The 63708-nt window shown below is 36.3% G+C and overlaps 3 protein-coding genes and 1 pseudogene across 3 annotated transcripts; all 4 read right to left on the reverse strand.

Annotated features, from left to right (window-relative positions):
- Window positions 1-31688: 31688 nt before the first annotated feature.
- On the reverse strand, window positions 31689-35227 carry LOC133860227 (G-type lectin S-receptor-like serine/threonine-protein kinase At4g03230; annotated as a pseudogene).
- Window positions 35228-36306: 1079 nt separating this feature from the next.
- LOC133860228 (G-type lectin S-receptor-like serine/threonine-protein kinase At4g03230) lies at window positions 36307-37316 on the reverse strand. Its single transcript, XM_062295871.1, has 4 exons — window positions 37048-37316; window positions 36916-36963; window positions 36680-36830; window positions 36307-36594 (listed from the first exon to the last, which is right to left on the reverse strand). Exons 1-4 carry the CDS (start codon window positions 37314-37316, stop codon window positions 36307-36309), a joined length of 756 nt encoding a protein of 251 aa, XP_062151855.1.
- Window positions 37317-37377: 61 nt separating this feature from the next.
- LOC133860229 (disease resistance protein RPV1-like) lies at window positions 37378-39505 on the reverse strand. Its single transcript, XM_062295872.1, has 5 exons — window positions 38864-39505; window positions 38498-38733; window positions 38209-38289; window positions 37722-37987; window positions 37378-37629 (listed from the first exon to the last, which is right to left on the reverse strand). Exons 1-5 carry the CDS (start codon window positions 39361-39363, stop codon window positions 37378-37380), a joined length of 1335 nt encoding a protein of 444 aa, XP_062151856.1. The 5' UTR covers window positions 39364-39505.
- A 6509-nt stretch (window positions 39506-46014) lies between these two features.
- On the reverse strand, window positions 46015-51608 carry LOC133860749 (G-type lectin S-receptor-like serine/threonine-protein kinase At4g03230). Its single transcript, XM_062296358.1, has 8 exons — window positions 50164-51608; window positions 48693-49181; window positions 47965-48114; window positions 47611-47825; window positions 47315-47525; window positions 46955-47192; window positions 46702-46843; window positions 46015-46616 (listed from the first exon to the last, which is right to left on the reverse strand). The coding sequence occupies exons 1-8, from the start codon at window positions 51476-51478 to the stop codon at window positions 46314-46316; spliced, it is 3063 nt and encodes a 1020-aa protein (XP_062152342.1). The 5' UTR covers window positions 51479-51608; the 3' UTR covers window positions 46015-46313.
- Window positions 51609-63708: the final 12100 nt, after the last annotated feature.

The following is a 63708-nucleotide window of genomic DNA, read 5'->3' on the forward strand; positions in this document are numbered from 1 at the left end:
CAAAACATCCAATGTATCATTCAATCACAATGAATATCATCATTCACACCGATAAAACAATGTATTAGTCGAACGACGCACAATGAATATCCAATGTTTTGATAGATCAAACACCAAGCAATCAATCTTAATGAGACTTATTCCACATCATCACTTGTATCCGGAAACCACAAGAGATATCAAAACATCATCTCATAAAAATCGAAGTAGAACAATGAGAAATCAAACCTATAAACTCAAATAGCATGAACAAGCAAGAAACTCGGTTTCTCTTCAATGGTGAGGTTTCATCCTCAACCCCAAACGAAAATATTAGCTACACATGATAAAATAACTACAACTTAAAACATTAAATTAAAAGCATAAAAATCAAAGAGTTGCAAAAGGAAAGAAATAAGCTACAAGAAGAAGAGAAGTAAGAAGTTATGTACAAAGAGGCTCATGCCTCCTCCTCTTTTGATTTTCAGCCTTGGTCTCCTTTTATAGCCAAGTGGTTTGTGTGGAATGGGTGAGTGGGTGTATGAGTGGAGAGATGAGTGATGAGTGTTTTATGGAATGAGTGGTGAGTGTTTTATGGAATGATGTTGAGTGGAAAAAAAAGTGATTAAGTGGCTGAGAATGTGGAGAAAAACGTGTATTGGCTCTAGCTTTGGGGAGACAAGGGATGAAGCAAAAGAAAAATAATAAGAGAGATGGTTCCGGATTTTCGGGATGATCCGACGACTGAAATTCAAACAGCCATATCTTTTTCCACGCATCTCCAAATTGTCTGAAACTTGTTGCGTTGGAAAGCTGACATCTTGAACTTCAATTTAGATGTAAGAAACTCCCAAAACGGATATCTTTTGGTCCTGTTATGATCAGTCTAAATGTACTGGTCTGCTGCATCCGAATTTCCTTGTATTTTGCTTGAATTGTATCATTTCTCTCTTATTGTCCTACAAAATATAAAAACACTAAAACTAACCAAAGCATTAGAAAATAACAAAGCTAAAGGTTTAACTAATGTAAATTAAGGGGTCCAAATACACAATATTTGGTACTCATCAAATACCCCCAAACTTACATTTTGCTAGTCCCTTAACAAAACAAAATGAAAAACAAAATCAAAGCATGAAACATAAATCCTCTTTCGTGGGAGACATGATTGCATTTAGCATATGCAATAAGCCTTTTAAACCCCTAGGACTCCCTAGTGGACGAGTGAAGTCTCGTGAGGGTTTGCCAGAAATGATACCCACAAACATTCAAACATTATGCTGTCAACGAGAAAAAGTTTTACCCAGACCATGGTTCATACGTCATTGGCATGCTTAAAAAGACAAACCCCATCATAAACATCAACAGGGGATCCAATCATCAAATCACTCATAAATGGACAGTTAAGACATCACATTTCCTCAAAAGTGTAGAGTGAAATCAACATGCAATTATGAGGTTTCATTTTAATCTCAAGATAAGTACTTCAAAAATCATTGGAATCCCTATCAAATGAAACAACCAAGGCAAGATATGCAAATTATTTTATTTTATTTATATATATATATTTTTTTTGTTTTTTTGTTTTTTTTTTTTGTTTTTTTTTTTTTTTTTAATATGTTGGCTGTGCAATGCTCGGCTCCCTTAAGCTTTCTAATTGACCCATGTAACGAGTGTTGGGCCAGTGGCTCCCAAACCAAATGGTCTTAGGGCACTAGATGTAGAAACATCCCTAAGGGCTTAATTACTCAAGTCAAAAAGGCTACGAAGCCAAACTAGCCATACAATTAACCAAATTGAAATTCTCACCTTTTGACGCGAACACTCAATGCTTAGTGAGGCAAGAGGCCCGGTTACTCAGTGAAAAACTCAAAATGATCTTCTTTTTTTTTTTCTTTTTTTTTTTTTAAAATATATATATATCTTGCAAGCCAAGGTTATTTATCAATAAGTCATCCAACAACTCTCAAAATACACAATTAAGCACAAATTCATACCCCACAAATTACATGCTAACGTGCTCGTGATAGTTCAACTCAAGTGAAATCTTACTAGCCCAAAAATAAGTCAAAAGACTCAGATTCCTAAAGACATGATGTGTTCAAAAACTTAAGCAAGCCGATGAAATGCAAACCACAGCTATGGCTTAACTCAAACTTGGCAACATAATTTTTTTTTTTTTTTTTTTTTAATTAAAACATTTTAAGAACAAAAAGACAACTAAAAATAACTAAAAACAATTAGAAAAATTAAACAAACACACAAATGGAAACTTAAACAAACAGAAAATTTAAACAAACAAACAAATGAAATAAACAAACAAACAAATGGACAGAGTGCTTTTCCATACCCCCAAACTTGAATTACACATTGTCCGCAATGTGTAGTGTAGAAATACATTACCAGAAATACGGAAACATCGAGGTGTGAAAGGTCAAGGCGTCCCCCAAACTTAAACACCAAAACACCTGTCAACAAAAACTAACAGCAACATTTCTCATAGACACAAACATCAAAATGTTAGTTGCTGTCAGAAACGAAAATAAAATGAAAAGAAATAAAAATGAAAGAAATCAACTGTACAAAAAGGTAAGAGAAAATTTACAGCGCCTTCCCCGATCATGTGGATGTCCAACCAATCCCTTCCACCCTTTCTTCTTTAGAATCTGATATCCCTCTGGAAGAATGTGTCGCCTTCTCAGGTGGCCAACTTGCTTGCTTCGAAGGATCTTCGTAGCGCCATTTTTTTATTTTTATTTTTATTACAGTCCATAAATAAATAAAAAATAATAAAAAAAAAAATATATATATATATATATATATAATTATTGTCTTACAAAACGAAGTACTTCTAAGAAAACATAAACTTGCGAATCGGACCTTTCCTGCAACATCCCCAGAGTATTCGGTATGCTTATACCTGACTAAGTTTCTGGGCGGAAAACCCTGAGGTTTTGGACTACACGCAAGAGGTCCTGGTGTTGTTCTTGCAGACGATTGGTATTCTGTTCCAACTCAGCATACCTCTTTTCCAAGTCTTTCGCATACGAATCTACCACCTTCTTCAGCTTTTTATTTTCTTGCTGTAGGACCCGATTCCTACGCCTAAAGTCCATGTACATTCGCTGCAAAGCCAAAGTTTGAGCTTTTAGCGCTTGAACTTCATTCCCTCGAACTTGCAGACGTCGAGCCATGTTTGTAACTGAAGAAGCACTCTGAATACTGAAAGCCAAAGAGTCATTGATGGCTTGAGCATCAGTCCTATCCGCCAACAACTTATCATCTCGAGGAGTTATGATGCCTTGAGCCACGGATGCAGCTGCTGCATCATTCAGCATTACAGAGTCATTGGTCATGAGAGGACCTTTTTGCGTTAAGAATAATGGACGCCAAATTTCGGGTTGTACTACTGGCGTAGCATTCAGATCAAGATTATTTTGGGAAGAGGAAGAAGCCATTTTTCTGGAAAACTTAGGAAACGATGATATCCCTCAAAGAATCTGAAGGAGAGAAAGATAGAAATGAAGCGGTGATTCGAAAGATTTGAAGGGAAGGAAAGAGAACTTAATCAGTGGGCGAGACGCGGTCTAATCAACGTCATTCTGAGCGCAGCCTCCACTATCACTAGTAGACAGCCGCCCACGAATCACGAGTTCTCTTCTTTCTGAGCGCAGCCTCCACTATCACTAGTAGACAGCCGCCCTCGAATCACGAGTTCTCTTCTTTTTCAAGTTTTCACCCTTTTCACCTTCTCGAATTCCGAATTTACCCAATGACTTTTCCGGATTCATCGCCGCACTTTCCGCAACTAGCAGTCGTAGAGGGGCATCCCGAGAATGAGCTGGATGAGCGTTCCGAGAAAGGGATGGAGATATTACGATTCACTGTCGGCACCACTTGCACCGTCCCCTCTCAAATTTTCTCTATAAATTCACTCGTCTTCTCTCTTGCAAAGCACACCTATGAGCTCTCAACCCTTCACACTTCGAGAGCCAAATCTTTCTTCTAATCTGAACTCATCATCGCTTCCTGGAAGGGAAGATGTAGTTCATAACCAATTTCAAAGTTTAAAGTTGGAAAAAATGCAGCATCACAACCAGATTCACAAACAACGAAGCAAGACTATTCTTGATCATACTATCCAGAAGCAAGATTATTCTTGATCATGCAAGACCTTCTCTTCCGTCTTGTCAACCTGGACGCTCCTCACATCTATCCTCAATCCGGTGATGGCGATCTATGACAGAAGAGAGAGAGCACTACGATATGAGTACCGCACTCATATCCTTTCCGGATTGCTTGCCTCGCCTTCTTTGCTTTCTTCACATTCCCCACCTTCCTCTCCTTCGAGGCTTCCATGTTCTCATTTAGCAAGCTTTCCATGGTTCATGTGGGTTGAAACTGTAAGGGTAGTTGGTTGGAGCAAGTGTCCTACCACTAGGTGAAACATGTTGTACAGAAGAATCACAATAATTATCAAAATAAGAATCCATGCTTCACTTACACCCTATAGCAAGAAGTTATCCCACCATTGAAAAATTAAAAATAAACTAACAAACAAAAACAGACAACAAAATAAGGTAAAACAGAAACAAAATATTTAACAAAAATAATTAAAAAAAACAACTGTGCAAAAAGGTAAAAGAAAATTTACAACGCCTTCCCCGATCATGTGGATGTCCAACCAATCCCTTCCACCCTTTCTTTTTAAAGAATTGATGTCCCTCGAGAGAAATGTTTCGCCATCTTATGTAGCTAACTTGCTTGCTTCGAAAGATCTTTGTAGGACGATGGTTCCTAGATTTGCGTGGTTGTGTGCATAGATCCTTGACAGTTTTGGCATAAGATGGCTCTTTGAGACATGTAAGAATTAAAGCTTGGGGCTCATGAAATGTCTCAAGAGGGATGGTGATGAAGGAATGAGCTTCAGTACTCATTCCGTATTTGGATGTATTTGGATTGGGCGGGGGCGCTGCTTGCTCCGGGTGCTCCTCTCTTCCTTCCCCTCTGATGCTATCCACAGTTTCTTCATTCTCCAATAAAGTGATGGCAGGGACATGCTCATGATCAGAATGGCTAGCATCCTCATCATCAATCATGTAGTGCCCTTGAGCCATCTGCTGAATATGAAGCTCTTCTTCCTCCAGTCTGTTAAACTCAGCAACCAGATATTCGAACTGTCCTTCTATCCTGGCAATCGCCTGAGTGTTTTCCAAGGTAGCATTCTTCACGTCACTAATAGCCTGCTTCACTTCATTAATTGTTTGGCTTGAAAACTGCATGAAGGCCTTGAGAGTGTCTTCTAAAGTGGACTGTGAAGAAGAGGCTGGATAAACGTAGGATGAAGGATGGGAAGATTGGTTATCAAACTGTGGATAGTCAGGATAGTGCAGTTCCTGAAATTGGGGAGCACAATTTCCCATGGCTTGAGCTTGCCACGAGAAATCAGGATGGTCGCTCCAGTCCGGGTTGTAAAAATTGGGATTTGAATCGAATCCCGGGCTGGAGGAGTTTGTGTTCAATTGCTCAGGTGAAAAATTATAGAACTGTCCCCAGGAGGGACAATTACTATCACTATGATAAGGATCAGAGCAATAGGAACATGGTTCATATGGGTGATAATTCATGTTTTACAATCACTTCCTACCAAAAATATGAATCTTTTTTTTTTTTTTTTTTTTTTATTTTTTAAAGAAATTGCAAGTGGGGCAGACAGAATTCTCTAAGAACCCAGGTTCGTTCCCAGGAAAGTGAGGGGGGTCACACCGGACACACTTAAATCCCAAGACTTTCCTAGCCAGAACTTGCCTCGACACTTAGATAGCGCCGTAAGACCACACTAGCAAAATATACTTTTTTTTTTTTTTTGAAGATTAAAAGAAAAAAAAATAGCACAAACAAAATAAATTAAAAAAAAAAATTGAAGACTAACACGAATGCATAAAACAACCAAAGACACCAGAAAGGCAAGAATTAAAACTTACAAATTTGGACCAAAGAAAATAATTTTTTTTTTGGCAAGAATTTCTGCTACTGAACTTTTCCAGGTAACACCTCCAGTGTTGGTTCGATCGATCGACTTCGCAAAATTCCGCACAACCTGAAATAACAATAAAACAGAAAACCTTGTTTTTTTTTTTTTTTTTTTTTTTTTTTTTGGGTTAGACAATAAAACAAAAACAAATAAAAATAAAAAGAAACAAAAATTGGAAGAAGAAAAAGAAAACGAAAATCTACCTAAACTAGTAGAAAAATAAAATCAATTCAAACAAAAATCAATTTCCACAAACAAACAATTCCCCGGCAACGGCGCCAAAAACTTGATGTGTTTTAAAATAGTACTCGCAAGTGCACGAATCGTTTTGCAATATAGCGTATTGCAAGTGTGAGGTCGATCCCACAGGGAATTGTGTTGCGAAAATTAATCTCTATTCAAACTAATCCTACTTTAACCTAGTTCCAAATTTAGGGGTTTTTTTGATAAAAGAAAACATGAACAAAAATAATGAAGATAAAGGGGTCTAGGGTTTTGGAATCCACACTCACCAAATCACAATAACCTAATCTCATGCTCATCACACATATTTTGAGGTTGTCACATACAAATCTTAGGTATGCTCTACATTGCTTCAAAAATCATTTGAAACATTCAATGATTCCGTTCATAGCACAAATCACAAAGAGTACCAATTGAAATCAAAACATCCAATGTATCATTCAATCACAATGAATATCATCATTCACACCGATAAAACAATGTATTAGTCGAACGACGCACAATGAATATCCAATGTTTTGATAGATCAAACACCAAGCAATCAATCTTAATGAGACTTATTCCACATCATCACTTGTATCCGGAAACCACAAGAGATATCAAAACATCATCTCATAAAAATCGAAGTAGAACAATGAGAAATCAAACCTATAAACTCAAATAGCATGAACAAGCAAGAAACTCGGTTTCTCTTCAATGGTGAGGTTTCATCCTCAACCCCAAACGAAAATATTAGCTACACATGATAAAATAACTACAACTTAAAACATTAAATTAAAAGCATAAAAATCAAAGAGTTGCAAAAGGAAAGAAATAAGCTACAAGAAGAAGAGAAGTAAGAAGTTATGTACAAAGAGGCTCATGCCTCCTCCTCTTTTGATTTTCAGCCTTGGTCTCCTTTTATAGCCAAGTGGTTTGTGTGGAATGGGTGAGTGGGTGTATGAGTGGAGAGATGAGTGATGAGTGTTTTATGGAATGAGTGGTGAGTGTTTTATGGAATGATGTTGAGTGGAAAAAAAAGTGATTAAGTGGCTGAGAATGTGGAGAAAAACGTGTATTGGCTCTAGCTTTGGGGAGACAAGGGATGAAGCAAAAGAAAAATAATAAGAGAGATGGTTCCGGATTTTCGGGATGATCCGACGACTGAAATTCAAACAGCCATATCTTTTTCCACGCATCTCCAAATTGTCTGAAACTTGTTGCGTTGGAAAGCTGACATCTTGAACTTCAATTTAGATGTAAGAAACTCCCAAAACGGATATCGTTTGGTCCTGTTATGATCAGTCTAAATGTACTGGTCTGCTGCATCCGAATTTCCTTGTATTTTGCTTGAATTGTATCATTTCTCTCTTATTGTCCTACAAAATATAAAAACACTAAAACTAACCAAAGCATTAGAAAATAACAAAGCTAAAGGTTTAACTAATGTAAATTAAGGGGTCCAAATACACAATATTTGGTACTCATCAAGTTGGATTATGGAATATAAAGGCTGAATTTATGGATGATTTTGTACTAAATATTATTTGATGAATGAATGAACTTATAGGAATTTGTATATTGAAATGGGTAACAAGTTTGGTTGATTATGTTAGAGAATATATTGATACCGTATATTACGGTACTCTCCATATATTGGAGGATTTGATTTAATCATCATTAATTGTAATTGATTATATTCTATTTACATACTATTTTGTATTATCTTTATATTCATATAAATAGGAATCATTTGTATTATAAATTAATAAAGCAATTAGAGCATAATATAGCCTTAGGGCTTTATCCTTTAGACGTAGGTCATCGACCAAATCACGTAAAATCTTTTATCCTTTGTGTTTATTTTGTCAAACTGAGTTGGAAACGGTTCGCCATGTCTTGTGGGATTGCCCCTCGGCTTCTGATGTTTGGGGGGCTTGCGATCGTAAAATTCAAAAAAGCAATGTGGGAGGTGAAAATTTTTCAGATGTGGTCCAATATATGTTTGATCGATGTTTGCATGAAGAAGTGGAATTGCATGTTGAGGTTGCTCGTAGAATTTGGTTTCGACGGAATAATGTGGTTCATGGGGGAGAGTTCACCCATCCAAATTCTGTGATTCTTTTAGCCTCTACTTTTATAACTGATTTTCGAACAGCGATTATGAAATATGAGCCTTTGGATAATAAAAGGATTGGGCAGGGTAGTAGAGTAGCAGGCCAATGGCGACCTCCACTCCCAGGGGTTCTCAAATTAAACTGGGATGCAACATTAGACTCGAAGAAGAGAAAGATGGGTTTTGGGTTTCTTGTCAGGGATTCAAACGGGAAGGTGTTTGATGCTGTCAGCTGTTCGGTGGATTCTTTTGGAGAGCCAGTTGTTGCTGAATCTATGGCTGCTCTACGAGCAGCAGAATTTTGTAGGGACCGAGGTTTGGATAATATCATTTTGGAAGGAGATTCTCTACAAGTGGTAAATGCTTTGAATCATCCGAACCCTTCATGGAAAATGCATGGTCAAATTGTGGAAGATATTAAGCATGTCCTTCGATTGTGTCAGTTTTGGATGGTCTGTCATGTAAAGAGGGGGGGGAATTCTGCTGCTCATCAGCTCGCCCAGTTGGGGATCCAGAATGATCATGAACATATTTGGGTAGACTGTGTCCCGGATTGTATTAGAAATATTGTTGTTTCGGAGTCTAGGACTCTGGTTGTATAGAGCTTTTGCTCTGGTTTGTTTTTTCTGTTCAGTTATATGAATCGAATCAGCATCTTTGTTTCAAAAAAAAAAAAAAAAAGCCCAACCGAAGCTCCAAGAATTTTAGATACAAACAATTCACTGATCGATTTTCGATACCCAGCCCTAGGGGTGGGTATCGGGTAAGTCGGTGTCGGAAACCCCTTCACCGACTTCCGACCGAAATAGTCGGGTAAAGTCGGGGAATTACCCGACTTTATTCCGAGAAAGAAATTTTTCGACATTTTCGGATAATTCGAAAGAATCGAAAAAATCGGTGAAGGGCGGTCGGAAAAATCGGTAGGATTACATATTTTCTGCCTAAAATTCCAACAAAGTGAACAAAGATTACAAATTCACCACACCATTCATTCAACAAGATTATAGATTTACAGCCTAAGATTCCAACAAAGTGAACAAACCCAATAACCCAAATTCGCCGAAAATGAATAAATCAAAGAAAAAAGAGGAAAAAATGAGCGCCCGAGCGGGAGTGCGGGACTGGTTTAACCGATGCCGATGGCTCGAATCTCGATTCAGTTGAAGACGAGAGTGAGAGAGACGTTCTAGATCCCCGTCGCCCGTCGGCCACTGCATCATCTGAGCGGCTGGGAGTGATTCTAGGGTTTTTTTAAGGGAGGCAGCACTGCAGCAGAAGGGGCCGGCAGAAGGGCTGGGACGCTGGGTTGAGACTTGAGAAATGTAGGGTTTTGCAAAAAATATGAATATATACTAGACAGCTGCCCGAGCCAACCTTCAAAGTTCAAATATAATAATCTTTCTTTTTATTTTTGTTTTGACTTTGTTGTCCTGATCTGAATAAAAAATAATAGAAAAATGGCAATGGTAATGGCCCATTACTAATGGTAGAGTTTTAGACTAAAAGAGAAGTGAACAGCGGCAAAAATAAAAAAATATAGTAGACTATTTATATACACAGTCGGTCGGTCGGTAATCGACGGAAAATTTTTTTTCTTCCGATTACCGACCGACAATGTAATCGGAAATAATTTTAATTTCGAATTTCGAAATTTTTTTTTTTCGGTAAGCGGTAGGCAGTCGAAGTCGGTTCGGTGGCGGTCGGTAAATTTTCGGTAGTCGGTAATCGGATAATTTGCCCACCCCTACCCAGCCCGGCCATATGCTTATCTGGCTTCTTATAACCGATAATTCTGCAAACCGTACCTTGACAGTCAATTATTCACGTATTTTTTACTTTTTCTTTTTGAAAAATTGACATTGATTCAAATGTGATGGTACCTTGACAATCATGCTTAAAAGTAGCGTAATTTATGCATAACAGTGTTGTTAATTTTAAAGTTAGTAAAATATAATAATGTGATATAATTAAAAAAAATTTATATTAAAAGGTAAAATATATTTTGTATTATAGTAAATTTTTTTATTTGAATAATAATAATAATAAATTATTAATGTGATATAAAAAATAAAAAAAGTTGAAATGTTTTGATGTTAATTGTTATTAAAAAAGAAAAAAGGTCATAGCACTATCTATATAGGCGAATGCGTTGCCAAACAACACCTAGATTCGCTGGTAGATGCATTCCTTTTGTTTCAGAATCCGATATTAATTTTCTAAATTTCTATTTAAAATAGTTAGTTAAAGTTTTAATTTTTCTTTTTTTGCTAACGCTTTTCAAATGTGTTCTTCATCTTATTATCAATTCTTTTTCTCTATCATTTAACTATTTTTTTTCTTATCTTTTCTGGTCTTTATTTTTTAGGGTTGATACATTTTGACTCCTTCTGATTTAATAACTTTATTTTTTTTTTGCCTTTTGTAGTTCATTTTGTATAATAGATGGTGTAAAGACCTAGAAATTAAATAGGGAGTTTAGCAATTAATAAATTACATTTATTAATAGATGAGACTAACAATTGTATTCTAGGTGGTAATATTTATATTATGGAGATATATTATAATAGTGGTAAAATAGAATAATGATAATAATGAGTTTATATGGATTAAATAAAAATAAGTTTATATAGTGTGGTAAACTAAAATAAATTGTTTTATTTTTATTTTATGAACTTGTAAATAATTGCCATAAGAAAAGAAAAGAAAAAAATAAAATAAAATAACTATAAGAGAATATTTTAGGTTCAAAGAAAAGAAGTTATAAAACAAAATTTAAAATAAAATAGAAAAAAAATAATATATATATATATATATATATATTAATGAGTGGGGCGACTTGCGCCTCACATGGAAAAACAAACAAGTGAAAGGCCAAATGGCCCTTCACGTGATACAAAGACCAAATGGCCTTTCATTAATAAAATAAAAAAAAAAAAAAAAAAAAAAAAAAATAATTATATAATAATAAAAAAAAAGAAATGAAATACAAATACAAATATATATATATATATATATATATATGGAGCATGGGGCGCAGACCTGCGCCCCACACTCACTCAAATGGCCACTTGGCCATTTAATAAAGAAATGGCCAAATGGCCATCAAATAAAATTATATATATATATATATATGTATGTATATATAAAAGAAGGCCAAGTGGCGCTGGGACACAGAGAGAAGCAGAAAAATAAAATAGAAGAAAGCAAAAGAGGGGGTTTTTTTTGTCGAGAAATTGTGATCTACGAAGATCTAACGGTCCGATCTTCGATCCGTCTTCGGAAACGTGATCCTTACACTTGGATCTACGTTTCCACCGATCGTTTTAAGGTAAAACACTAAACTCATGATTTCGTAATTTTGGGTTAAAATATTGAAATGTGAGTTTAATCTAATATTTGGGGTAATTACCTTTTCCCCCATGAACTACCAAAAAATGCGCGATGCCCCCATGAACTACCAACTCGACCAAAATAGAGCATTCAACTACCAAAGATAACCATTTTCCCCCATTCCGTCAGTCACACGCTGTTTTACCCTCATTTTCTTCCTCTTTTCCCCCTATGAACTACCACCATCTTCCTCTTTTCCCCCCATAAACTACCATCATCTTCCAACATGCCCCCATATAAAACGGCACATGACCCGTTGACCGTTTGTTTTAACCCCCTTGACTGACGGAAGGGGGAAAATGGTTGTCTTTGGTAGTTGAATTCTCTATTTTGGTCTAGTTGGTAGTTCATAGGGGCATTGTGCATTTTTTGGTAGTTCATGGGGGAAAAAGGTAATTACCCCCTAATATTTTCTTTAGGTAATGGGTTACTTGGAACTTGCTTAAGACTACCCAAACCATGGGTTTTGGTTTGGTGAATTTTGGTGAGTTTCCTTAAACCCTAACTTTTGGATGAATTCCGAAAATTTTGCTTCAGCGTAGCACTGCTCCATGCGTAAAACTTTGAGCAGTGCTACGGTGAAGCAAAATTTTCAGAATTCTTCCTGAAATTTTGTTTTTTCATGGCATTTTTGTAATTATAATTACTTTAGATTTGCTGTAGATGCATCCTTTTTGTCTCAGCATCAAATATTAAGGATTTGTTTCGTTGTGTGATTTTTTTTAATTTTTTTTATTATATTTAAAATTGTGAATATAAATAAATTTGCTTTTTAAAATTATGTTTGTATGGTTTAGTGAACTTGAGACAAAATTTTTTTAAAAAAAAAAGAAAAAAAAAAGATAAAATTTAAATAAAATTTTAATTGAAAAATAACCCAAACATGTTTTTGAAAAATAATAATAAAAAAAAAAATTTTAAAAATTGTTCTACTTATTTTTCTTGGTCTTTATAATAGAAACTGAAGTGAATGGGCATGCCGAAATTTGGTCTAGTACTTAGCGGAAAGGGGATCAGGTTTGTGCCACAAGGCTCACAATTAATAACGTACAGTTGATTCTGCAAAAGCATACAATTTTGAATAGTAAAATTTGTAAGGTAACAAAGCTGCTTGAGAAGCAGCCCACGGTTGACAAGTGCTCATGTATAGAGAAGGTTATTTTGAGGGTAACGTAATGTCATAGTCAAGCATAAAAAGAAAGATTAATACTATATATGATTTAAAAAAATCCATGTCTACCAGCTGAGGTGGTTTCTCACTTCCTTTTTAACATCAATATTGATTTTTTAATTTCCAAAAAAGGACCTTTACTAAAATTAGCCAGGTTAGTATCCATAGAGGCAAGAGTAATTTTTTTATTTTTTTATTTTTTAAATTAATGTAACTTTTAAAATCATCATTGAACCAAAATTAAATAGTGGTTCATTCCAAAGTCAATAATAATTTTAAAAGTCATATTAATTTTGGAAAGATAAAAAGATAACAAAAAAATAGTTCATAGTATTATTCATAGAAGCAATTTAGCAACTGAATTAATCCGAGCATATTCCAAGGTGTAAAAGGAGGACCTATAACAGATTTTGTCACGCAGAAAAAGAGGTTACAACAACCATTTGCTTACTCCTATGGAAGATTCTTAATTAGATTCGATGTTCAAATCCAGGAGGTGTTGGTCCGAGTAATACGACTATGGTTAGTAACAACTCTCTCATTCCCTCTCCTTATTTTCACTTCTCCCAAAAAAAGTTACAATCAAAACATTCAGGCTTTTTTCATTTTTTATAGAAAAATGTTAGATTTACAACACCAATATAACAACTGTACAACAATCCCTCACATGAGGGTGGGTCCCACATACTGGGGCCCACCCTCATGTGAAGGGTTGTTGTGCAGTTGTTGTATTGATGTTGTACAAGAATCAAATCCCTTTTTTATATCAAATCAATTATTTTTTATTATTACTCAAATAACTACAAAATCTTTTCACTTTTTCATACAATTTTTTTTCTACTTTATATCACATCAATCACTTTTTATTACTATTAATAAAAAAAAAAAAAAAAAACACTCACTTAAAAAGAACTTTTACCAAACACGCCCAGTTGTTGCTATTTTGAGCTACCTCATATGAATAAGCCTGACACTTGCTGTTGTCAAGGCAGTATTCGTTTCTGCATTCTATTTCATTTTTTACCTTGAAATTAGAGTCTGGCTTGCCCACTTTTATCATCTTTAACAGCACTAGTAGCAGTTACCCTATATTGGTTCCCTTCCCTATATTTAGGGAAAATTTCATAAAAAACATCAAAAAACCTCCCACAGCAGATGCCCTATATTTAGATGAGGGGGTTGGGAATGAATAGTGATTCCCAATGTATACATGTCTACTATTCATTCCCTATGTATTATTTTAATATAAAAGAAGTATAATTAATTGATATAGGGAAGAGAGAAAAAGTAGGAAAGTGAGAAAAAGAATAAAATAAGAGTAAAAAAATAATATTTAATTGATATAGGGAAAGGTAAGAGAATCTATTGTGGGGTATTTTTTTATAGGGAAGTAAAATGTAATTTTGTTCCCTAAACATAGGGAAAATGGTTGAGAATCTGCTGCTAGTGCTCTAAGCTCAAGAACATATCGCTCTTGTCATATCATGATCGATGTCGAATTTTTGGTAAACCCACCAAAAAAAAAAAAAAAAAAATCTCCAAAATCCCAATGCTCTGGGTAACTAGGCTGGAACCCGGGCAAACATTTGCATACCAACCTATTGTTAATATTGCAGCTGTCGAATTTCCCACAAGCATCGTAAATGCTACATTGGAATCAAACACCAATTTTGCTTGTCCACGTCCCAGTTCAGATACTGTAATTCCCCGTTATAATTCATCACTAAACTTTTGTAACTATAATCCAGAAGTAGTGACGTTGAGCTTTTTTGCGGAAGTGGGTTCTTGGTATGCTTCACGTTCTTGCTGAAATTTGATAACAATATGGTATCATTTTTATGGTCCAGAAGTTTCCTAACATCGGACTTCTCCAATAATTTGATAACTACCGGTGTTAGAACATACGAAAAAGATAATATATTTCTCATATATTTTTTTTATTTGGTTGATATTATAATATTCTTTATTTACGATAAATTGTAATTAAATTATCATGATTTGATTACCATATTAGTGTTTACTCTAAACCTTATAAATAGTGACTTTTGTATTGTAGACCAGTCAATTTAATAAGAGTACAATGTAGCCATTTGGGCTTTACTCCGTGGACGTATGTCATAAACTGAGCCACACAAAATCTCTGTCTCTTTTGTCTCTCATGCTTCCGCTATTCTCTATTTATTTAGATTTATACACAAATTTCAACATGGTATCAGATCTACAGACCTGTAGACTATAGGAGTTTTGCCGGTGTCCTTTCAAAGAATTTTCGGTGTTCTTCTAGTGCTTTCAAGTGCTCTTTCTTGTGATGGCATCCGCTGTTTGAAGTTCTTTTCAGCCTTTTTGCAATCCAATCTGAAACAATAAGTCCAGAAATAGATTAGCAAGGTACGGGACTTCCCTCCTGTGAAAGAAACTTTGTCGTTCTTTGCCTCACACGTTGCCACCCGCCAAGCACATCTTTAAGCCTTCTGGCCCACACACTACCGTGTTCCGCGAATTGCATCTGTTGCCCTACCAATCAGTAGATCCAGAGTCGTAGATTTCAAATATGCCAAGATCTCCACCAGGTAAGATCAGACGCACGTCCACGCGCTGCTTAAAGTCTCTGAGATTGGGTTTCACGCTCTTGAGCGCAGCCGCCGGTGAAACACGTGAAGAACATGCTCCTGATGAAATTCTCCCTTGCTGCCTGCCATGTTAGCCCTACCCGAACAAGCGGGTTAGATCCGATCCACTCTAAACCCGGTCCAAATTTGTCAACCCATCCAATAGGGTTAGACCTGGGTCCCTTCATTTCAGATCACCAATGTAACCGATCCACATTTGCCAACCCAATCCAGCGGGTTAGACCCAGTTCACTTAATTTTGGTTCAGACCATATTCAATGGTCCATGGGTTTTAGTCTATTTGTGACCCAATTAAACTAGCCCAGTTGCCTATTTTATTAGGCTCCATTCTCAGCCCAATTCAAGGACCATCATTGTAAGCTACGGTTTGGCCCCTCATGGGATTAATAGATATTCTCCGTTCTCTGGCCCTCTCCTTCAACTTTTTGGCACAATGTGGTTTGGCCTTTCACAGGATTGACAGCTAGTTTTCGTTCTCTGACCATCATTTTCAGTTGTAGCTTGGCCCCTCACGGGATTAACGGCTAGTCTCTGTTATCCGGCCGTCACTTTCAGCCTTTTTCACTGGTACCGTTTTGATCCAACCATCAACTTCGGCTGTATTTAAATCTAGCTTTCTAATTTCAAATTCAAGATTTTAGAATCTTCCACCTTGAGTTTGAGGGGGGATTCCATATTTGGTTGATATTATAATATTCTCTATTTATGGTGAATTGTAATTAAATCACCATGACTTGATTATCATATTAGTGTTTATTCTAAACCCTATAAATAAGGACCTTTGTATTGTAGACAAGTTAAGTTAATAAGAGTACAATATAGCCCTTTGGGCTTTACCCTGTGAACATAGATTATAGACCGAATGACGCCGGAACAGAATAGCGATTATTCTGTAGGCTAACCAATAGGCAATTTGCAAGGAAGAAAACAGTAAATTCACCCCAAAACAGAGAGAAAAACTCTGAATTTTGATAAATTATCAATAACAATAAGCTGTCGGAAAAACGCTCACAAGCCGGGTTAATATAGCTGAAAATTCGACCTTTAGGATTTTACCAAAAATAGCAAAACCCTAGTAAAATCTCCTAAGACTTGAAATAAATACAAATAAGCATATTATGGAAATATTTAGTACCAAAGAATATCTCCAAATTAATGGAAAATACTTGGTGCCAAAGAATTACCATATTAGGGAAAATATAATAACTATAATATTACTTGACGACAACGTAAATATAAATATGGAAATTCTGTAAAAGATGAATCAAGAGATTTGTCGATAGTCTCTTCTTTCCTTCTTGGTCTTTCTCTTGATGGATGTTGACAACTCGGTAGAAAATATCTTCTAAATCACAATTTGCCAAAAGTCTTTTCTTTCCTTGTTGAGTAGTTGACCCTTCCCTTTCTTGCTTAAATCAACCCAATCACATCGCCACATCATAGACTAATTAATTTTATAGTTGCGTCCGATTTCCTCCTGCATCAGTCTCACCGGGTTGGAAAGAATTCGTCCTCGAATTCGAATCTTTTTTACCTCGATCTTTTGGAAGGCCGATTAATTCATTCCATCTCGTATTTCTCAATACCAAAATAAATTGAAACCAGAAGATAAATAAATTGCAACTCATCACAACAACTAGCCTCACTCTAAATTGAAATAATTCAATCTTCTCACGTCTTTTATTTATTTTCTCCAATTCACGCTCCATAAAAGTCTTCAATGAATTATCAATTCTTTTTTTACCGCAAAAATTAAAATTGTCATCCATCACACCAAACCAACATTCAAATTATTACTAGAAGAACTTGATAGAAAATTTTCAATCCCAAGAAAATCAACATAACTAATTTCCTCATTACTCAACTGAAATCCCTCGTCATGTGGACTTTCATCAAGCACATGGTAGTCATTATTTTCTTCAATAAATTTTATTGTATCACCCACAAAACTTACCTCTTTCAATAAATCTTCTTCTTCATGATAGACATCATAAATTGGGGGAGAATTCCAATCCACAAATCCTTGTGAAGAATTTTCAACATCTTCATGTTCAACATCATCATGAACATCTCCATGTATGAACTCCTCATCAACGAACTCGTCTTCTTGGAACTCTTCATCAACAATTTCTTCATCTCGACCATGTTGTTCCCGGTATGGAGCAGGATTGTGATACGGGTTGTCGAAGGTGGAATCGGAATCGGAGTTCATCTCACGATTGCTGAATTCCTGCGCCGCTAGGCGTTGGGCTAACTCTGTAACTTGCCTCTGCAAATCCTCAATCATCATGTCCTGAACGTTACGATCATGGTGCGGAGCTTCCTCATTCGGAACCTGCTCACGACGACCACCACGACTACGACCACCAACCATCAAAACTGATGAAGAACGACCATGGTGCGGAGCTTCCTCTTTCGGAATCTGCTCACGACGACCACCAGCCATCGAAATTGATGAAGAACTCGTCTTAGGAAAGTGCTGAAGCTCTGATACCAATTGACGTCGGAACAGAATAGCGATTATTCTGTAGGCTAACCAACAGGCAATTTGCAAGGAAGAAAACAGTAAATTCACCCCAAAACAGAGAGAAAAACTCTGAATTTTGATAAATTATCAATAACAATAAGCTGTCGGAAAAACGCTCACAAGCCGGGTTAATATAGCTGAAAATTCGACCTTTAGGATTTTACCAAAAATAGCAAAACCCTAGTAAAATCTCCTAAGACTTGAAATAAATACAAATAAGCATAATATGGAAATACTTAGTACCAAAGAATATCTCTAAATTAATGGAAAATACTTGGTGCCAAAGAATTACCATATTAGGGAAAATATAATAACTATAATATTACTTGACGACAACGTAAATATAAATATGAAAATTCTGTAAAAGATGAATCAAGAGATTTGTCGATAGTCTCTTCTTTCCTTCTTGGTCTTTCTCTTGATGGATGTTGACAACTCGGTAGAAAATATCTTCTAAATCACAATTTGCCAAAAGTCTCTTCTTTCCTTCTTGAGTAGTTGACCCTTCCCTTTCTTGCTTAAATCAACCCAATCACATCGCCACATCATAGACTAATTAATTTTATAGTTGCGTCCGATTTCCTCCTGCATCACCGAACCACGTAAAATTTCTGTCTCTTTTCTCTCTCATACTTCCGCTATTCTCTGTCTCTTTAAATTCATACACAAATTTCAACAACTAGCTTGTATGGCATCATTTTTAAGATAACGTAGTGGCCCCCTCCTCCCTCTTGATCTTGCTTAAACGCGAACTACCCACTTCCTGGGTCACCATCATCGGCCTGCATGTCCATGAAATCAACGTCAGGTTTTCATCCATCTTCATACCTGGAAGAAATGTATGATCAGTTTGTTTTTGGAAGCTCTATCTCCCACAGATGACTCATGCATGATCCCTTAAGACCAGTTTCCAGAATCCATCAGCTTGGCTCTCTTTTCATTCCTAAACATGCTTTTGTTGTTGAAGAATAGAAATGAAATTAGACATGTGAGTATTAAATTGAAGACCACTTTGGACTCAAGACATGCTGCTGCAGCTATAGACCATGCGTAGTTAAACCACACGAAATGCCAAGTCTTTCATCATACTCTGTACCTTGTACTTTCCATCTGATTTCTTGCCTTTTACTGTATTACTTTCTCAGTAACTAGTCTTTAGTCTTTTTTATTTTATCTTTTGTAACAAGAACATACTTCAATATATATAGAACAGAGGACCGATTGATCCTCTACAGCTTTTCACAAATATTTCTCAACTTATCACTTTAGTGAGTACTCCACGTAAAACTAGAAGAACAAGTTATTCATCGTATTTTATGGGAAGTTGAAGCTCGAATTTTATCAAAAGAAAATTTCGGGGTGTACGGATGTTGCCGTTGGGGAATAGATTCGAGAATATATTCTAGTGCATGTAATTGGTTTTTTGTTTTGTTGGATGTTGTTCTTGCGAAGGGTTGTTTTCGCCTGGTAGATATATAGATAGAGAGAGGATTGGTGGGGGTTGATACTCCTATAATATCAGTGTTCTTTACTTTTTGCTGAAGAGAGTTTTGTAGCCGTTTGTTTAATTGTTTATACAAAATTCACTCATTCATTAAAAAAAAAAAAAAAAAAAATGCCCTGATGGTGGTGTCCAGTAATGAAATTCTCAATACGCAGATGTGGTCGGCCAAAAATGAGCATCTAGTGCCTATTGGTGGTGGGAATGGGTGAAAAGCGTGCTTAATTTTATGTTACGAGAAATTCTGCGCATGCTTTAAAATGTTAATTATTTGAAGTGATTGTGAAAATCACTATTAGATCATATATATATTTTTAATATTTATTATTTTATTTAATAATAATTTTTATTATCCTGTCATGAAATGAAATAGGCAACTTAGAAGTGAACATTTAAGAGTATGTACAGTATAGCACTCTTCTAAATTTTTTTAGTTGCAATTGATGAAGATTTTTCGACTCACCAAAATTCATAGAATTAATGCCAAGCCATTGTCAAGAAGCGATCTCCGAGAGGCAATTGTCAAGCATAAGCGATCCTGATATGTGATCGATCGAGATCAAGAAAGGAAAAAATTTAGGGGAAAGTACACTTTACCCCCTGATGTATTCACCTATTGATAATTTGACGCCTAATGTTTAATTTTTTGTAGATGATCCTCTTGATGTTAGCCACGTGTGTCAATACCTTCCGTCCACTTAGTATGTCCAAAGTAACAGAAAAAAGGTCACATGCAGTCACGTGACCTTTTAAAGCCCAACTTTCCAAAATCACCCCTGTTTCATTCAAAACATACCGTTTCATTTGCACTTCAATTTTTTTTAATACAGAAAACAAATGGTCGGTCTACAAAACTCTGATCTCTTGTTATTATATATACACAAGAAACTACTCTACTTTGGCAAGTTTTCCAAAACAGAGAATTCTCTAAACTCTTCTAACTTGTTTCCAAACTCTTTTAACTGTAATATCCGCCTTCTTGCCAAGCGCAATGCAGATAACCGTGTGGCATAAATGAAACTCTAGCTGTTCACCTCTGTTTTAGAACATGAAAACAAAGGTGAACAGAGGAGCTTGTCCCGGTGAAAAAAAGAAGAAAAAAACACACACAAGCTACAAGCTACAAGCGGTGGCAAGCAAAAGGAAGCTACTCATGGCATACAAGTGCATGGGGATGGTTGCAGCAACAGATTGGATAAGCTCTGATCTGCCTGCTTGAAAGAGTCCTTTAATTTTGCTCCGGACTTCATCAATGGCTTCTTGAAATGCAGCCTTCTTAGATTTGTCAAAGAGGATAGGCAGCCCCAGGTATTTAGCTTCAGACGGGTCTCATTTGGTAGAGAAAAAAAGGTTACCATGTGAAAAGTAGTTCCATGATGTTAGAGTGTATTCTTAGGCATTATCAGAACGAAAAGCTTTAATGTGTTTAGAGAACTGGGTCTCAACCATTTTTGCAAAATTGCGATAGATATCCAATAATTCAGAACGAGATTTCATTAAAAACACCCAAGTGTAACGAGAAAAATCATCCACAAAAATCACAAAATAGCGTGAGCCACTCATACTTGGAACAGGGGAAGGCCCCCAAACATCAGAATGAATTAAATCAAAAGAAGTAGATGCAATAGACTCACTATTATTAAAAGGCAAAGCTGGTTGTTTCCCAAGTTGACAAGACATACAGTCAAAAGACTTATTGGACACTGAACCTAATAAACCCTTAGAAGCTAAGGCCTGTACCCGAGACACAGATGCATGACCAAGACGCGAATGCCAAAGAGCAAGAGATGGCGGTGATGAAGCGACAGCAGCAGAGACACCGGGAATGGAAAGATGTAAGGAGGAAAGCTCAAACAGTCGCCCAATTCTACGCCCGGTCCCAAGTGTCTGGCCTGTCCGAGGATCCTGCACATACACACCAGAGGAGTAAAAAACAAGCCTATAACCCAATTCACACAATTGCCCAACAGATAAGAGATTAAAGGATAATTTAGGCACATGAAAGACGTCAGGGACGGAAAGGAAAGGCGTATGAACAGTGCCCGAGGATTGAACCGTCATAGAAGAGCCATCAGCTGTGTGAATTAAAGATGTATGTGGGGGAGGGACAGAAGTGGTAAATGAAGAGGCATATGGCGTCATATGGTTGCAGCAGGCAGAGTCAAACAACCAAGAGGAAGTTTTACCTGGCAAAACGGAGAGGACAGAGGAGGATGCATTACCAGAACGAGCGAGGACCTGGTTGATAATTTCCTCGAAGTCAGCTGAAGATAGGGTGAAAGTAGATCCGGTAGAGTCGCCAGAGGGAGCATACAATGAAGGCAATAATATATATTGAATCACGATGAAACTATACATGAGAGGCCTATATATATAGGCTAGCAAACACAAGAGAATCATGTCCCTAACCAATGTGGGACAACAATATATAGTCTAACAATGAAGGCAAGGCATGTCCCTAACCAATGTGGGACAAAGCAAGAATACACTCTAACACCCCCCCTCAAACTCAAGGTGGAGTGCAAGAGACCATCTTGAGGTTGGACACAAGATCGCGGAACCGCCCTGAAGGATGAGACTTGGTGAAGAAGTCTGCGAACTGATCATGAGACGTGACAGAATGAAGTTGTAGAGAGCCCTGAAGAAGATGATGACAGACAAAGTGACAATCAATCTCTATATGTTTGGTCTGTTCATGAAAGACATCATTATGGGCAATCTGAATAGCACTTCTATTGTCACAGTAGAGAGGAGTAGCTGAAGAAAAAATTTGATACTCGCGAGAACCATCAATCGATGAGTAGCGAGAAGCAAGCATATCCCAAGCACCTTGTGCATCATCAAAGCTGCCAAATAAAGCCGCAATAGAGGGAATGGTGGTGGCACGGAACCATGTAAGAATCTGATGATGTTTGCTGTCCCAATCAATGAGACGAGTGTGAAAGGCAGCATCAGTTTCAGCATCCACTTTAGTAGGCTTGGGGATATCCCCAGTCACATAAAGCCAGAGCTTGCGCCCTTTAAGAAAGCTTCTCATAGATTGGGACCAAACAATATAGTTGGTGCCATCCAATGTAGCATGAATGTGAGTAAGAATCTCATTTTGTGCCATCTGGAGATGCTAGAAGCAGAAATAGACCAGAAAAATGAAATCAGAACGAGAAAATAAGTAGAAAACACCTGGTCAGCCGAGTCAATAGTCAAAGTCAAAGTCAACGGCCAAAGTCAACGGTCAAAGTGCTGACGTGGCAGGAGCTGACGTGGCAGGCGCTGACGTGGCGCGTGGAAGACACGTGCGAGTGTGGCGGCGCGTGGGCGCGTGAACCTGAAGAAGAAAACTTCTACCGGCGCGTGAGTGGTCCGATGGAGGCGATCTGGACGTCTCTAGAATCCTCGGCGGCGGATCTATGGACTGGTACTGCAACCGGGATGATCGGCGGACTGGAGAGGCAGCAGGCGGCGCAACAGAACTGGCGGCGCGTGGGACGCGTGAAAAATGGGCAGTAATATTCTACCGGCGCGTGGCGGCGCGTCCGCTCTCCGATCTGGCTGATGTTGGTGGTTTCGCGCAGCTAGGAGGCAGATCTATCGATCTGGGCGGAAACCGGAGTGATCTGACGGCTTGAATGCCTGGCGGCTGAACGACAGATTGATCGGGCAGAAAACTTCAGGCGGCGCGTGGTGGCGCGTGGAACTTCTGATGGATCTGTTCTCGACGGCTCTGACACGGTGGTCGCCCAAGGTTTCGATTGGTATATAAACCAAGTCGAAACGAGGACTGGAAGATGGAAAACCGAGGAAGACAGAGCGATGAGCTATGGCGGAAGCAACGGCGATGATGCCGGAAAATTCCCGGGAAGAGGCCGAGATTGGTGATTCAAAACCTGAGCTCTGATACCATGTTGAGAGCAATAATATATATTGAATCACGATGAAACTATACATGAGAGGCCTATATATATAGGCTAGCAAACACAAGAAAATCATGTCCCTAACCAATGTGGGACAACAATATATAGTCTAACAATGAAGGCAAGGCATGTCCCTAACCAATGTGGGACAAAGCAAGAATACACTCTAACACATGAAATGCATCAAAAAAGTTAAACAAAACTATAAAAACTCATTGAAGATGAAATGAAAAACAGAAATCATAGTCCGCATCTTTATTCCTTCTCAACGTCTTTATTCTTCTTTTTCTTCTTCTTCTTCTCGTTGGTATTAGCCTCACCATTAGCAACGCTGGTAGATGCACTGAAAGTCGTCATTTAACCGCTTATTCAAAAGTCGTCATTCAAAAGTTTTACAAATAAAATAGGAGTAGAAATTCTAAACAAGTAAATTGTTATGAAAGTCACAGTTAACATGATATATAATGCAAAGGCAACTCGTTAATATTTTCCCTATATACTGGGTATAAATGAAAGCATAATTTTTCGCAAGCTGAAAAAGAATAGCCTTAAAATTGAAAGCCAAATACCCACAAAATATATGACTCCATAGAAAGGAGTTCTCACCAAATTTAAACTGTTCTCTGCAACAAATAAGACTCCTTTTGGACATTCCACAGAACATACAGGGGTCACATGTGTCGAAGGTTGAAATGAGATGGATGTATATTGTATAAGAGAGGTTGTGCCTTGCAGTATGCAACAACCAAGGTCTGTCACTAAGAGCAATTAAGTCTGCATCAAGTGAATCACTCAGTGGAACGAGAAAAACAGGAGTGATGCCAATGCGACGAATGGCAATCAACTGAAGATTAACAGGAACATCGTCTGTCTTCTGAAATAGATTAGCCTCACCCAGACGTGGGCTACAAGAAGTTGGCACTCTAACACCTGATAAGGCAGTAGGTGTATTTTCTAAAGACGAACTAAGAGATTGGTATCTGGGAAATTCTGATGAAGACACCTTGGAGGCATCAGGCCACTCGAACCGGAGCAGCATTCCGTTCCTCAAACCAGAGAGTATATAAAGCCTATCAACCGATACAAGCCTTACATCTTGAGGAATGCAGCTACTTATAGCAGTTCCCATGGTATTTGTTAATGAAATCATCCCTGAAGCAAGGACTCGTAGGCCTTTCTTCGGTATAAAGGACAAGATTTCTACCGAAGGCCTATGTGTCCCAATAACAAAGGTTTAACCAATGCCGATCAACTCCAACTGGAAAGGCATCCACACGGCTATTATTTACCAGATCGATGGAAGAACTTGATTGTCTTTTCTCAAAATGTTTTTGAGGTATTGAAATGCATGATAATTCATTTTGCCGGCTCAGACGTTGCATTTCATATATTTTGTAATTATAACTCAAGAAGCTTACTTTCATATATAACTTAGTAGATGCAATTAGATGGTTACTCATGCTAAGATATATAGACGTTTCTCTGTCATGTTGTAAATGTTAGGTGGGACAGCAGAATTTGATCAACCTTCAGGCTCTGGGAGTTCAGATGAGAGTGGATGCCCTCTCAGGAAGCGTGCTAGAAAGGATGGTCTTGGAGATGGCCTTTTCGATCTAAACTTGCCAGCAGAGGTCGTTGACAGGAACTGAACTTGGAAGTTGTAGGCGCATAAATACAGCAGCCGTACAGCTCTAACCTAAGCCCATGCTTACTTCAATGAGATCGATCATTTCTGGATCATAATATCCAAGAACTTCCACCTTTTTTTGACATTCTTCTCTGTTCTCTGACTTGGGCCTCATAAATATTTTGATATTCTCGAAGAGAAACTTTAAGATACTTATGCCTATATCTTTCCTTTCCTCTTCGAAAATCCAACAATGTATATAGCCTTTTATTGGGCTTTCCTGGGCAATAGATATGTAAATTTTCTACCTGAGACTTGAGGGTACGATGGAACCCTCTTATACACCTTCTTAGATATCTTGGTATTTTTCGATGCTGGAAGTAAAGGTAACTTTGCTAAATCTAATTGTTTTCTGCTTAGTTTAATTAATGCTGTGTTCTTCCTGGAAGTAAAGGATGCTGGCCACGACCAACTTTTGGCTCAAGGACATGAAGTATTCGAACAGCCTCTTCGAAGTGGACAAAAGGTGCATGACGTGGTTTGTGGAGAGAAATGGAACGTACATAGACTACATGTTCTGCATGGGCCTAATTTTCTACACTTGTGCACGTTCTTTTTAGTGTTTTGTAAACTTTTAAGTTAAACGGTGCGTTTTGTGTTGTCTTCTACCTTCCTTCTTCAACTTTGCTGCAAATGGCTATGGCTATATATGCACAGACCACTACCGTGAGTTCCCAGAATACTGGTCACGCTGGTCTGCGCCAGTAACAGACGCAAAGAGCTTCATGGTGAAGTAAACCATCGGACTGTAACAAGCGTTTGGCTAGGTCAATGGAAATAGCTCTAGCACTGCAGCCCATCCCACCAAGGCTATAGCTCAAAACATTCCCCCTTGTAGCGTTTGCTACCTCGTAATCACGCTAGCAAGAAAGTTTAGAGAGAGAGAGAGTGAGAGACAGAGAGAGAAAGAGTTTGAAGAAGGTGGTGTTGTGGTGGTGGTGTTCGGGTTGGAGAGAGAGGACGATGAGAATTGAGAAAGGAAGACATAGAGGAGTGAGAAGGAAGCATTCAGAGTCCACGTTGGAAACAAGGCAAATGGAAGGGTAGAATAGTCTTGATTTTTGTTTAAAAGGTCACAGGAGTTGCATGTGACCTTTTTTCCATCCAAAATGACGGGTGGATGGACGGAAGGTCCACGTTGCCACAAGTAGCTAACATTAAGGAGGTTATTTACCAAAAATTAAATATTGGGCATCAGATTGTCAACAGGTGGATACATTAGGGGTAAAGTGTACTTTTTCCAAAAAAATTAACTTTTAAGCTGGAGATTTTATTTGATGAGAAATTTATTTTCAATTATTTTATTTTCTTATTAGGATTTAATTATTTACTTTTCTTACTAAGATTAAGTTTCCTTCTGCTCTTAAAAGTAGATTTGTTTTAATAAATATTGAAGGTAGTAGCATGTAATAGACAACAATTGAATTATTATTAAATCTAAGAATTTCTTAAATACTTTGTAGGATTTATTGTTCTTTTAAGCCTTGGGGCTTGTTTTATCTTTTGGTTACAAACTTACAAGACGTGGATGCTTCTAAGAGCATTTCTAGCAGCTTCCCTTCCCTTCCTAGTCATTTTCCCTAGATGTAGGGAACAAAAACACCTTTTGCTTCCCAATCAAAAAATTTCGTACAGCAGCTTCCTTTTACTTTTCCCTATATCATTAAAATAATATATATATTTTTATTTTACTTTACTTTATTCCATAAACTTTTTTTTTTTTTTTTTTTTCTCTCTTTTATTTCACTGTCTTTGTCTTCTTCCTCTCTCGCCCGCACTCTCGCCTCTCTCGACTCTTTCTCTCATCTCCGTCACTCTCGCCTCTCTCGTCGTGGGCTACTGGTGGACGCCGAAGGGTGAACGCGCGGTGGCGCGTTTGGATTGATTGGGGATTTTTTTTTTCTTTGTGTATTTTGGTGGTGGTTTCCGATGGGATAGGGTGTTGTGTTTGGATTGGGTTTTTGTTTGTCGTTGATGGTTGATTGGTGGTGATGCGGTGGGTTTCGACATGGAGGAGGTTGGAGTCGATGGGTTGTTTGATTTTGAAGGGTTGAGACCCGTGGAGAGTGTGTCCGGCCGCTGGATGTTGGAGAGGAGGATCATCGGCGAGATTATGGGCCGGTTGTGGAGGTGAGAGCACCGATCTCCGTGGCGGCACGCGCTGATGATCCGGTGGCTTGGGCTCGGCGGTAGGCTCGGCGTTGCACAGAGAGAGAGAGAGAGAGTGTTGAGCGTGTTGCAGAGAGAGAGAAAGAAGGCGTGCAGAGAGAGAGAGAAGGAAGGCGTGCAGAGAGAGAGAGAGAGTGCATTTTTTATTATTAAATAATAGAGTGGGAAGTGAACAGTTATTCCCAATGCATTGGGAAGAACTGTTCACTTCCCAGGGAATGGAAAAGGGAAGGGAAACTACTGTGGTATGGATTTTATGGCTTTTTTAAAATTTTCCCTAAAATGTAGGGAAGGGAACCCATGTAGGGAAGCTGCTAGTAATGCTCTAAGAGCACTAGCAGCAGATTCCCAACCATTTTCCCTATATTTAAGGAACAAAACTACTTTTTGCTTCCCTATAAAAAAATATCCCACAATAGATTCCCTTACTTTTCCCTATATCAATTAAATATTATTTTTTTACTCTTATTTTATTCTTTTTTTCTCTTTCCTACTTTTTCTCTCTTCACTATATCAATTAATTATTCTTCTTTTATATTAAAATAATACATAGGGAATGAATAGTAGACATGTATACATTGGGAATCACTATTCATTCCCAACCCCCTCATCTAAATATAGGGCATCTGCTGTGGGAGGTTTTTTTTTTATGTTTTTCATGAAATTTTCCCTAAATATAGGGAAGGGAACCAATATAGGGTAACTGCCACGTGTCACCAATAAGATGGCGACATGTGTCAATCTTAATAAAAAAAAAATTAAAAAATAAATAAAAATACTTATTTTTTTTTTAAAAAAAAAGAAAAGAAAAAATAAAAAGAAAAACGAGAAGCAAGGGGTGGCGCGCGACCACCCCCAATGGCCGGGGGTCCACCCATGCCACCCCCAAGCAAATGGGGGTGGCTTGGCCACCCCTTTTTGCTTTTTTTTTTGGTTGTTTTGTTTTGTTTTGTTTTGTTTTGTTTTTTTTTTTTTTTGTTTTTTTTTTTTTTTATTTTTTTTTTTATTTTCTTTTTGAATTTTAATTTTTTTTTAAAATAAGTATATTTATTTATTTTTTAATAAATTTATATTTTTTTATTAAGATGGACACGTGTCGTCATCTTATTGGCGACACGTGGCGCTGACGTGGCATTTGACGGAATATGTTAAAAAATTGAACAGAATTTGACGATAGTGATCGATTTGTAATTATTGCTTACCACATGGAATTACCTTGAACTTTTTAAACTATAGGGAGTAAAAAAATAATTATGGCATACCACAGGGACCAACGGTGCAATTATCCCTTAATATAATATAAAAAGTGAAAAAGATAAAATGTTTTAAAATTAGTATTATTATTATTATTATTTTTTCGAGACGTTAAAATAAGAGGAGGGATTGTGGTGGTTGCGATCAAGCACACCAAGGGGCATGAATTGTTGTTATTCACGCACCCTCTGCTTCGCTCAAAACAGAGTGCTTCTCCTTTCAAAAGACGGAAACCAGAGAGAGCCGTGAGAGGGGGAGCTTAGGAGAAACGCGAGAGAGAGAGAGAGCAGATCACGGACAGCTTGGAGGAAGATTTTTCATGATTGCAACGCAAGGTGTAAGCCCAAATTCCCTCTCTCAGGTTTCTCTTCTCGTGGATTTAAACACTTACCTGAAATCCCCTTTCATGTTTTCTTTCTTTTTCTCTTTTGTTTTGACTGATTGTTGACGAAAATTTATGGGTTTGTATGTATGGATGATTTTCTGTTATACCCACGTAATGATTTAGCCAAAAAAGTCCGAAAAACTTTGAGAGCTTATGTTGTAAACCGAAAAATTTTCACCACAGTATTTGACAACATTCATATTAGGAATTTCAGCCTGAGTGATTGATGGAATTAAGTAAGACTAAACAAATGAGGTACGATCAACTCCACTTCAAGCGTCAAAGCTTAGTTTACTCTACAACATAAAGCCGAGCGATAGCCGTCAGAAAATGTCCATGTTTGGGATGATTTGATTTATGGGAAAAAATTTGCCTAAGGCTGAACACCTTGAAATTGTGGTAAGGAGCTTATTAATTGTGTCTGAAAGCATCCAAAATTTTGTGGTTTTAGATAAATATTTTGTGATATGATGAAATAAGTAAATAATACTATTGACATAGGAATTATTAAGCATTGATGTATGGATACATCTAGAGCATTTGATTACTTAAATAGTTTAAGATGGTGAGGATTTATAAGGCCAAGAGTTTTGACATGTGGAATTTAAATTGATATGCAGACGTAAAAACATAGGCAGTAACCTTTGAGGATAATAATTACCTTTGGGTCATCCCTAATTTGCATCAGCACCTACTCTAGAAGAGTGCTGAGTGGTGTGAAGTGGGTGAACTAGCCATTAGGTGGACCCGAGCTCCTTTGTTGAGATTCGGGTCACTTATTGGCCTTCTTGGATTTGCGTTCGGGGTCTTGCGGATTCAGACTCTACCCTCTTTTTGCTAGGCTGGCTGCTCTCTCCTTGTTCTTGACCCTTTTGGGTGCTCATGGTATCTTCTGCGTTCATAAACTTCTGGCCTTTAGACATAAACTCTGCCATGCTAGTTGACGGATTCTTGGTAAGGGTGATAACGAATTTTGATGGCCGCATACCTCCCGTGGGGGTTGTCAAGACCACCTTCTCATCTATGTCATCTACCAACATCATTTCCCGATTGAACTGACACACGTAGTCTTGAAGGGATTCGTCAATATTTCGCTAGATATTCAGGAGGTATGTTGCCGGCGTCAGTTGTCTTTGTTCCCCGATGAAGTGCCATGCGAATTGTCGGCTTAGCTCGGTGAAGGAGCTGATCGGCCCTCATTTCAGCCTTTTGAACAGCCTCCAACCTGTATATGATCTCATTAGGGATGAGTTGCTAGTGCATGAGGGCCTTGTAAGTTTCAGCTGGTCCAAGGGGTCTTGGGTACCATCAAACATTTCCAGTTGGGACATCTTGAACTTAGGGGAAGGGGAAGTTCCATTATGTGAGGGGTGAACTTGAAGTTTGACCAATGGAAAAGCTCATCCACAACCATCATTATTATTTCTTTTCATTGAGGGCCTCCATCATGCCGTCCAGTTTGGCCCACATCTCCTTCAGCTGCTCCTCTACATGGCTAGATACTTCTAACTCCTCCATGTGCTTTCCTTTCAAAAAAATTTCTAGGGACTCACGTTGGTTTTCACGGTCTAGCCCCCCATCTAGCCTTTTGCTTTAGGAAATTCATCTTCTTCCCTCCTATAGGTGGCTCCAGTTCATCGCGATGGGAGGGTCTTTGGTCCCTAAAAGAGTGTTGCATTAACATTTACTTTTGTTGCGGGAATAGGTTCAAGTTCCGGTTGAGACATTGCTGGTGGAGGTCTAGCATGTAGATATGTTGGTCCTAGGGGTCATGAGGTGGGTTTTTGTGAGGTCCTCAGACCGTAGTGTCCATGGTGTTTCTCTTGGCACCCATCGATCCAGTTTGCACCATACGATCTTTTGCCTAAGAAAGCAGTCAAATATTCACAAAGATGACGTCAATTGATGATGCAATTGATCATGTGGTCAAATTCTGAGAGTGGACGCCTACGAGGAGTAAGATAATCGGAGACTTGGAGGAGGGGATGTTGGCTAAGGAAATCTCTGACGCTTAAGTTAGCTAGGGTAAATGGTAAAATTTCTCTAAGGGAGAGTGCTAAGGTAATCGTTAACTTGATAGTTATGTGAAGATACTTGAAAATGGTTGCCCGGCATTCCTTATGCGGAGTGTCTACTAAAAGTGTACAGTCTTGGCCAGGTTTTGTCAACTTAATATGAGACTCAAGTGAAAGGAATCAAACAGGCAACTATTGATTGGCATTGTAATGTTAGATTGGAATAATAGAGGGTGGAAGTGTAAATATAGGCTTTAGGAGGATTTTGTCAAAAGCCTAGGCAGCCAACTCCGCTCAACTTCACTTGACTTGATTCTTGCATGTGAATAACACTTCACTTGACTTGTTTCTTGCATGTGAATAACACTGCTCAAATCCTCCACCCCTCCGAAAGAAAAAAAAAAAAAAAAAGAGAAAGAAAAATTTTGCACTTGAATCAGAAGAGATTATATTCAAACTTGAACTGGAAAAAGAAGAATAGCAAAAAATAGAAAAGAAAAGAAATTACAATCATCACAAAATACAATTACTGTTGAGAAGTTTCAAGTAAAGGAATAAATATTCAAATCTTACATATAGGTTACTTCACAATGACTGGAACAAAATAGCACACAAAACTACAGTCATTACCAAATACAGTTACCATAGAGAAGTTCCAAGTAAAGCAATATATATTGGGAGGAAAGATTCATTTGGGTGAACGGCAAATACAACCTTCTTATTTATATAATCCAATTTTTTGTCCACTAGAACCTTTTCAAGTCTAGTAAAGGACAGAAACTTGCATTGGTATCAAGGATTATCATGTTCCTCCTAAACTACTAGTTGATTCTGTGTATGTGTCCGGTCTCGTAGAAGAACTAGTTGAGCTGGAAGGGCCTGTGCCTGGAAAAAAAGATGGCCGTTTTGGAGTTGGAATTGTTGCAGTTTCACAATCAAACATGGTAACAATAGTTGACATGGTGGGGCAGTCATTTGGATCTTCTTTTACGCATATGAGTCCAATGTTTACGCACTTCTCGAACTGATATGCATTGCAAACTTCACGTAGAGTTTGGTCCATTGAATCCAACATCTTGTTTTCTACCCACAATCTCCATGCCTGAGACAATCTTAAAATCAAAATTGTAACGAAGTATAAAATGACCAAAGAAATTAATGACTACAAAAAAGTAAATACACTTACATAACCTATAAGGCTCATGGCTAGATTTGACTCAATTCTTTTTTCCACTTATAATCTCAAGTAGAACTACACCAAAGCTAAAAACATTGGATTTTACTGAGAAAAGTCCATTTAATGCATACTTTGGAGACATATAGCCATTGCATAATAATGTTATTAGTGGATAAGTTAGGCACGGGTACATTTTTTTGTCTAAATAGAGTTAGGATTGAATAAGCTTTCACAATTACGTTGTATAGTGTCTATAATAAACTTACTAAGTTCCAACTAGTCTCGTTGTGTTTGCCCCAGTTTCTTTGCCTTCAATCATCCTTGCCAAGCCAAAGTCAGATATTTTGGGGTTCATCTCCTCATCTAAAAGAATGTTGCTAGTTTTCAGATCTCTCAATCTGGAGTTATGATGAAGATAAATAAGCTCACGAGTTATTCCCAAAATTATTTTGAAGCGCATATCCCAGTCCAAACACATGCTTAGCTTTTGATCTTGCAAGGTTTCCATTTGTCATTCAAGAGAATAATTTTAGCCACGGTAAACAAGATATATAATCTATCAGCACTACAAGAGATTAGGAATTCAATTTAGAAGCCAACCAAATATAAATGAGTCTAAGCTTTTGTTAAGCATGTACTCATAGAGTAAAATCTTTTCATATCCTTTTGCACAATATCCCCGAAGTCGAACAAGATTTCTATGTTGAAGTTTTCCAATCAACACCACCTCATTTTTAAATTCATGTAAGCCTTGTCCTGAGACACTTGAGAGCCTCTTTACCGCAATTTCTTGTCCTCCTGGAAATGTGCCGTGAGACACCTTACTCACAATGTTACCCCTCACCATAAACTAGTTTACATGAACACTAACATCAATTAATGTTGTTGAAATCACCTTGTAAACAGGCCCATAGCCCCCCTCTCCGAGCTTGTTTGTATCTGAGAAGTTATATGTAGCTGCAAGAATGCTTTCCAAATCAAAAAGGGGTACATCTATGCCTTTCTCATCTTCTTCTCTGAACTCACCCAAACCCATCAAGTCTTTGAGATGTTTTTTACTGTCTAATGTGCGAAGCACTCGATTTCTTTTATCACTTCTTATGTTTTCTGAGTTTAGAAGACAACTAGATATATCAGTTACACTAACATGATAATTAATTACATGAAAGAGCTAATAAATGGCTTTATTTTGAGTCAAATGGAAATGCTACAGATTGTGCATTGTAGATGCTACTGATGAAATACAAAAAAAAAATAAAAATAAAAAATAAAAAATTCAGTAGGACAGGATCCTCCTTCACTAATAGAGCAATTTTAATCTGCCAGAGGCACCTGAAATAGCATCCTAACCTTTAGTGCAGTTTAAATTTGAGCCATCCCATTGGAAGTTTCCTGTGCAAAGAGACCTCTTTCCATCTCTTGTTACATTGCAAGTTGAATTTGGCCATTCCTTGCAGTCTCTGGAAGAATTACAGCTTGGCTCGTGCGGGGTCTCCCAACTAATCCGTACTTCAGCTTCAGTGCCAGAACTGTTGCTAGAATTAGTGAAAAGCCACGTGCTCTCAATAAACAGCAATGAGTCATTGAGAAGCTGAGTTGCTCCTGAATTTCTATCATATCCTACATATTTGATTTGGATGACAAATGTTTGTGTACTAACCACCGTTTGTGTACTCTTGAAGATTACTTAGATTCTCAGTCCAAATCCAGCGAATGTCGGTCAATGAATAAGCCTGACACAGGCTAGAGTTAAGGCACTGCTTGCTGCATTCTATTTCATTGTTTGCATCATAGATATGAGAGTTTGGGTTGTTCACTTTCATCATCTTTAAGTTCAAGAACATGTCGCTGTTGTTAGATGATGTCGAATTTTTGGTGCACCCATCCAAAAAATCTCCAGAATTCCATTTCCCCGGGTTAGTAGGCTGGAACCCAGGCAAACATTTGCATAGCACACTATTGTTAACATTGTAGCTGCCAAATTTCCCACAAGCATTGTAAATGCTACATTTGTCTTTAGGCGCCCTCCATTCCGAAAACCAATTTCTGCTGTCCTCACACCGCTTCCAATACTGTAATTCTCCCATATGCTTCATTACTAACCTTTTGTAACTACGAGTAGCCAGCAAACACCTGCTATAGTTCTTGCCGCGCTTTGCGCATGGCCAGCTGCTGAAATCTGATAACAAGTTGGCTACTTCAAAATGCTCGTCCATTTCATCAAAGCTCAAGAAGTCGCCTGTCATCCAAGTTCTTCAATAATCATGTAGTCCTGGCCTTTTTGAGATTACGTAGTGGCCACCTGATTCGTCTTTGTATTGCTTAAACGTGAACTCCCCACTTCCCGGGTCAACATCACTTGTCCATGAAGTCAACGTCAGGCTTTTATTCATATCCATACCTGGAAGAAATGTATCAGTTGGATTTCGGAAGCTCTTCCACAGACTCGGCGCCAGCTGATCATCACCATCATCGCTTAAGACCAGGTTTCCAAAATCCATGAGCTTCACAGTTCGATTTGCAGACGAAGAAATCTCAATACTTGTATTCCAATAAAGGTGTCCAGTAGTACTAGGTTGTCTCTGTTGGCAACCCATAAAACTGTTTGTTGATCTTTCTCCGAAAAAAAAAATAAATTAAAACTGTTTATTGATCCTGTTTGTACATATCCCAACAAACCGTTTGTGGCTAGAGATAAAGAATCCCAGTTCAAAGGTACTGGAGACAAGGGTTGTTTCTCCATCGTCAATAATCCTGTCGCCCTGCTTCAAAGCATCTCTAGCATAGCAATCCACACAACAGGAACACAACAAGAGTATGTACAAGGAAAAGATAGAAGACAGCAAGCAACTTGAAGACAATATACAGTTGATTTTTCTTCTATGGCTTACCATTACGAATAATTTAATTGAAATTTTCTATCATTTCAACCATACTGAGGCTGCTTATCATCTCGTTGCCCTCACAATTTCCTGATACAAAAATGCCACGATGTTCTTGCATGCTTTTTAACCAAGAAGCTTTCCTGATCATCAATTTTCATTATTTTGGTCTGCAATTCGTCCATTTCCCTCTGCAGTAGTCTTGGTAGCTTTACTTTTCTCGTTCTCGTTGTGAGAAATTAGAATAATCAAGTACACGATTATGTGCCTAGAAAAATAATAAAAACATCGGCATGATTATATGCCTAGAAAAATAATAAAAAGTAAAAAAATAGACATGATTATGTACCTAGAAAAATAATAAAAAAATCGACATCATTGCGAGGATTATAATTTTCTTTTTCTTTTTAAAAAGCGACCATCGATTCTAAGTGGGACGCACCTTGAGAATCATGTCCAATTTTTTTTTTTTTTTGTTAATAGATTCATGTCCAACTCTAGATTTGCCATAAATGCATCCTTTTGTTTGGAATATACTATGGGGGCAATTCGGGTTCACGAATTGGATTGTGAGTTTTGGGTATACCATTTTATGGCTAAATCTTATAATAGCATTCACAATTGAACTTTCTCTAAATTTAACTCTAAAAAATTACTAAGTTAACCACTTTTCTAGTCCACTAAATATCAAACTCTTTAAATATTTATCTACTTTAACTAAATATTATTTTTTATTAGTAATACTAATTATCAGAATTTAATTCCTCTGCCCAACTACAACTTTAATTCAAACCCTAGCCATGCATAGGGAGGAAATAATATCAAAAAAATATTAAAAAGGTTTAACTTTTGCCTTTTGAGCTCTTTACATTTAAAGAAGAATTTTGATCAATGTCAAATATAACATTGGCTAAAGAACCTGTTATATGATGTTTTGTTTTTGTCAAATTTTAAAGTAAAGCCAAATGTAGAGAGCCCATTATGAATGATGTTAACATGATATTTAAGGATAAATGTTAAATTCGTCTATGTGGTTTTGAAATTTTGATAAATAGTTTTTGAAAGTCTAAAAAATGACTAAACATTCTTAAGCGCATGATTCCCATGGTAACGTCTACGCAAAGGAATGGTAATCCCAATGTTCTAAAATACTACATGAGAGATTTTTCAGGTAAGCACCATATATATCTACGATCGAGTACCATAATTGATATCAAATGTTTGGTCCACTAGAATCTTTGCATTGGTATCAACCATTATCTTCCTTCAAACTCAAAACTATTAGTTAATTCAAAACTATTAGAACTAACTGTGCTAGAAAGGCCTGAAACGTCAAATGTGGGCTGTTTTGGAGTTGGAAGCATTCCAGTTTCACTTTCAAGCATGGTAACAACATTTGATATGGTGGGACGATCATTTGGGTCTATTTGTACGCATAAGAGTCCAATATGTACACACTTCACAAACTGATCTGCATTGCAAACTTCATGTAGTGTTGGGTCCATTAAATCCACCACCTTGTTTTCTCCCCACAATCTCCACGCCTGAGAAAATTTTAAACTCAGAATTGAAATGAAGCATAAAATAACCAAAACAATATAGTCATTATGGAAAATTAAACACACTTACATATTCCGTAAGGTACGTAGGTAGTTCTGACTTGGTTAGTTCTAAAATCCTTCTTCCACTTATAATCTCAAGTAGAACTATACCAAAGCTATAAATATCGGATTTGGTTGAAAAAAGTCCATGTAATACTGACTCCGGAGAAATATAGCCACTACATGCCAAAATTCATTAGTAAATAATGCAGGCACTTGTATATTTTGTGTAAATAGAGTTAGAGGACTGAAAATTGTGCTTACAAAGTTCCAGCTATTGTGGTTTCCTCGGTTTCCAAAGACATATAGTCACTGCATGCCAACATTCATCAGTGGATAAGGTAGGCACTTGTATATTCTGTGTAAACAAAGTTGAGGATTGAAAAATGTGCTTACAAAGTTTTAACTACTCTGGTTGTGTAACTTGTGTTTGTCCCGGTGTCTTTGCATCCAACAATCCTTGCTATGCCAAAGTCACATATTTTGGGGTTCATCTGCTCATCTAAAAGGATGTTGCTGAGTTTCAGATCTCTATGAACAATCCTCCATTCGGAGTCACAGTGAAGATAAAGAAGCCCATGAGCTATTCCTAAAATGATGTTGACGCGCATTTTCCAGTTCAAACACATGCTTAGCTTTGGACCTTGTATGATTTTCATTGCCATTCAAGAGAACAGTTTTAGTAGCAATAACAAATCAGCTTTTACTTAAACAAGATACAATTTATCAAGCATGCAAGATATTAGGAATTTGGTTTAGAAACCAACCAAATATAAATGAGTCTAAGCTTCTGTTTTGCATGTACTCACAGAGTACAATCATTTCTTTTCCTTTCATGCAATATCCTCGAAACCCAACAATATTCATGTGTTGAAGTTTTGCCATCACCAACACCTCTTTTCTAAATGCTTTTATGCCTTCTTGTGAGATCATTGAAAGCCTCTTTACAGCAATCTCTTCACCTCCTGGAAATGTGCCCTGGGATCAAAGTTACCATAGTCAAGATGTTACTACCAACTAGAAACTAGTTTACATGAAGATTAAATACCAATTAATGCTATTGAAATCACCTTGAAAACACATCCAAACCCTCCTTGTCCAAGCTTCTTTTCATTTGAGAAGTTATTTGTAGCTGCTCGAATGCATTCCCAATCAACAAATGGTGCATCTATGCCTTCCACATTTTCTTCTCTTGACACACCCAAGCCTATCAAGTCTTTGACAGGCTTTCCTATTTTTTTGATGAATAAAAAGCAATGGTCAATTGCTTTGACAAGTTTTTTACTGCCTAATGCACGAAGTACTGCTCGATTTCTTCTATCACTTCTTTTGTTTTCTGGGGTTCAAAAAGACAACCATATATATATATATATATATATATATATATATTAGTTACATAATAATGATATGAAAGGACAAATTTAATTCAAAGGGACAAAACCTCATATTCTGCACGGAGTGCATTATGAAATGCTGCAGAATTAGAACAATTGAGAATTTTACAAATGGATTAAACCCTTTTGGCAAAAAGTTTCTCTAATGTTTTCAAGAACTCACCCGAGTCTATAAAGTCTTTGACTTTTTTTTCACTGTTTAATGCACGAAGTGGTTGATTTCTTATGTCACTTATCTTGTTTTCTGAGTTCAAAAGACAAACATATATATTAGTTACATGATAATGACATGAAAGGATAAATAGTTTTATTTTAATTCAAATGGACAAAATCTCATATTGTGCACAGTGTGCATTATGAAAAGCCATCGAATTGGAACATTAGAGAGTTTTGCAAATGGATCAAACCCTTTTGGTCGGAAGTTTCTCTAATATTTTCAAGAGAACAACTACCTTCAATTAGAGATGCAATCGAGTTGTAGAAGGTTTTGGCAATAGTTGTCGTATCAATTCCACCAATTTCAAAGATGCCTACCACACATGTACGATCAACATTCTTCTCTATATCTAAAAGTGGTTTCACATATTGCTGACGAGATTCTGGATCCTGAGCAACTTGAAAGTATCTATCTTTTATCAATATTGAATTGACCCATTGAATGATTTCATGAATAAATTCAGGTTCATTCCTACCAATACAAAATTTGTAAGAATACGTTGCGTTAAAAATGATTAATTTTCAAAATATAATCTTAATGCAAATGAAATCTTTAATGAATTTAGAATTCTTTCTGATAAGATAAAAAGAGTTAGAAATACTTGTTCCCCAAAAGCCTCCCGGACAAATTGGCCACTTGTGATAGAGCTGTCTTCCACCTTTGCAACTTCATTTGATCATGCTTAAACCTTTCTTCAAGTTTAGCAAATGCTTCTCCAACATTGTTAGTTTGATTCCGTACTTCCGACGGATGTACGTGATAGAATAAGGGTAGAACCTGTTGCCCTCTTGTTTCTCTACACTCGAGGATCTTCATCAGCTCGTCCAAGCACCAAGGAGATGATGCGTAATTTTTAGAGAGTACAATGATCGAAATTGCTGACTCTTCAATGGCTTTGAGAAGTGCTGGTGAAATTTCCTCTCCGCTTCTAAGCTTGTGATCCATGAAGGTGTTGATATCATTTCGACGCAAAGCTGCATATAGATGGGCAGTAAAAGCTCTGCGAGTATCTTGCCCTCTAAAACTCAAAAATACATCGTAAGCACACTGATGAATAGAAGACGAAAGGGAAGAGGAAGAGGCTCCGGGGGAGGCCGCCATGGAAGAAGTTATACTCTATGTATGTGTGCAAGACTAGTAGAAAAAATTGCGAGAGTTGCATAACTATATACCGTACCACAGCTCTGATTCCGCGTTGGATCATACAAAGAAGGCCAAGAAACATCTTTGTGCCACTGCTCCGATGCTGCGTTGCCAAGAAACTTCTTGGCAAAATCCCGATGTACGTATGCAAAAGACTAGTAGAAAAAATTGCCAGAGTTGCAGAACTACCGGCCGGGCCACAGCTTTGATTCCGCGTTGGATCATAAAAAGAAGGCCAAGAAACATCCTCGTGCCACTGCTTCGATGCCGCGTTGCCAAGAAACTTCTTGGCAAAATCCTTGTTCATTGAAACTTGAAAGTTTGACAGCCGGCACACTGAACCGAAATAATAATTTGTTATCATTATTTATATCCTCACGTTTCAACTTAACCCAACCTAACTACGAAAAAAAAAACTAAATCCAACCTGGTCAACTATCCCAGTACCTTTTTTCATTGGCAGCTTAATGCTAAAATAGATTCCTTTTCTCAAATATGATGATCTATCTTACATATAGGTTACTTCACAATGACTGATACAGAAAAGCAAAAGAAATTACAATCACCAAATACAGCTACCACAGAGAAGTTCCAAGGAAAGGAATAGGTATTGAGAGAAAAGTTTCATTTGGGTGAAGGACGTACTAATACAGCTAGGGGTGTAACCGAACTGATCTTGAATGGGCATCCCCTGTTCGAGCTCGGCTCGAATCTTTCTTTTGCTTGGCTCGAGCTCATGACGAGCCCCATTTTTGTGCTCGATCTCGGCTCGCCAATAGACACATGTCAATTTTATATGTGGGTTGTAGGAAATTTCCTACAAACCGGTTTGTATGAAATTTTTGTCCCCTAAATAAATAGGTAAATACTTGTATGTTTTACTCATAAGTGCACAAGATCAAAATAATAGTATAGCAGGTAAATACGAGATCATTCCCACGAGGATTGGTAAATTATGTTTAATAAGATTTTCCTAAATAATTGAGATGGGTGAGAATAGATAAAAATATGGGATAATTGCACCGTTGGTCCTTTGGCTTATCCATAATTATTTTTCACTCCCTATGGTTCAAAAAGTTCATAGGAGGTCCTCGTGGCAAACAATAATTATAAATCAGTCACTGAACACATTTTACATCCAAAAGTTAACAAATATCATTAGTCAACCACGTCACACCCAATAGGAAGCCGACACGTGTCCATTACAATAAAAAAAATAAAATCTAATAAAAATAGAAATAAATAAATTAAAAAAATTAAAAAAGAAATACAAAGGGGGTGATTGGGCCACCCCTGGCCACCCCTAAAGGGATGGCTGCCGGTGGGCAACTCCCCTTTGTTTTATTTATTTTTTAATTTTAAAACAAATAACCGATGTTGTGATCAAGCTCAATGAGCCGAGGGATCGAGCGCACTTGTGGGTTCTTTAGTTTCAGCATTAAAATGACATGATTAGGGCTTTAATCCAACCCGAACTAAAGTATTAGTTACACATAATTTAGATGAAAATAATCCTTATAAGAAAATAATAAAGGAAAAGAAGAATTAGAGAAGACCTCCTTCTTGAGTAGCCTTTGATTCTTCCCCAAAGATTATGTCTTCTTCAAAATGGCGCAATTGCCTGATCTTCTACTGAAGCTAAATATCGGGACCCTTGCAAATGCAGCATCCGAGACCATGTGGCTTCATGCCCTTTTCAATGAGCTTGGTTTTCCACTCAAGGCCCCACCTCTACTCTTGTGTGATAATATTGGAGCCACTCATCTCAGTTTTAATCCTGTTCAACATTCCAGCATTTAACATATTCAAATTAATCTTTATTTTGTACGAGACCTAGTTCAACGTGGGAATCTCCATGTTCGACATGTTCACACTCAAGATCAACTTGTAGATTTATTGACCAAGCCCTCAAAGCAACTCACATAAATCTTGCGTCACAAGATTGGTCTTGCCGAAAGCCCAATCTTTGGGGGGGGGGGGGGGGGGGGGGGGGGTCACAAATCAAAGCCAAGATATCTAGCCTACAATCACGCTGCATTATGCTGTCAATTATTTGTAATCATTGCATACTCAAATTCATTTGTAACTGTTGTATATTCAAATCTAGGCTACAATCATGCTGTCATTATAAATGTTGTTTGTTTACTAAAATAGTCTTGCAATGCTAATAAAGTTGTTAAACCACATGGACAAAAAGGTATTTAACCCAAAATAGTATCCCAATAACGTATTAGTTTTTTTTTTTTTTTTTTTTTACATGTCCACATAAGAGGAGGGAATGGGGGATTCGAACTAGTGACCTCCACTTCATAAGGCGTAGTCTCCAGCTAAATGAGCTACCCCTTGGGGACAACGTATTAGTTAATTCCACACCAAAAAACTTTCCAAATTACTCTCACGGGCTCAAAACTCTGACAGTATTATATACATAGGATAATTACACTTAACCCCCCTGATTTATCCACGGTGTGGCGATTTACCCCCCAATGTACCAAAATTGGTACATAACCCCCCCGAACTTGCCAACGTGTGGCAAAATCAACCTTCCGTCCAATCGACCGTTCGTTTGGACGGAAAATCGGTCACGTGCAAGTCACGTGACTTGGGGAGGGTCTCTGTCTTAAACAGTCACGTGACTTGCACGTGACCGATTTTCCGTTCAAACGAACTGTCGATTGGACAAAAGGTTGATTTTGCCACACGTTGGCAAGTTCGGGGGGATCATGTACCAATTTTGATACATTGGAGGGTAAATCGCCACACCGTAGATAAATCATGGGGGTTAAGTGTAATTATCCCTATATACATATTGAAAAATTCTAGATCTTTTCCATTGCATATCTCTCGTCCTATTGAAACAACTTTGAAGTAGAGGTTTTCTTAGGTCTTTTTCTTTCTTCTTTTTTTTTTTTTTTGGGGGGGGGGGGGGGAAGGAATAAAAGCAAAAGGCTAGGTTCTTTTTGTTACAATAATGACTGATTCAAAAACAATTTTCTACTACTTACAAAAAATAAAAATAAATAAATATTTGTCAATGTCTCAAATATTATTCTACCTATGTGAACTCAACTCAATTTGTAAAAAGTTATAGAAAAACCTGTACTACCCAAATATTATTCTTATAGTTGAAAGGACACTGATATAAAATTCTCCTATAGTGGTCGTTTGTAATGCATATATATCTAAGGTAAATTTATGACCAGGTCAAGGTCTTCGGATTTATCTTCTTAGCCAAGAGAAAAAACAAAGGGAGGTGGGTAGATGTAGAATTCGTAACCGATTGAGTCATATGCCCTTCAAACAGAAGAGAAGTCGTATTTTGCTTTTTATTTTAACCTATTTTGATAATTGAATGAAATAGCGGTAGGAAATGAGAGATTTTTAGGCCTCCAAACGCTAGGTTTGATAATTAATTTTGCATGCTTTGATTCACTACAAACAAGGGTTTAAATAGATTTACAATTCAAATGTAAGTCAATCTCCATAGAATTCGTAATACCAATATTACCTAATCTAGGAGAATAAAATAAAATCTTTTCCTACCAGTCCCCCACAACAATGGAGTGAAATACTCCTTATTGCCTTATTTATTCTACTAATTGACAATGAAATACAACTTCTTATTAAAATATAAATAAAATACTATTATTCTTGCTATTCCTTAATTGGTAGAAAAAACATGTCCATTTCATCTTGAGCAGTAATTCTTACACAACAGTTATGCACAATATGTATTTAACTGTAGACACACAGAATGAGACACATGGCCCCAATGGCTTTGCATTCCCCTAGCATTGGAAATTTCACTTTACCTTTTCCTCTCTTTTGAGAAAGATAATGTAAGATTCCCAAAAACAAGAAAAATATTGACGGGTCTTGCTGAAATGACCTCTAAGGCTCTAACCCTCTTCTGCACTAATAATGTAAGAACGGTGAACGGTCCAAGACAGACAATCTATCAGAAAAATCACTGCATGTATACAGTTTGAATGTTTGTAGGAATGATCGGCCTTGTTTGGCAAGTATTTGCATAAATAGTGGATTGTTAATTTTGAAATTAGTAAAAAGTTTTGTATTGTAGTGTATTTTTTTTTATTTGAATAGTAAAAAAAAATTATGGATGTGATATAAAAAATAAAAAAAGTTACTATGATTTGATGTTGATTATTATTGAAAAATGTAAATATAAAATAAAAAAAAATACCTTTCCTGACACTAGCACTACTATGTCATGTTCAAGTACTTGCCAAACAAGGCCGATATGGCATATGGAGATGTTTTTGGCGTTATTGTCTTTCACAATTTTTTTTTTCTCAAATTTATCAATGAATATGTGGAATTTACCTGTGAGCCTATAGATTTAAGTGTAGATTATATTTGATTTACATATTTTTTGTACGAAAATAGCAAAAGACGTATAAGAAAATGTAACCAAACATTTTTTTAAATTTTATTAGTTGCAACTGATGAAGATTTTCCTAGTTTCCAATTGATCAAAATTCCTAGAATTGTAAAGATTGATGTATTTTACTTTACAGCCTGCAGCAACCTTACGGCTACATCTAAATCCTGAAAGAAACAAGCAAAACTATATAGCCGTGTAACTTAATCCCTATCAGTACTAGTATTAGATTAGTAGAATAGGTAAGCAACAGTACATCTCTATCTCGTAGTGTTGTAAGCCTATATAGCCGTGTAACTTGAGGAATTATTATCTCCAAACTATTCTAGTTTGTTTGGGAAGTCCAGGACCAGGGTACTTGGAATCACCTTATCACTCTTATTTCCATTATTTCTGTTATCATAGGCAATCTAAGGAAGAAGGATCGTGCTTAGTTGTGTAAAGACCCAAAGAGAAGCACTAACTACATATGTACTATCACTCTCAAATGACTGTTTAATTTAGAGCTTCTCTACAATTCTTTATAAAGCCCAGTCTTATTTAATAATTAAGCAATATAAAACTTAACACTCATTACTATCTTTATAAACTACCTAATGCGCTAGTACTCCTTATCCTCTCAAGTGTAACACCTTGCCAACTTGCCCGTCCGAAACACATTCTCAAACTAAGGCCCGCAATAAGATTCCCATTTGAATTATTGATATATCTGCTACTTTGTATCCACACTTGACTTCTACGTGGGGCCCAGTTACTTCTTGCTTTTGATTTTGAGATATACTACGTTTACGTCTTCTATATAATTTTTGTACAATTCTTACAAGTGTTTTTTTTTTTTTTTAAAAATGTTATTAGATTAGTTGTATAAGACTTGTATAGAAATTGTGAACATATCATATATCTTTGATTTTTCACTTGGATTGGTTTTCATTAGCTTTAGCCGATGTTTACTTCAATTCTTTTCCCACTTGGATAAGAGTCTTTGTACAATTACTAAAAAAGCGAGTGTTTACTGATTTTGTGTATGCACAAAACCCCCATAAATGTTTAATTAATTATCAGAGTTTTTTTTAAACACCAATAATATGTCGGTGTTTATTTATATACATGGCATAATTATCGGCAGCTTATACTTTAACCCGTCGATATATAATTTATTGGTATTTATATACCAACAACACCAATGAATTGATGATGTAGTTGATCACACGATCTAATTCTGATAGCGGATGTCTACAAGGAGCAAGGATAATCAGAGACATGTCAGGAGAGTCAGCAGGAAAAAGCTTTTACTCTTTCTCTAAAAGAGAGAGGTAAGGTAATCATAAAATTGATAGTTATGTGAAGATACCTGAAATTAGTTGCCCACCCTTCCTTATGTCGAGTGTCTAATAATAGGGTAGAGTCTTCGCCAGTTCTTGCCAACTAAACATGATACTCGAGCAAAAGAATCAAACAAGCAACTATTGATTGCAATTGTAATGTTACACCGGAATAATAGTGATGAGTTGAAGTGTAAATACATGCTTCGAGATTTAATTGAGGATTGATGAACTTGATTTAGTCGAAAACCTAGGCAGCCAACTCAGGCTCAACTCCGCTTGACCTGGGCTTGTTTGGTAAGTGATGGAAAATTCTCCCAGTATATTTTCACTTTTTCCAAAAAAAATCAACTTCAAAACTATCTAATTTTATATCACATCAATAATTTTTTACTACTATTTAAATAAATAAAAAAATTTACTACAATATAATTTTTTTTTACTACTATTTAACACTCATGACTATCTTCCAGTATATTTTTACTTTTTTTTAAAAATAATCAACTTCAAAACTTTTTAATTTTATATCACATTAATAATTTTTTACTATTATTTAAATAAAAAAAATCATTACAATACAATTTTTTTTTTTTTTTTTTTCATTTTTCCATACAAATTCTTTTTACTTTTTCACTTTTCAATACCAATTCTTCTTACTTTATATCACATCTATCATTTCTTACTACTACCCTAAAAAAATTCAACTCACACTCACTTACCAAACATACTCACACTACTCAATCCTACTACTCAAATCCTCAGCCTACTTCCCATTCCCCCCCTCCCACCCCAAAAAAAAGGGGAAAAAAAAAAAGAGAAAGAGAGAAGAAATAAAGAAAAGAAAAATATAATGCTTAAATCATAAGAGATAATATTCAAACTTCAACTAGAAAAAGAAGACTAACCAAAATGGTTGCAGGTTATGAGCTATCTTATATATAGGTTGCTTTACAATGACTGAAACAGATCGAATAGTAAAAGAAATTACAATCATCACCAAATACAGTTACCATGGAGAAGTTTCAAGTAAAGGAATAGATATGGGGATCAGAGAAAAGTTTCATTTGGGTGAAGGGCTAATACAATCTTCTGATTTATAGAAACCAATGTTTTGTCCACGAGAACCTTTGCAAGCTAAGTCTAGTAAAGGACACACTCACGAGAACTTGCGTTGATATCATGCATTACCATGTTCCTCCTAAACTGCTAGTTGATGCCGTATATGTGTCCGGTCTAGTAGAAGAACTAGCTGTGCTGGAAAGGCCTTTTCTTTGAACAAAAACTGGCCCTTTCGGAGTCGGAACTGTTACAGTTTCACTGTCAAGCATAGTAACAACAGTTGACATGGTGGGGCGGTCATTTGGGTCTTCTTGTACGCATAAGAGTCCAATATTTACGCACTTCACGAACTGATCTGCATTGCAAACTTCACATAGAGTCTGGTCCATTAAATCCAACACCTTGTTTTTTACCCACAACATCCATGCCTGAGACAATTTCAAAAATCAAAATTTTTAAGTAGTAGTGAATGACCAAAGAAATTCATGACTACAAAATCTTGAACATACTTACATAACCTATAAGGCTTATGTCTAGTTCCGACAGATAATTCTTTTTTCCACTTATAATCTCAAGTAGAACTACACCAAAGCTAAAAACATCGGATTTGACTGAGAAAAGTCCATCTAATGCATACTCCGGAGACATATAGCCACTGCAATATAATGTTTATCGGTGGATAAGTTAGGAAGTTGTACATTTTTGTGTCTAAATAGAGTTAGGATTGAATTAGCTTTCACAGATACACAATCTACAATTAACTTACTAAGTTCCAGCTAGTCTGGTTGTGTTTGCCCCGATTTCTTTGCCTTCAATCATCCTTGCCAAGCCAAAGTCAGATATTTTGGGATCCATCTCCTCATCTAAAAGAATGTTGCTGGTTTTCAAATCTCTATGGATGATCCTCAATCTGGAGTCATGATGAAGATAAACAAGCCCACGAGCTATTCCGAAAATGATTTTGAAGCGCATCTCCCAGTCCAAAGACATGCGTATCTTTTGATCTTGCAAGTTTTCAATTTATCATTCAAGAGAACAATTTTAGCAACAATAATAAATCAACTTTACTCAAACAAGGTATATTTCAGGCATTGCAAGAGATTAGGAAATGAATTTAGAGAACAACCAAATATAAATAAGTCTAAGCTTTTGTTGGGCATGTACTCATAGAGTAAAATCTTTTCGTATCCTTTTACGCAATATCCCTGAAGTCTGACAAGATTTCTATGTTGAAGTTTTCCAATCAACACCACCTCATTTTTAAATTCTTGTAAGCCTTGTCCTGAGACATTTGAAAGCCTTTTTACCGCAATTTCTTGACCTCCTGGAAATGTGCCCTGAGACACCATACTCCCCATATTACCACTAGGCAAAAACTAGTTTAGATGAAGATTAAACACCAATTAAAATAGTTGAAATCACCTTGTAAACAGGCCCATAGCCCCCCTCTCCGAGCTTGGTCGCATCTGAGAAGCTATCTGTAGCTGCTAGAATGCTTTCCAAATCAAAATAGGGCACATCTATGTCTTTCTCATCTTCTTCTCTGAATTGACCAGAGTCTATCAAGTCTTTGACGTGTTTTTCATTGTCTAACGCACGAAGTGCTCGATTTGTTCTATCAGTATTTCTTCTAATTTCTGAGTTCATAAGACAACCATATATATATATATTAGTTACATGATAATGACGTGAAAGGATAAATAGGTTTATTTTAGTTCCAGGAGACAAAACCCTGAGATTGTGCATGGTGTGCATTATGAAAAGCCAGGCCATTACCTTCTTCCTCAGCCATCTTTCTCCTCCATACATATACACAAGTAATGGTACATGTGAGAGCAAACACGCTTATAAGAGGTACCAAAATGCTAAGAGGCAACCGCTTCTTTCTTTTTGAAGGCTCTTCTAACAACCCAGGAGGATTACCTTCTACAACAAAGAAACAGGCCGGACACCCGTTATGTTTATGATCAAAGTGAACAAGCTCCAATGGGAAAATCAAAATGATAATATAAATAAAATTCAATATATATATATATATATATGTTTAGGGCAATGTGATCATGACACATTGGTAAAGATGATTTTGAAAATATAGGAAACACCTACAAATTTCAACGTAAAATTAGGGGTGATATGTGCTTAATTAGTTGATAAGGGAAAAATTTTCCTGACAGTACTGGCGATCGAAGCGCATTGGAGCACGGTGTGGGATATCAAAGTTGATAGAAACAGGAAAATACTTTCACTAGCTAGCACAGAATCCTTCTTAGCAATACCATTCGCACCGGTCTGGTTCTTTTTTCAATAAGAGGTGCATGTCAGAATATAGATTAAATGATTAAATTCGTACTTTCTTATTAATTTAAGCGTTTGAGATAAGTAGTAATTTAACATGATATGTCAGACATCATGAGTTCAAACCCTAACTCCAAAAACTCACCTCCCGATTTCAATTAAAATTCCATGTGTTAGTATAAGTTGATATGTATGATTAGCATTCTAACCTTCGGTGCAATTTAAAGTGGAGCCATTCCATCGGAAGTTTTGGTTGCAAAGGCACCTCCTCTTTCCATCTCTTGTTATTTTGCAAGTTGAATTTGGCCAGTCCTTGCAGTCTTTTGATAAAGTACAGTTTGGCTCCTGCGGGGGTATCCAACTAATCTCTACTTCAGCTTCAACTTCAGAACGAAAGTTGCTAAAAAAATTGAAGTTCGTGGTCGCATTAAATGGCAATGACTGATTGAGCTGCAGATTTCCTCCTGAATTTCTAGCATTAAGATTTTCTGCATGTTTGACTTGGATGACAAATTTTCGTGTACTTGGATTGATAGTAGCAACACGGTAAGTGCCACTTGGTGCCTTGAAGCTAACCTGGCCTGAGGAGGTGTTGCAGGAGAAACTGAAGTACATGGGGTCGCCGCAATTTGGACTGGTGCTCAGCGGATAGGGGATCGGGTTTGTGCCACAAGGCTCACAATTCCTAACCGTAGATTCTGCAAAAGGAATAAAATTTGGAATAGTAATTAAACACTAAATGATGAGCTTTGGTCCTTGTTGTATTTAAAATCAGAAATAGAAATTAAAATTTGATCTTAAGGTGCGTTACCCAGTCACTTTCTTTAAAAATTATTAATTTGTTTCTTCAGGGTATAAAGAAGCTCATAAATCCTAATTCAGATCATGAGTGGCATCCGTACCATACTAGCTAAAGCAGAAACACAAGCTAATACACTTAAGCATTGCTTGCTTTTAAAGCAATTGCTTAGTATGATTTGTGCCTTATAAATGTTATCTTGACTTTCCTTTTTTCTGCGTAGGACTCTTCTTTGAAGGCTATTTAAAATTTTACGTTTAAAACATTTTCAAACCACAAACTATATATATGGAAATATGATACATTGTTACTCTAAGAAACAACTTCTAATCACCTTTGTCCCCGTGACAATTTTTATTTTTACATTTTTTTTTTTAGATTAAAAAAAAAAAAAAAAAAAAAAAAAAAAAACCCAAAGCTAGCTAGGGAATTAACCACCTTGTCCATGTCAAAAATTGTGTGACAAAAGACCATATCACACCTTTATAAATATACACACACTAGTTTTGAAAATTGTTTTAACACGGTATTATGAAGCTAACAAGCGGCTTGACAAGTCAAGTACTTCTGTAAATACCTGACAGCCCAAGGGTAACAAGTGATCCTGTACATGCAGACAAGGTTATTTCTTCAAATTGTCTAACAAAATTAAACAGAACTATGGATTTAGAGGATAAAAACAAAGATTAGCGCTATGAATTTAAAAATCCACATCGGCAGAGGTGGTTTCTCACTTCGTTTTTAACATCGATCAATTGTGATTTTTTAATTCCCCCCCCAACAAAAATAAAATAAAATAAAATAAAATTACTTTACTAAATTAGCCAGATCAGTATCTATGGATGCAATTCAGCTACTGAATTAACGTGTAAAAAGAGTACCTATAACAGACTTGGGCACACGAACAAAAAGGTTATGACCACCGCTTGTATACTCTTCTTGAAGATTATTTAGATCTGATGTCCAAATCCAACAGATGTCGGTCCCAGTAGTATCATATGAATAAGCCTGGCACTCGATATTTTCAAGGCAGTAGTCTTTTCTGCATTCTGTTTCATTGTTTACTTTGAAATTAGAGTCTGGCTTGCCCACTTTCATCATTTTTAAGCTCAAGAACATGTCGCTCTTGTCGGATGATTTCGAATTTCTGGTACACCCACCCAAAAAATCTCCAGAATCCCAATGCTCCGGGTAACTAGGCTGGAAGCCGGGCAAACATTTGCATACCAACCTATTGTTAATATTGCAGCTGCCGAATTTCCCACAAGCATTGTAAATGCTACATTCGTCTTCCGGCTCCCTCCATATCAAAGACCAATTTCGCTTGTCCACATCCCAGTTCAGATACTGTAATTCCCCGTTATAATTCATCACTAACCTTGTGTTACTAAAAACCCACGAACATCTGGTATACCCGGTACGCGTCAAGCAGTTGCTGTCATATGATAATAACTTGGCTATGGCATCCGGGAAATTGGGCATTTCATCTGAGCTCAAGAAGTTGCCTGACATCCAACTTCTCCAATAATCGCCTGTCTTTTTCGAGATAACGTAGCGGTCCTCTCCTTCATGATCTTGCTTAAACATGAAGTTCCCAGTTCCTGGGTCGCCATCACCTATCCATGAAGTCAACGTCAGCTCTTCATCCATCTTCATACCTGGAAGAAATGTATCAGTTGGATTTTGGAAGCTCTCCCACAGAGTCATCGCATACTGTTCATCCCTTAGGACCAGGTTTCCAGAATCCATGAGCGTCAAATTTCGATTTGTAGACCGATAATTCTCAACACCTTTCCAATAAACTTTTCTAGTATTACTATCCCATACCTTAATCTTGCCATCTTCTGCAATTCCAAAAGAAACTTCGGTGGAACCGTTAAGTACTGGGTTGTCTCTGTTGGCAACCCATACAACTGTTTGTTGATCCCATTTGTACCATATCCCGACATACCTTTTGAGACTAGCGCTTCCCGTAGCGTCGAAGAATCCCAGTTCAAACCTTCCTCCACAGGAGACAAGCGTTTCTCCATGCTTTGAAGTAATCCGCTCTCCATGCTTTAAACTATCTTTGCAACCCACACCTTGTGTTCTCTTTGGACAGGAACACAACAAGAGTATGTACAAGAAGAAGATGGAAGACAGCAAGCAATTACTTGCAGGCAATATGCAGTTGATTTTTCTTGTTTGGCTTACCATTACGAATAAAGCATACAGCGGGTATTGGAAACTAATTTAATTGAAATTTTCTATCATTTCAAGCATACGGAAGATTCTTATCATCTCGTTGCTTGGTTCTATATACCCCTCACGATTTCCTGGTCCAAAAATGATGTTCTTGCTTTTTAACTATTTTCCGTTTGTTTGGACATAAAACGTTTTTTTGTCAGAAAATATTTTTTAAAAATATTTTTTTATTAAAAATATTTTAGGTTAAGTATTCCTCTAGTTTTTGAGTTTTGAAAACTTTATTTTTTAGTCCCTGAATTTTAATTTGCATCACAGATGATACTTCAGTTTTGAAAAATGACCGAATAAGTACCTCGGTTAACTTCTCCGTCCAAAAACTACATGTGGCACTGTATAAAAAAATTAAAAATTAAAAATCTTAAAAAATAAATTAAAAAATAATTATATGAAAACGATTTTGATTTTTTTTTTTTTATTATTTGTCAAGGGGTGGTCGAACCACCTCCCATGGGGTGGTTCGGCCACCCCAGACCGGCCAGCTACCCCCTTGGTTGCCAAGGGGGGTGGCAGCCACCCCTTGTTTTTTTTTTTTTTTTTTTTTTTCCAAATTTTTTTTTAATATTATTTTTTTTAATTCATTTTTAAAGATTTTTAATTTTTAATTTTTTTATATAGTGTCACGTGTCAACCTCTGAGGTAGACATGTGGCGGTCTGTTAGTTTTTTGACAGTGAAGTTAACCGAGGTACCTATTCGGTCATTTCTCAAAACTGAGGTATTATCTATGATGCAAATTGAAACTCAGGAACTAAAAAATAAAGTTTCCAAAGCTCAAGGAATAAAAAGGTGTTTAACCCAAATATTTTTTAGTATTTGTAGCCTACGAAAAATCAGAAATATTTTTTATATTTTCATTCAATCATATTAACCTATAAAACTCAATTTTTATTCAAAACATTAAAATATTAATATAAAAATAATTAAAAAATTAACGTAATAATTTGAGTTCCTACAGTAGTGTGGTGGAAGCTTGTTGGTGGTCTGGTGGTAACTCGATTGTGTTCTGGCGATGGCCTGGCACTGGCTTAGTGTTGGTCTGGTAGCTATTAGCTCGGTAGTGGTTCGGGTTCACCCGATGCTAGCTTGGTGGTAGTCCGGCAATATTTTGGTACTAGCTTAGAGGTGATCCGGTGGTTTGAGAATGAGAAATTCAAACTCGAAAAATAATTTACAAAATTTAAAAATGTAAATCATTTTTAAAAACTAAAAAAAGTTTTTTTGCCCAACCCAAAATATCTCTAGCATAGCAATCCACGTGACAGGAACACAACAAGAGTATGTACAAGGAGAAAACGGAAGACAGCAATCAACTTGCAGCAATATCCAGTTGATTTTTCTTCTATGCTTACCATTACGAATAATTTAACTGAAATTTTCGATCTTTTCACCATTATATATCATCTCGTTGCAAAACATTCTGGTTCTATATCCCCATGCTTTTTAACGACGAAGCTTCCTGATCAACGACTTTCATTATTGTGTGGTCTCCAATTTGTCCATTCCATCTACAATTATGTAATTATATTAACTGATTTTATTATAGTATGAAAAATATTAGAAAATATAGAATATATTTTTAAATGTAAAGTAAAAATAACAAGAAATATAGTACAAATAGTAAATTTAAGAAATAATTTTAAAATAACTTTATCGTTCTAGAAAGTAAATTAAAGAAGGTAATAAATACTGCTATAAAAGAAAAGAAGAAGATAACTCTAAAATAATTATATACAATTAACAGATCATTAAATATTAATGGTAGATAGAAAAATAAAGAAAGTTACTGTAAAGTGTATTTGGTTTTAGAACTTAAAGGTAGTTTCGTTATCTAAATTTAATGAGTAATCATACATGTATATTAAGTGTTCATCAAGTGTCCATAAAAAAATGAGGTAACATTTAAAATCACCATTGGACATGTGATTGATCAAATAGTGATTTTAAAAGCTACCTCATATTATGGACACTTAATGTACTATTAAAATTACTCAAATTTAATATATGCTCTGTTTGTTTGGACATAAAATATTTTCTAGAAAATATTTTTTGTATTTTTCGGTGTTTAGTACAACCGAAAATGATGGTCAACGAAAATCATTTTTAGTTTGGCTGTAAAAGCCTCTTTAAGTTTTGGAAAACAATTTACGGTTTTTCTATATTTAAACTCTTCATTCTTGCACGCATGTTTGTTAGAATCCGCCACCGCCGGGCATTGGAGTTTGTTGGTAGCACAAATCTACCATTGAAGGTCCCCGAATTTTGGTATCCGATTACTAGAATTCGGCAGCACTGGCTGGATTCCAACGACATCACCGGAATCCGACAACAGCTGCCAGAATCTGGCAATTTGTGCTAGAATCCGACGACGTCCGGCCAAACTGGCTAGAATCTAACCAATATAGCCGGAATCTGGTCATTGTCGCCAGATTCCAATCTCCATCACCGGATTCCAGCAACAGTAACTGGAATTCGGGAAAAGTGGCCAAAATCCTGCCAGCTAGTGACGGAATCTCATCAACGGTTGTTTTTCACTATCGGTGATTTTTTCGTAAGAGCCAAACGCCGAAAAATATTTTTAGAAAAAAGATTTTCTTGAAAATATATTCCGATGGAAAACATTTTACGTCAAAATAAAAGGAGTATAAAAAATTAAAATTAAAAAAAAAAAAAAAAAAAAAAAAAAAAAAAGAAAAGAAAAGAAAAAGATCTCCCCAAATCAATATAATATTTAAATCCCATGGGCTAAAACTTGCAGATTATATCCTACCATACTTGCAGATTATATCCTACCCTCGCGAATCCAAATTAAAGCTCCAACATTATCTTTTTAATTGCATGCCTCACGTCTTATTTTATTTTATTTTTTGAACAAAAGTTTGGAACTTTTATTAGGAAAACGTCAAAACAGCTAGGGACATGAAAAATTCCTGCCTAAAATATCACAAATGCAAGTTAGAGTTTCTTCAATCCAAATCCTATTTATGACATACAAAATAGCCTATCAGGTTATGGTATGAGCAGGCGCATTCACGCTTCTCTTGACATATACGACGTTTCACAATCTTCAGAAGCGAAAACCCTTTTTAATTCCATCCATTACATGTCTAAATTTACTCTAATTATTCCCCTCTGCTTTAATCGCCGTAACAATCTGTAAGGCATCCCCTCAAATATAATGTCATTAAAACCAATCTCTTAACATAACTCCACGGCATGTCAAGCTGCCAAAGCTTCCGCTACTGCTGGTTCGGCTACGGCATTCCTTGTAGAGGTTTTCTATAGTCTTTTTCTAATGGGGAAAAATAAAACCAATGTGTTTTGATTCTTGCCGAACAAGATTTACACAATTTTTATATAACATACAAACATAGAGTGGAACTCATATGATGAGTCTCACTCATATAAATCTCACCTAATATAAATATGTTGTATAAAAATTATATAAATTCAATGTGTAAATATCATTTCTCAAAACTAAAAGGTGCTTTTCGTTACATCAATGACAGATTCAAAAGCAATTTCTCGTGGCGTGCAATAAGTAATAGCGACAATTCAAATGTTTTGTCATCATCAAAAAAAAAAAGTTTTGTCATCGTCTAGGTTTTCCAAGTGTGAAAGGAGCCTTCTAACGGGAATGACAGGCTTTAGAGACCCCCTCCCTTTCCCGTCACCCCCAACATGTTATACTGGCTCCACTTACTTGTATTGCACATCACTATATATTCTGACGTTTCAATTCCACCTTGGGTACAGCAGAGGCCCAGAGCATTTTTGTCTCGAACACTGCTTTTTGGAAATGTTTTTTTTTCCTTTCTACTTCAATATAATTGAAAGAAATATGTTATATCCGCATCTTTTATATATATTTTTTATATTATTTTTTTAAATCAATTATTGAATCTGTATGATTCACATGTGAATTCTTATGGATCCTACAAATTTAATAATTGATTTAAAATAATTTTGCCATGTGAATTCCATTGTCAGTAATCCAGTAGCCCCGCTTCAAAGTATCTCTAGCATCGCAATCCACGCGACAGAAACACAACATGAGGATGTACAAGGAAAAGATGGAAGAAAGCAAGCAACTTGCAGACAATATGCAGTTGATTTTTCTTCTATGGCTTACCATTACGAATAATTAATTTAACTGAAATTTTCAACCACGCTGATTGAGGATGCAATTATCATCTCGTTGCAAAACATTCTGGTTCGATATCCCCATGTTTTTTAACGACGAAGCTTCCTGATCAACAACTTTCATTATTGTGTGGTCTCCAATTTGTCCATTCCATCTACAATTATGTAATTATATTAATTGATTTTATTATAGTATGAAAAATATTAGAAAATATAGAATACATTTTTAAATGTAAAGTAAAAATAACAAGAAATATAGTACAAATAGTAAATTTAAGAAATAATTTTAAAATAACTTTATCGTTCTAGAAAGTAAATTAAAGAAGGTGATAAATACTGCTATAAATGAAAAGAAGAAGATAACTCTAAAATAATTATATAGAATTAACATATCATTAAATATTAATGGTAGATGGAAAAATAAAGAAAGTTACGGGGAAGTGTATTTGGTTTTAGAACTAAAAAGTAGTTTTGTTACTTAAATTTAATGAGTAATCCTATATGTATATTAAGTGTTCATTTAGTGTCCATAAAAAAAATGAGGTTACATTTAAAATCACCATTGGACATGTAATTAATCAAATGATAAGTTTAATTAAATAGTGGTTTTAAAAGCCACCTCATATTATGGACACTTGATGGACACTTAATGTACTATTAGAATTACTCAAATTTAATGCTCTGTTTGTTTGGGTGTAAAATATTTTCTAGAAAATATTTTTTGTATTTTTCGGTGTTTAGTGCAACCGAAAATGATGGTCAACGAAAATCATTTTTCAGTTTGACTGTAGAAGCCTCTTTAAGTTTTGGAAAACAATTTACTATTTTTCTATATTTAAACTCTTCATTCTTGCACACACGTTTGTTAGAATCCCCCACCGCCGGGCATTTGAGTTTGTTAGTAGCCTGAATCTACATTCGAAGGTCCCTAAATTTTGGTATCCGATTGCTAGAATTCAGTGGCACTGGCTAGATTCCAGCGACATCACCGAAATCCGGCAACAGCTGCTAGAATCTGGCAATTTGTGCCAGAATCCGACGACGTTCGGCCAAACTGGCCGGAATCTAACAAATACTGCCGGAATCCGGCTGTACCGTGCCAGATTCCAGTCAGTTTGGCCGGAATCTAGCCATTTGTGTCGGAATCTGGCCATTGCCGCCGGATTTCTGTCTCCATCACCAGATTCCAACAACAGTAACCAAAATTCAGGAAAAGTAGCCAATTCTACCGGCTGTCTCTGCCAGCCAGTGACGGAATCTCATCACCGGTTGTTTTTCACCGTTAGTGATTTTTTCTTAAGAACCAAAGCCGAAAAATATTTTTAGAAAAAAGATTTTCTTGAAAATATATTCCGATGGAAAACATTTTACGTCAAAACAAATAGAGCATAAAAAATTGAAAAAAAAAATTGAAAAAAAAAAAAAAAAAAGATCTCCCCAAATCAATATAATATTTAAATCCCATTGGCTAAAACTTGCAGATTATATCCTACCATACTTGCAGATTATATCCTACTCTCGCGAACCCAAATTAAAGCTCCAACATTATCTTTTCAATTAATTGCATGCCTCACGTCTTATTTTATTTTTTGAACAAAAGTTTGGAACTTTTATTAGGAAAACATCAAAACAGCTAGGGACATGAAAAACTCCTGCCTACAATATCACAAATGCAAGTTGGAATTTCTTCAGTCAAAACCCTATTTATGACATATGAAATAGCCTCTCAAGCTATGGTATGAGCAGCCGCATTCACGCTTCTCTTGACATATACCACGTTTTACAATCTTCAGAAGCAAAAACCCTCTTTAATTCCATCCATTATATGTCTAAATTTACTCTAATTATTCCCCTCTACTTTAATCGCGGTAACAATCTGTAAGGCATCCCCCTCCAATATAATGTCATTAAAATCCATCTCTTGACATAACTCCACGGCATGTCAAGTTGCCAAAGCTTCCGCTACTACTGATTCGGCTACCACATTCCTTGTAGAGGTTTTCTTTAGTCTTTTTCTAATGGGGAAAAATAAAACCAATGTGTTTTGATTCTTGCTAACAAGATTTACACAACTTTTATAGAACATACAAACATAGAGTGGAACTCATATGATGAGTCTCACTCGTATAAATCTCACCTAATATAAGTATGTTGTATAAAAATTATATAAATTCATTTTGTAAATATCATTTCTCAAAACTAAAAGGTGCTTTTCGTTACATCAATGACAGATTCAAAAGAAATTTCTTGTGGCGTGCAATAAGTAATAGCGACAATTCAAATGTTTTGTCATCATCAAAAAAAAAAGTTTTGTCATCGTCTAGGTTTTCCAAGTGTGAAAGGAGCCTTCTAACGGGAATGACAGGCTTTAGAGACCCCCTCCCTTTCCCGTCACCGCCAACAACATGTTATTCTGGCTCCACTTACTTGTATTGCACATCACTATATATTCTGACGTTTCAATTCCACCTTGGGTACAGCAGAGGCCCAGAGCATTTTTGTCTCGAACACTGCTTTTTTGAAATGCATTTTTTTCTTTTCTACGTCAATATAATTGAAAGAAATATGTTATATCCACGTCTCTTATATATATTTTTTTATATATTATTTTTCTAAATCAATTATTGAATCTGTATGATTCACATGTGGATCCTTATAGGTTCTACAAATCCAATAGTTGATTTAGAAAAATTATGTACAAAAAATATGTATGTAATATATCTCTATTTGTTATGAATGCATTCATGCATTTGGTGGATGACCAAGTAGTTTCATCTATTGGAATTCTACATATTTATGTCATCTTTTAAAATTCCATAACATTCATGTAATACATTGATGTAGCCTTTTAATTCATGTCCTATCATTTCCTATTCCTTAACCTCCCACTTTGATTCTATGTCTATAAAAGGGAGTATTGGGTACTTTGTAAAACACACAATTATAGAGAAGAATCATACATAGTTCCTGAAGAACTAGTTTTATATTTACAATCTCTTTATCTTGTCTTGTTATTTTCATTAATTTTACAACACGTTATCAGCACGAAGCTCTAGCCAGTTGTTGTGTTCTTTTGATCTGCAACACCAAAAGCTATCCGTGGGATATTCTTCAATCATTGTAAGTCTCTTTAAGATTTAGTAATCTTATTATCTATTTTGTTAATTAACATTCTAACATATGCTTAGAAATTTTTATTGTTTTAAGAATCATATTAAAACATATGAATCTTATGATTCATGTGCGATTAATATGAACTAAAATGTTATCATTTTTATAATGCTATGAATATTGATGTTATGAATCTTGGAAATACACTACTAAGAATGAAAATCAAGCATCCTAGCAGGATCGTGATAAAACAATGAATGAAAATCAAGCATCCCAGCAGGATGCGCTAAAGCAATAATTTTTCTTCGCCATCATCTACATGATGAATTAAATAAAAATGAGTACCTTATTATAAAAGATCCATTGACCTTGTGGAATAATTTGAGGGAGAGATACAAGTACCAGAAGATTGTTATCCTCCCAAAAAGCACATTATTGTTGGATGCACCTGAAGTTGCACTCTTTAAAATCAGCTCACAGTTAAAACTGTGCACTTATGATGATATATACCATATTTCATGCCTCGAATGTGCTCCTGCAGCAACAATATCGATTGCGTAATTTTACAAGATATTCTGAACTAATATCTTGTCTTCTAGTGGCTGAGCAAAACAACGAGCTATTAATGAAAAATCACCAATCTCGTCCAACGAGTTCTACACCATTTCCTGAAGCAAATGGAACCTCATTTTGTGGTAATAAAGGAAACCATTATCGTGGACGTGGACGTGGTAGAAAATATATATATATATATATATATATATATATATATATATATATATATATATATATATATATATATATATATATATATATATATATATATATATATATATATATATATTATAGAGGTCAATGGGAACGTACTCATAATTCTTACAAAAGAAGTGTTCATTTCCACCAGAAGTGAAACCACACTGAGGCGAAAGAATATAAAAACAAAGGTTTACAGAATAAACCTACAAAGAACTATGAAGATCGATAAATGTTACAGGTGTAATATGAAAAGACATTTGTCGCGTACCTGCCGTACGCATAAACATCTGATCGACCTATATCAAGCATCCATAAAAGAGAAAGAAAAGTGGATTAAAATGAATATTGTTAATCACAGTAATCCTGTAGTAATATATATATGTTTTCATTATGTTGTCAATTTTAATTTTATTTTGATTAATGAAATTTAATATTTACTTTATTATGTATGGAGGTATGGGTCATACTGATGGAATGATTAATTCCAAAATGATTGGTGAAGATTTGTGTCTAGCAGACAGTTGTACAACGCACACAATTCTTAGAGATAAGAAATATTTTCAATACTTAATATTAAACAAAGCTAGTGTCAATACAATATCAGGTTCATCAAACCTAATTGAAGGCTCTGGAAGAGCAAATATTATATTGCCAAAAGGAACAAAATTTTGTATTGATGATGCTTTGTATTCTTCTGAATCTAGAAGAAATTTAATCAGTTTTAAAGATATTCGTCTAAATGGTTATCATGTTGAAACCACTAATGAAGGGGCAGTGACGAATATCTTTATATTACTTCAATAATTTCGGGCCAGAAGCTCATATTGGAAAAACTGTCTGCTTTCTCTTCCGGGTTGTATTATACAACAATAAGAACAATTGAATCACATGTTGTGATGCACCAGAAGTGCTCTAATCCAAAAATGTTTTTGCTTTGGCATGATCGTCTTGGACATCCGGGAACAATTATGATGCGTCGAATAATTGAGAACTCTCATGGGCATCCCTTAAAGAACCAGAAGATTCTTTTACAAAGTGATTATCCTTGTGCTGCATGTTCTCAAGGTAAACTTGTAATAAAACCATCACCTTCTAAGGTAATTCTTGAATCTCTATCATTTTTACAAAGAATTCAAGGGGATATATGTGGGCCAATTCACCCTCCATGTGGGCCATTTCGATATTTTATGGTTTTAATAGATGCATCAACTAGATGGTCACATGTTTGCCTACTTTCTACTCGTAATGTTGCATTTGCTAGACTTCTTGCCCAAATAATTAGATTACGGGCACAATTCCCTAATTATCCAATTCAATCTATTCGGATGGATAATGCGGGTGAATTTACATCTCAAGCATTTTATGATTATTGCTTGTCAATCGGTATTAATGTTGAGCATCCTGTTGCTCATACACATACTCAAAATGGTTTAGCTGAATCGTTTATTAAACGACTTCAGTTAATTGCTCGACCTTTGCTTATGAAATCAAAACTGTCTGTTTCTGCTTGGGGACATGCAATATTACATGCTGCATCATTAGTTCGGATCAGACCAACATCTTACCAAAAATATTCCCCTTTACAACTTACATTTGGTCAACCACCAAATATTTTTCATTTTCGCATTTTTGGTTGTGCTGTATATGTTCCAATTGCTCCACCTCAGCGCACTAAAATGGGACCTCAACGTAGACTTGGGATTTATATTGGTTTTGACTCTCCATCTATTATTAGATACCTTGAGCCTTTAACTGGTAATATTTTTAAAGCACGTTTTGAAGATTGTCATTTTGATGAAAATATATTCCCATCACTAGGGAAAGAAAAGTCGTTGCCAGAAGCACGACAAGAAATCACTTGGAATAATTCGACGTTATCTCATTTTGATCCTCGTACAAATCAGTGTGAACTAGAAGTTCAGAGGATCATTCATTTGCAGAGTATTGCAAATCAATTGCCGGATGCATTTACTGACAGCAAGAAAATAATTAAGTCTCACATTCAAGCTGCTAATACTTCAGCAAAGATAGAAGTCCCTGTAGGACAATTAACTAATACAGCAACAAATGAGTCTAAGGCACGCCTGAAGCATGGAAGACCTATTGGTGCAAAGGATAAGATTCCCCGGAAGAGAAAAGCACAAGGAAATGAAATCGGCGCTCCTGAAGAGGCCTTACCCACAACACAGGCAATGAAAATTGATCCATCCAAACTTTCTGTACAAAATTCTCCTAGAAAGATATCCCCTGAAGTGGAACCTCTTGAAGAGGAATCTCCTGAAGAGTTACCTCCTGAAGAGGATCAGGTACCTGAAAATAATGAGATCTCAATAAATTATATAAGTACAGGAGAAATATTGGATAGAAATAAAATTGTTGTCGACAACATATTTTCATTTAAAGCTGCATTTGACATTACCAGAAGTAATGATGATATTGAACCACAATCCGTCGAAGAATGTCGACGTAGAAATGATTGGCCAATGTGGAAGGAAGTAATTCAAGCAGAATTGAACTCACTAACAAAACGTGAAGTATTTGGACCTGTAGTCCAAACACCAGAAGGTGTGTCGCCTGTTGGATAAGTGGGTATTTGTACAAAAACGTAATGAGAAAAATGAAATTGTGAGATACAAAGCAAGACTTGTTGCACAAGGTTTCTTGCAGAAACCATGTATTGATTATGAAGAAACATATTCCCCTATAGTGGATGCAATTACATTTAGATTTTTGATTAGCTTGGTAGTTATAGAAAGTTTGGATATGCGTTTAATGGATGTGGTTACAGCATATTTATATGGATCACTTGATAATGATATATACATGAAAATTCCTGAAGGATACAAAATGCCTGAAGCATATAATTTCAAATCCCGAAGTATTTATTCTATCAAGCTACAAAGATCTTTATACGGGTTAAAGCAATCTGGACGCATGTGGTACAATCGTCTTAGTGAATATTTATTGAAAGAAGGATTTGAGAATAATCCAATTTGTCCATGCGTTTTCATTAAGAAATCAGAATCTGGATTTGCTATTATTGTAGTTTTTATAGATGATTTAAATCTTGTCGGAACTCCAGAAGAGCTCACAAAAACTGCCACTTATCTAAAAAATGAGTTTGAGATGAAAGATCTTGGAAAGACAAAATTTTGTCTTGGCTTACAGATTGAACATTTTCAAAATGGAATTCTTGTTCATCAATCAACATACACAGAAAAAGTCCTGAAGCACTTTTACATGGAGAAAGCTCATCCTTTGAGCACTCCAATGGTTGTTCGTTCACTTGATGTGAAAAATGACCCTTTTCGTCCTCGAGAAGATGACGAAGAAATTCTTGGTCTTGAAGTACCATATCTTAGTGCAATTGGCGCGCTCATGTATCTTGCAAATTGCACACGACCTGATATAGCATTTTCAGTTAATTTACTAGCAAGATACAGTTCTGCACCAACTCGAAGGCATTGGAATGGGGTCAAACATGTTCTACGTTATCTTCGTGGAACAACTGACATGGGATTATTTGATCCAAGAGGTTCAAATTCACAATTAGTTGGATATGCAAATGCGGGTTTTCTTTTTGATCCGCATAAAGGTAGATCTCAAACAGGATATCTATTTACATGTGGAAGTACTGCTATTTCATGGAGATATGTCAAGCAAACACTTGTTGCTACTTCTTCAAATCACTCAGAAATTATTGCAATTCATGAAGCAAGTCGGGAATGCATATGGCTAAGATCACTAATTCAACACATTCAAGAAAAGTGTGGTTTATCCACAATCAAAGATAGCCCGACAATATTATATGAAGATAATGCTGCTTGTATCACACAGATCAGAGGAGGATACATTAAAGGTGATAGAACAAAACATATTTCACCAAAATTCTTTTATACACATGAGCTCCAGAAGAGTGGTGATATTGATGTGAAGCAGATACAATCAAGTGACAATTTAGTAGATTTATTTACCAAAACATTACCAACTGCAACATTTAAGAAGTTGGTGAATAACATTGGAATGCGCCGACTCAAGGATCTTTCATCATAAACAATTGAAGCTCTTCATCCTAATGAGGGGGAGTAAAATGATTATGCTGATTGTACTCTTTTTCCTTCGCTAAGGTTTTTCCTACTGGGTTTTCCTTTGCAAGGTTTTAATGAGGCAAAC

The sequence above is a fragment of the Alnus glutinosa genome, chromosome 2, assembly GCF_958979055.1.
Source record: "Alnus glutinosa chromosome 2, dhAlnGlut1.1, whole genome shotgun sequence".
NCBI lineage: Eukaryota > Viridiplantae > Streptophyta > Magnoliopsida > Fagales > Betulaceae > Alnus > Alnus glutinosa.

What these genes read in the sequence shown, in the direction of transcription:
- LOC133860228 (XM_062295871.1), bottom strand. Translation starts at nt 37,316, where the DNA reads ATGGCAATGAAAATCATACAAGGTCCAAAGCTAAGCATGTGTTTGAAC. An exon ending in ACCAGAGTAGTTAAAACTTT is followed by an intron (nt 36,964 to 37,047) that starts GTAAGCACATTT and finishes GTTGGCATGCAG; the next exon opens with TGACTATATGTCTTTGGAAA. An exon ending in CTACGTACCTTACGGAATAT is followed by an intron (nt 36,595 to 36,679) that starts GTAAGTGTGTTT and finishes AAATTTTCTCAG; the next exon opens with GCGTGGAGATTGTGGGGAGA.
- LOC133860229 (XM_062295872.1), bottom strand. Translation starts at nt 39,363, where the DNA reads ATGGCGGCCTCCCCCGGAGCCTCTTCCTCTTCCCTTTCGTCTTCTATT. An exon ending in GGGAGGCTTTTGGGGAACAA is followed by an intron (nt 38,734 to 38,863) that starts GTATTTCTAACT and finishes TTGTATTGGTAG; the next exon opens with GAATGAACCTGAATTTATTC. An exon ending in GGTTTGGATGTGTTTTCAAG is followed by an intron (nt 37,630 to 37,721) that starts GTGATTTCAATA and finishes CTTTGATCCCAG; the next exon opens with GGCACATTTCCAGGAGGTGA.
- LOC133860749 (XM_062296358.1), bottom strand. Translation starts at nt 51,478, where the DNA reads ATGGTAAGCCAAACAAGAAAAATCAACTGCATATTGCCTGCAAGTAAT. An exon ending in TGTGCCCAAGTCTGTTATAG is followed by an intron (nt 49,182 to 50,163) that starts GTACTCTTTTTA and finishes TTCCTTTTGCAG; the next exon opens with AATCTACGGTTAGGAATTGT. An exon ending in CTTAGACTTATTTATATTTG is followed by an intron (nt 47,193 to 47,314) that starts GTTGTTCTCTAA and finishes AAAACTTGCAAG; the next exon opens with ATCAAAAGATACGCATGTCT.